Consider the following 72,089-nt stretch of genomic DNA (forward strand, 5'->3'; position numbering starts at 1 on the left):
GATCGTTCTGTCGAGGTGACGATTGTCCTCTTGGTCGTATTCTCTCCTTTGATGATGATGATGACGGATCTGCTGATGCATCACCGGCTGTGTCCGTGAGCCATCGTCTCCTTTGAGCAGTGCGTCTGGCCCCAAGCCCAATTTTTCTTCGTGGTGTGGTTTGCATTCCCTAATCCCGTGTGTTCATAATTCTTCCCGCGTGATTACAAGCTTGCATCTCTACGTGCGTCTGTGTGCACTGTTCCACCGTTGTTCCGCTCCGTGCGTGTGTATGATCCACACGTCATCGTGGGCAGCTTGCGCTGATTGAACGTGTTTTTACTCAGGCACAACGGTATGCCGATTTTCATTATTAAGTTACTTTTTATGGACGATTATTCACGCTAAAATATATTAAACCAAATAACGTTTTTTATCGCGTTACACTGTAATGTTTTTGGGAAGAGTACGGTAACATTTATAAGCTTGCATAAATAATTGGATGAGTGGTTAGCGTTACTATCGCCACGTGACTGCGAGAGAGTGAAGTGGTTCACAGTCGGAAGGTTGCGGAGCTTAAATCCTGGTCGGGTGTTGACTCGGCCAATCATCATACCGAGGTCGCTAAAATAGTGACCATTTTGTGGAAAATTCATTTAACAGTGATTTTCCTGTGGATAAGCCGCGTCTCCACCATTTGGAGTGAATGATTCCCACCGCTGACTTGGGGCCCTAAATGGGAGATGATCAGGGAATCACTTTGACTCTTTGACTTACTGTGAACTAGATGCAAATGTGCATGTAACATTGTATGCAATTTGCCTGCAAATCTCCAGACGTAGATGTAATGAATGTGTGAATAGCCGGTGGCGAGACAGACTCCCGTGTCGAGGCGCGACGGGCATGCCCCAGCCTCCGCCGCTGCCGACGCGCGCGTCTTAATTGGCGGCCAAGACATCCACGGATTCCGAGAGAGACGGTGTGTGGCGCTTCGCATTGCCACGGCTCGCGCTCCCGTAATTGTTCTCTTCCTGCAAACATTTGATTTGTGGGGATAAGTGTCACAGCCCGGCTTAGCGCCATCTGGGGCACGACTCGGCACGTCCGTGGAGCGCTCGTCGGCTCTGCCTGCCTGCCGTGCCAGGCGCCTCGCAAGCAAGCAGCTGATAGCCGAACTGAGGCTGGCGGGTTCGCGTATTTTCCGTCAAATGTCAACTTTACGCGGCTCCTTCTTCTCTCGACAGGCCACGTCACAGTTTGGCACGTCGGCGATTTACGTGAGGACAGGTGGAATAAGTGCCTTTGTTTTCCTGAGCTGCTTTATTCAACACGGCCAAATCCGGTAGGTCACCAGATCCTGCTGCTGCCAGACTGCCATCCCCTGCTCCTCCTCCTCCCGCGGTGCATGGAGTGGGGGCTTAGGCAGCTCAAAGGCAGCCAGCGCAGCCAGTCGCGTGGAATGCAGTAATTACCTCATCCAATCAAACAGGTGGCAGTCATCTCCCCCCTTCGCTCTGGCCGACGGGTAAAAGCGGCGTCGACGCAGGTCACGACAGCCGCGGCAAACGCGACAGTGGAGTTAGGACTACCGCAGGAAAAACAAAACCCAAAAAGGGTCACGCTGCCCTGTAATTATTTGAAAACGGTTGATCTGCTTTACGTTATACAGTAACTTCACGGTCTCGCCCGTGCCCCCCCCCTCCCGCTCCACCGATAGGGGCCTCCTCTCCGAGCTCCGGGTCAGCCTCTGCTGCCCCCGCTATCTGGAATTCAGCGGCGTAGCTTTCGAGTGCGCGGGCGGTACAACTGCACCAGGGCCCACGAGCCAGAGGAGGCCTGGGCACTGGGCTAGAATTAGGGGAGATATGGATTGCGGGAGGCCCCATTTGGTTCCTTTCCCCAGGGCGCATGAGCATCAGCAATGGAACGCGCGGCCACGTCCTGGCCGACCGAGGCCTCGCCAGGATTAGCGAGACACTCGGACCGCGGGCCGCCGGCCACCACGTTCACAGCCCCTCCCAGAGCAGAGGCCGCATCTATCTATCTCGGCCTTGTCAATGCGCTGCTGGATGACGGCCACTCCGCACCGTGTCTGTCACAGGGCGTTGTTTGGCCATGCCTCATCACGGTGGTCAGTGTGGGTTGGTCAAAGGGGAGGCCCAGCACCAGTTTAGATTTCACTCGCCACCGCTATTGAAGCAATGGCCCCGAAAGAAACTCTCATCGTGTTGTCTTTTCTGACGGCAAGGTGCTGTGACATCACCACGTGATCTTGTTCGGTCATCATTGGAACCTCATTTGCCAGTAAGAAATATGATAATTGTTTTTTTACCCTTCTATCTGGCAACAAAACTGACAATCAACTTGAAGGACAGTGCATACATTATCAGAGTTATGTTTTTTGTATGCATTATGACTGCAAGTATTGTGGTCTATGCAAACATGACTCAGTTTTGTTGCCAGATAGAAGGGTAAAAAACAATTATCTTGTTCGGTCATGTTAAGAGTTGGCCAATTGAAAAACATTTTTACCAGTTAAGACCCACTGAGCTGTGTAGCTCTTTTTCTAGACGCAAATTATAGCTCAACGAAGTGGCTTATCAAGTGCAAATTTATAGTCGGCAAATGAAAAGTTTGGGTGGAAAAATAATTCCACCACCTCACTCCGTCCATCCCTTCCCCGTAGTTCAATTCATTTTCGCAATCCAGGCCCACAATGGGATTCCAGAATACTTATTTTTTGTTATTGAACGCTAGCACCTCGAGTAACTGCAGGGGTGCTGCGAGTCAATTACATACAACATCGACACACACATCGCCAATGATTCACTCTTACGTGCACGACGCATTTAGAGTTTCCACCTCAGATGTACAAACAACCCGGGGCTTATCACGGGAAGAGAAATAATATCTCACAGTGCCTAAAGAGGGGAGAACTACGTGTCATTGCCTTGTATTGATAATCCACATTCGGCTTTCATCAATTTGTCATTGACCAGACGGCAATGGTGGTGCTAATAATGATGATAGCAGAGTTGCTGTGAGCTCACGAACAACGCACGCGGCCGCTCGTGACGCCGGGGCGATTGCTTCAAGCCATCAGCTGCCCGCGTCGCACAACTGCCGTTGCTCTCGTGTCTCGATCTACAGCGGACTTTCAAAAGAGCAGAGCTGGAACAGGAAGAATCCCGATTTAAAGCTTTCGTGACTGCAGGGATTCATCTTCTTGGTTCTTTCGGTAAAGTCACGTAGAATGTAAATAATAAAATAATAAAAAGAAAACATAATAAAATTATTCTCACGACGTTTCGGCCACAACGCAAGCAGCCGTCCTCAGGTGGATAACAGGTCTGTCTGATTCAGACTCTGTCTTCTCGACAGACCTGGTCTCCACCTGAGGACGGCTGCTTGCGTTGTGGCCGAAACGTCGTGAGAATTATTTTATTATGTTTTATTATTTTATTATTTCCATTCTACGTGACTTTACCTAAAGAACCAAGAAGAAGAAGAATCCCCTTTGCAGCGCTCTTTGGGTTTTGACGAGAAGCGGTTGAGGCTTTAGTTCGGGTTAGGGGATTGCGGTTTCGACAGGAAGTCACGTTTTCAACAGGCCCTCACGGCGAGGCCATGTTTGTGTACATTCGGCGATGTTTTTGGAGTGAATTCAAACGGTCGTACGGACGCGCGCGTGTATCGGGGTGGAGTGGTGGCACAATGTTTGGTCAACTCCGCTCTGAACCTGTTGACCTCGATGTGATTCCCGGCTCTGACTAAAGTGACGAGTGATGTCTGAACCGGTTTTGGGTCTTCCCCTTCACCGACTCAATGATCGACTTGGTGAAGTATGGGTAACGCCCACATTGTATGGATAAACCTTCATCCAGCAGTGGCTCGATCCAGTTAATCGAGTTGATCTTGTTTATCAAAGTACGGACTCGCGAGACGAGAATAGGTCTCAATTCCCAGAGTGGCATGGGTTACCAAAATAGCAAAAAGTAATCAAATGAAACCAAATAGAGCATCCGAAATATCACGATTCAAAATAGAACTTTGCAGTGAGATACATTTTTAGCATTCAGTGAAAAAAAAAAGCAATTTCATTCCTAATGGACCAGAAATAAATCCAATTTTGCATTATAAACTTACAGGGAAGGATGAGTTTTAAGATAGATGCAATGTCATTGCACGTGTTTGCTGGGTATTAACTGCCGTACGCTGGAACTGCTTCTAAAGGTGCGGTTGTATCTCTGGAATAGAGGAGTGGATGGGCACGCATCGCTGCTCTTAAGAGCTGCTCACAATTTTGAATGTCAATGCACATTCACCGAGACCCATGTCCCGGGATCTTTGGCTGAGTCATTTTAAATCCCAACGCCAGCGCCTTACATTCGGATGTCGCTATCTCTTTATATATCTTATCGGGAACCCATTGCACTATAATATGCTGTGACGTGTCATCTAAATATCATTCGCTTTCATCAACGGTATCCTCAAGCTTTATTTTCCCGAGAAACAAGAATTCGCAGCCGTCCTTGATCTCTACAGACGCGCGCGCACCCGTGTGTAAGACGCGCGCGCTTAGGCCAACCGTGATTATAGTTGTATTTTATTGCTCACTAAAAAGGTAATTGTGTTATCATCTGAATATTAAGAAAGCGAGCAAATTAAACCGTATCAGATGCAGCCGACGTGCGGCGATGCACGTCTCAATCTTCGCCGCGTGATGTCTATCTCTACATCTGTCAGTGGCTTTCATTGCCGCTCTGAAAAAAGCCATCACTTGAAACCTAGCAGGAGACAAAGTGCCGAAGTGTTCCCCATCGAGAGCCCCGCGCGCGCCGCGTCTCGGACCGCACGCGCCGCTCTCTCTGACTAGATCCTGTTTCCCGGACAGGGGCCGCAGGTGGACGCACACAATGTGGGGCCTTAGCCGTGGCCGTAATCCGAGCAAGCGGGCCCTGCTGAATGGCCCACCGCGAGTAATCCCCCCCCCCCGACGAAGGTTAACTTGGGTGAATCTTCGGCAAGACGCGGGCGGTCATCCCGCATAACCAAACCGAACCGTCCTGCCGCTCGGAGGCCAGCCCCCCCCCCCCCCAAGGGCCGAGCCGTCGGCGCCTCTTCTGCCGCTCGTCGCAGAGGTTCGCGGTTCGATCTCGACCCGGCGATCGCCCTGGTTAATGCTGCGGGAGTATTCGCCGCGAGAGGGCACCGTCTGCGTCACAGTGGACGTTCAAAGATCCCGTGACGGTATTCCAAAATCATTTTTCTTGCTGTGGTTTTCCCACCTGATGATTGCTTGCGTTGAAATCGAAACGTCGTGATTTGTTTTATTTCATACCTACGTGACTTTACTGAAAGAACCAAAGAGTATGGATTCCTGCAGTCACGAAAGCTTCAAATCTAGATTGAATCGGAGGCCGTGTTTGATTGAAAATGTCCCACAAGTTACTTATTTTGGTAACAGGACCCTGCGGGGTGGGCTGGTAGGAACGAATAACCAAAGAATATAAACATAATGTATTAATTACACTTGTTAAGCCAGGAAAGCCCCACTGAGTCTAAAGGTTTTTGTTGGGTCCTGCCAAGTGTTTGCAGTAGGGGGCGATGTTGATACACGGACGGACGGACGGACGATATAATCTATTGGTGGTCTGGTCCACTTCGTTCCTACCAGTAAAAAACACGTATCTATATCACCCCCTACTAGCAGACTATACCCATGCGCGAGACGTAGCACCCTCGTGATAGTATCGTGCATTAAAATCACCAAATGTACTCGACAGTTTTTCGTTTTCTCACAACCTATGGGAGTCACGTTCAAGTGGGCACACGGCAGGCCGTGGAGCGTGGATCCTGCTAGACCTTGCCCAAGGAAATTGAGATGACGGGAGGTTTGTACGGAGCGAGTTTTAATGTTGTTTATCCGGCAGACAGCTCAGTAGCTTCTGTCACCTGCAGCGATGACACGGTGAACCGAGAGCCTTTGACCTGATGAGAGAAGATCATGCAAATAACGCAATCCCAAAGCACTTTTGCTGTTTTAAAAAAAACACTAGCGACAATGGTGCAAATAGTGAAGTTGTTTTACTAAACAATAGAATGCATTGAAAGAAGAACTTTGAAGATGATTTACACATCCACGATTTACGTATGCCTTTGTTTATTTGTACAATATCATTCCAAACTGCGTGTGCGAATGGTAGCACGAGCCGAAAGTAGAATGAGTTCACCCGTGAAAGTAGAATAAGTTTACCTGTGAAAGTAGAATTAGTTTACCTGTAAACGTAGAATGAGTTTACCTGTGAAAGTAGAATGAGTTCACCTATGAAAGTAGAATGAGTTCACCCGTGAAAGTAGAATAAGTTTACCTTTGAAATTAGAAGGAGTTTACCTATGAAAGTAGAATGAGTTCAACTATGAAATTAGAATGAGTTCACCTGTGAAAGTAGAATGAGTTCACCCGTGAAAGTAGAATGAGTTCACCTGTTAAAGTACAATGACTTTACCTGTGTAAGTAGAATGAGTTTACTTGTGTAAGTAAAATAACTTTACCTGTGTAAGTAGAATGAGTTCACCTGTGAAAGTAGAATGAGTTCACCTGTGAAAGTAGAATAAGTTTACCTGTGAAAGCTTTTTCGAGCGTGAGATATGAGCCGGTTCTAAGCCCAACCCCTTCACCGACCTGCACTGAACATCACGGTGAAGTATGGTCAAAGCTTCCCCGATGAAGGACACGATCTCAGGAGGCCTTCATCGAATAGGTTAACAAAGGGCAGCAATTTATTTGTAAGCGTGGTGATCTTTTCTGACTTTGGCCAATTTAATCATTACTATTTCCAATTTAAATAACGTACATTTCTTTCGACCTTTCCAAAATAGCATAAAACTTGACTCACTTCCGTACATGGCTGCACAGCATACAACTCCTGTCATCATCATCATCATCAGCCATGATCAATCCACTGCTGGATAAAGGTCTCCCAAAGCCATCGCCACCTTTCACCATCATGCGATGCAACAATCCATCGGGCACCTGCTGCACGCGAGCTGATTTTTTTCTTTCTCATGCGATGAACTGGATTGCAGTGATGAGTAATAGCACTTCGTGAGTGCATAAAGAAAACGTCTGTACCCTGACGTCGGTAAAACTGACAGGCGCTGCAGCCCTCTGGTGGCCGGCCGAGATCCATCAACGTCCGGAATTCCCAGAGGGACGTACAGCAAGCAGCGGACCACGCTGTCAGAAGCCACGGCGGGGTCAGAGTGGTGACCCGAGGTCACTTTGGGATTTGTCATCGCCGGTGCGCTCCATATCGCTGTGCACGTGATGGCCCACTGACAGACGGCCCACTGCTGAGGCACCCGTGCCATAAAGTGGCCTTGTGCTTTTTTACAAACCATCATGTATCTGGCCTTCGGTTTTCCTGTCCTCGCTGCTGACCTGTGGATCGATAGCATCTGTAATTTTACGCCCTGGTGGCTGTGGGTAATTGGTTAAAGCTTGCCACCCCGGCACACACTTGTGGGTTGGTGTGATGTGTCCACGGTTTTCTGAACTTCATTGTTGAGGCCACCGTAATCAAATGGATTGCATGGCCTGGGACGGGGGAAAATCCCCACCGGATAGCAACTGTGAAAACGGAGAATGTTATTTTTGTACACGCGAGCAGACACACACACATTACAAACCTTGAACCTGTTCACGATTGCGGCACAGGTGCTGTGTAAGAGAATAAATATCTGTTGTGCGACTCGCGGGTGTTGAGAAACTGTGCGATCGTTGGCGTGCCGTGTTCACATTTACATCTTTGCACGTAATGGGTTCACCTTCGCCAAACACGAGAAGTGTCGGTGGCTTCTCACCGCAACAAATTGATCTCATTCTACCGCTCAGAACTCCGTATTGCCATTGATGCCCGGTACAGAATGCATCGCTGTAAGCTTTATTTAAACTACTATTTAAACTTTTATTTTTTATTTTACCAGGTAAAGTCCACTGAGCCAGCGACCTATCCACAAATGAGAGCTCAGCGAAGTGGCTCATCGTGTGGAAATGTATCGCAGCCAAATACTCTAAACGCTTGTTTCTAAATGTGGAGAGAACAACTGGAGGACCCCGAGAAAAATCCACGCGACCACGACAAGAGAGACACGCAGACTCCAAGTATACAGGCATCACGGTCGGGATCGAACTCACGACCTTCTGTGTATCAGGCGAGGTAGTTAACATCTCCCCCTCCCCTCCTTGATCTACGCAGGGAATGGCATTGGGCTATCTTCATCCTCAAAGTGTTACAAAATAAGTCTGCTCAATATATTTTTGGATCATATAATCCCCCAAGTAAATTCCCGTACCCTTAGAATCTCCCACCCTGTCCCTGCTCCAAGCCCCCCCCCTCAGCCCATCCTCCGACCCCCCGCCCACCCCCACCCACCCAACCTTAACCCCCCCCCCAGCCCATCCTCCGCCCCCCCGCCCACCCCCACCCACCCCCACCCACTCAACCCCTTACCCCCCCAGCCCATCCTCCGGCCACCACACCCCCTCACCCCCCCGCCCACCACCACCCACCCAACCCCCTTACCCCCCCAGCCCATCCTCCGCCCAACCCCTCACCCCCCCGCCCACCCACCCCACCCCCTTACCCCCCTCCCAGCCCATCCTCCGCCCACCCCACCCCCTCACCCCCACCCCCAGTCCCTCCATGCGAGAACCAAACTCGGTTTAAATCTCTTCCGTGTGGCGGCTCCTAATCTCTGGAATAACCGAGCGAAAATGTTTGAGATCAAAAGCTCATCATTCTTGTCCCACTCTAAATCACCTTTGGACCTCAGATTTTCTTTCAAGTGTGCACCGCTCTGCTTTTCAGACTTTAATTATCAATCTTTGTACGTGATGCGTTCTCGTCGCCTTGTATTGATTGTGCTGGTTGTGCCACGTCAATGCACGACCTTGCCATTGGGAACTTGACCGTGTACACAGTTGTTTGTGGACGGATTTGTTCATGTGTTTTGTTGTTGCTGCAGCAACCAGGTCTCTGTAGCCAAGTCCCCCCCCCTAAAATGAGCATTTATTGCCCCATGGGGTTTACCTGTGCCAAAATAACACTTAGATAAAACACATTGTCCTGCGGAGGGAGCTGGTAGGAACGTTGGGTTGCTCGGTCAATGGCCAGGGTCAACGGCGGCGTGGTGTATTCCGCAAATATGGCCGACTGTGAGGGCGGGCACAAGCTGGCGTGAGTAGGTTAAGCGTTGAGTTTTATAAGGGCACCACGGGGTGACCAGCCCCTCCCCACCCAGCCCCACCCCTCCCACCCCCCACCCAGCCCCACCCCTCCCACCCTCCACCCAGCCCCACCCCTCCCACCCCCCACCCAGCCCCACCCTCCCCACCCAGCCCCTCTCCACTCAGCCCCACCCCTCCCATTTTTGGATGCACGACGGACGGACGGACCTAAATCATGAACGTACAGCCCTTTGTCAATCCACCGCTAGATGAGAGCCTCCCCACACCTTACAGGCCATGGAGGTGGGGGAGGTTCTTTGACCATACTTCACCACCGTGGTCAGTCCGGGTTGCTGCTGAAGTCAGCTGGATCATACAAGTACATTACGATACAACAACGGATGTTGCTGCCTACTGCCCTCTGCTGCCCACAACGCGACCCGGCAGCTTCAGCAGCAGTTGCGAACCTGTAACGTCTGTTACGCACAGAGCCACCCATTCAAGCACCATCCAGGCTCGACTCTGGCTTCTGAGAGCTGGCGAGGTCATGTGCATCTATTCCTGGTGACTTGGTAATAGGCTAATAAAGGTAACTAACACTATATCATTACAACATGCTCTTTTATTTGACAATTATTTGCTGGTTTTTCGTCACAGTTAACGTCGTATATTATGGCTACCTCGCACCACGAGAGAGAGAGAGTTGTTTCCATTTAAAACAACGCGTAGCCACTCGTTTGCACAAAACGAACCTTTTTAAAAACATAAGTAACGATGTACAAAATAATAGTTACAACTTAAAGCACCACCAGTTTAAATATCATCACTTAAATATCGAAGGTTTTTTGTTGACGGGCACCCCTAGAGTAATGGATAGGGCATTGTCAATCGTTCAGCTTCAGAGCTGCGTTCACAGCAGAGGCTCTTTGATGGATAGCTACTGCCCCCTACCTGCAGAGCAATTTACAGATTTAGGTTTAAGATTTACAATATGCAGTTAATATTTCGGAAAATATATTACAACACGGAGGTTCATTCACATATAGTATTATACTTGTATCAGGGATTAATTGCTTCCTGTACGTACATTTATTTTAGCTTATCTTTTTGTAATTCAATCTCTCTCCGTGACATTAAACGAATCTGATTTCCCGAAAGGACAGTCGCAGATCACTTCGTTAAATCTCTGTGCGGCGAGGCAAGCAGGTTATGATCGCCTGGCATATCCACGAAAGAAAACAAACAGTAGGGCCCGTTGCAGCATGCTAAAGTGTTGGTCACAAAATTCCGGTCACACCCACATTGCTGCCGTGCCCTGCAAGCAGAGGTCGCAACCGGGTACCCGATACCCGTACCCTACCCGATACCCATCTACCCGTACCCGGCTGGGTACGGGTATCCGTTTGCGACCCTGGTGCGGCCGGTTACGAGTAGTCCATGAGTCACTGGTGAGTAACTGTTTGTCACTCATTTCCCAACGTCTTGTCTCTTCTCACAATTCAAGTTCCTAGAATCAACCCACCCGCGCCTGCAACATGGCTTCATCCCAGAGGTCGCAATCAGGTACCCGTACCCTACCCGTACCCGGCCGGGTAGGGTACGGGTACGGCCGGGTACGGGTACCCGTTTGCGACCCTGGTGCGGCCGGGTGCGGGTAAGGAATCAAAACCCGTTTGCGACCTCTGCCTGCAAGCCACCACTCAGGGACAACCTCGCGAGCGGGCACTTGACAACAGTGAGATGCCACCTCGGCAAATACAAACTCGATCACAAGACGATATCCCTCCTTCCCATATCTGTGCCTCTAACAAGAAATACACCCGCAGTTGTTTTCACACATGACATTGGCCAAGTGGCCTTCTGGGAATTATTTCATCAACATTGATTTAACACAAATTTTGACATTTAGCACCGCATCAGCTTGCTGAAACCAATGCTGGTGAACATTCGAGTGAACATCACTTCAGTGTTGTACTACAATATGGACAGCATAATGGTGGGCCATTCTAGACGATGGGCGAAAACGCCGGGGCCTGCCCAAGACACATTGGCAGGACGATGTCGCTCGGCTGGCCTGGGAACGCCTGGGAATTCTCCAGGAAGAGCTACAATCTGTCGCCCTACTCAACATGCTGCCGCCGCAACCCTCACCAGGACAAGCAGATTAAGAAACGAACGAGGAGTTTAATTGGATGTCTTCTTGTCGTGGCAAGCCTATAGAAGGCGGTGCCACTTTGATTTTCAAAACTGCAATACTCTTGACTTATGTCCTAAGCTCGTTGTTCAACACCGTGGGTCCCCGTCCTTTGATCGTACGCAGCTATTGAACTAATCATCCACTCTTGCAATGTCCCAGGACCAAACCATCCACCCACAATGCACCGACTACAGCGCTGAGATATGCTGAGACTGGGCCTATTGGCCAATTTCCTATGATGGATGGCATTAGCGAGTGAGTTTAGGGGGTAGAACTGAGATATTCGAATTTAGTTTTTCATATTATTATTACGCGTGCCGACCCAAGAAAGCCCCAATTGAGTCTCAACTCTATTTCAGGAGGGTCCTGCCAAGTCTTCGCAGTAGGGGGCGATGATTTATATTTGTAATCCAATAGTAAATGGCAGATCATTGTTAGCATTGGGATGTATGGCCAATTCCAATAACATTGCATGCTTTTTGTTTTTAGTTATGGGAGGATACCGTTGCAGAACCAGGGGAAGAGAGAACATACAAACTGCAGAGGCACCGACTTGCATTTCTCTGTTCACACGAGTCTCGCTGGGTGGTAGGTGACGGGCGGGGTGACGCCACCATCGCCACAATCAACCGCGCGTCATTCTGGGTGTGGCTTGTGGGGGTTTCTTTCATTCAGTGGGCAGGCTGTGGGAGGTGGCCACAATTTGCCAAGGGGCCAAAGCAGTTGACCACAAAAACAGAGTACACCCTCGATTTAAAGCTTTCGTGACTGCAGGGATTCATCTTCTTGGTTCTTTCGGTAAAGTCACGTCGCCTCGACGGACCTGGTTTTCACCTGAAGACGGCTGCTTGCGTTGTGGCCGAAACGTCGTGAGAATTATTTTATTGTGTTTTATTTTTATTCTTTTATTACTTCCCTTCTACGTGACTTTACCGAAAGAACCAAGAAGAAGAGTACACCCTTTAGAACATTTTTGTTAATTGACGTTTTATGGGACGAGACAAATCAAGATTGAGACTGAATAGCTGTCGTACATTATTTTGATCCCAATATGCCAGCCTCACATTTCTTTCCAAACACGCCTGATTTTTAAAAATACAGTTAGGTGCATACCCAATGAAACAACGTTATTTTGTTGAAAGGAAACATGAGTAAAATAAATAAAAGGTAATACGGTACCGGATGTCATAACATTTTAATAGCTCGCGATGATAATTAGTACATTTTTATTTAGCGAGGTGTTATGGTGCAGATACAATATTGTACTTTTTTCAAACAAGTCCTAAGGTATATATATCTCGTAGCATATGTCAACTGGCGATGTACCACAGGTGCGTTCACACACGTGATGCTTTGCCTCTTTTGCAAGGTGACTCGGGTGGGCTACGTAATGTCAATTAAAATACAGCAACACATTTCAAGCATTTTAAACTTAGCAAAGAAATAGTATTGAATAATACAGTACACAGCTACCGGAAATGCAATGTTGTTCATCGGATCAATAAAACAAATTCTAATTAAATATTATATAGAATATTATATACATTTATTTAAATATACACCAAATTAATCACAGTATTTGATGCACAAGCACTCCCAACAAACAACTCAACCAACACGTTCGGCAAGAACGCTGTCTTAAAAATAAACAAACAACTGACGTTTCGTGCAATATCCCTCTGCATAGCACATAGGAGGGCCATTGCTCGAAACGTCGCATATTACATTCCTGTTAAGGCCACCCTGTTATTGACGAACGCGTTAACTTGTACGTATTGTGATTAGTCATATATGTGTAAGAAAGAAGGGTGATGCAGTGGTTAACGTACGGCACGATGAACCCCAGCTACCCGAGTTTGATTCCTCGCCATGGCTACGAACATCACAGGTTTTATATCGGAAGCGGTGCTGGATATCCCTACTTCAACCCACATGAACTGCGCGTGGTGTAGTACAGTTAAGAACGAACCCCTATGACTAACAAGGTCATGGAGAGGCCTCCATCCAGCAGTGGATTTAAAAAGCATGTTACTGCCCTCTACTGTCCACCGAGCGGTAGCAGCAGCAGGTGTTGGTATTGACACCTGCAGGTGAGGACTGGCTCACCTGCACAGGTAGGTGGAGGTGAGGGTGTGCAGGTGGGGTGTGTAGGTGGGTGGGTGTGTCTGGCAGGTGGGGGTGAGGGTGTGTAGGTGGATGGGTGTGTAGGTGAGGGTGTGTAGGTGGATGGGTGTGTAGGTGAGGGTGTGTAGGTGGATGCGTGTGTAGGTGAGGGTGTGTAGGTGGATGGTTGTGTAGGTGAGGGTGTGTAGGTGGATGGGTGTGTAGGTGGATGGGTGTGTAGGTGGGTGGGCGTGTCTGACAGGTGAGGGTGTGTAGGTGGGTGGGTGGATAGGTGTATAGGTGGGTTGTGTAGGTGAGGTTGTGTAGGTGGGTGGGCGTGTCTGGCAGGTGGGTGGGTGTGTAGGTGAGGGTATGGAGGTGGGTGGGCGTGTCTGGCAGGTGGGTGGGTGTGTAGGTGAGGGTGTGTAGGTGAGGTTGTGTAGGTGGGTGGGCGTGTCTGGCAGGTGAGGTTGTGTAGGTGAGGTTGTGTAGGTGAGGTGGTCGTGTAGGTGGGTGGGTGTGTAGGTGATGGTGCGTAGGTGAGGTTATGGAGGTGGGTGGGCGTGTCTGACAGGTGGGTGGGTGTATAGGTGAGGTTGTGGAGGTGGGTGTGTCTGGCAGGTGAGGGTGGGGCCATTGCAGGTGACGACGAGGAAGAGGTAGGTGGCTGAACTGGATCTCACCTGCACGCACCTGTGTGTGTGTGTGTGACGCTTGCTCGGCTGAGCGGTGGCGGTGTGAGAGCGGCTGGGGGCGACTGAGCCAGTGACGGAGCGAGCGCCGCTCACTCGCAGCAGCAGCAGCCGCAGCCGCCGGGGCGTCCATTAAAACGCGAAGCAGAAGGCCTCCGCCGCTCGCTTCGCGTTCGAGGAAGACTCGTCAACCGCGACGCGCAGCCGAAGACGAGGAGGAGGAGGAGGTACAGCAGCACCAGCTGCTCCTGCTGCTGCAGCTGCCTCTCGTGGTGTCTGACGGGGGGAGGGAGCGCGGAAGGAGCCAGGGGAGGCGCTCCCTGCTCGGCTGCGGCGAGGATCGCGAGTCTTGACGTCTCGACACGGCAGCGACAACCTCCACAGAATCGCCTCATCGCCAACTCGGCGTAGACTCATCGGCATCTCGTTATCCTCCCCTTAATATCCACGTGTGCAGCCTTTGATTACAGTGCGGTCATCGATATTTCCGTACCGACTCAACATAGCCTCTCAATTTTCCCCGGTTTCATATCTCGGCAATTTATTTCATCAACATCATCCCCACAACATCCCAACCTCGACTCGACATCTACCTCGAATACATCTTCAACATTATCTTCACATACTACACCCTCAGCGTCCCCAATATATACCCGTCAAGGTTTCACTCATCTCATCTGCATAACAATCTTTACATCCCCTACTTAATAAACTCACATCTCAGTCCCAGCATCTCAACATACGGAAACTTCATCAGCACACTCTTCATATCTCCTGAACGTCCTCCACTATTTGCCATTGCTGCTGCTGCTGACCCTCCTCCATCCACCTCCACCAAAGCCAGCGAGCAAGGGGGGGGGGGGAACCTCATCGATGGAGGGACATGAGACCGTGAAGACCGACGCCTCTGCACCTCGTGATGCCGTCGATTCGAGTTCAGGGAAGGTTCAAATCCCCAGTCTCCTGGTGGGCACAACTCCACTGGCAGGCGGCCGTGGGACCGCGGCACCCAGCGCGGTTGGGCCCTCTGGGCTGCCAGCGTTGCCCAAGAGTCTGAGCGGGCTTTTGAGCTCGGCTGGCGGTGGCTTCGGGAGCCACGGGAGTGGCCCGACGTCGTGGCGAGAGCTGGAGAGGACGTACGCCAAAAGGTCCATGATCCAGGACGACCTACAGCGGGGCCGGAGTGGGGCTGCGGAGGGACGCATGTTGTTGGCCAGCTGCAAGCCCGGCAATCTGGACCTGGCGATGGCTTTGCTGCGCAAGGAGATGGTGAGATTTTTTTTACAACGTCTACCACATGGGGCGACTTGTCGATGGGGGCTTTTAATGGTCACATTTGTGGAAGTCTGTCACCCAGAATGTCACCTCTCTGGAATTTTTTTTCCAGGTTTCATGTCGACTGTTGTGGTTAACTTTGGTGGTCTGCTCCAAAATTTAAAGCACGTTCCTCCTAATTGGTTCGATCGCCGTTATTTTTAATGGGCAAGAAATAGTATTTTGATTTTGTGTAAATAAAAAATAAGAGATTTTTTTAATCTGATGATCATGATGATGAAAGTTGTGAATGGTGGCCAAGAGCATGCATGAGCACACTTGCTGTAGTTATTGGTGCTGTTGTATTTTATCCAATTATTTGAAATGCACTTAAACTCAATTGAGTGCTGCATATATGTTATGTTAAATGCTTATCTGGAATTTAATAGCGTTACAATACAGAGACGCTCAATTAATCTGCGTCAATAATGACACATCCTTTTGGAAGCTTTTAAAAATAGAAACTACCTAATGGTTTCATATTTTAGCGTTGTTGGACTCTAATCATACGCCAGCTTTACTTTAAGTTCCTATAATGTAATCCAGTATTTGATTATCTCATAAATAACCTGCGCACAGCTCTGTCAGGAGTTGTTGGGCCATGGACGCGTCAGACCGGTTCAAATGTCCATCGCCTGTTTGGTGTAGGAAATGAACAGTCCTTGTGAAGTGTAACCGGTTGACTACCGGAAGAACTGCCCTTTAACTGTAACTCCTGGCCCTGCCAATACTGTATCGTGTGTGTGTGTGTGTTTGAACATTGCCCTTAGGCAACAAGGCCACTTTCAAAATGGTTTGGCTGTAAAGTGCCAGCAGGTGTGCTACGGTAGCAAACGTCGGTGCTATTGGCCATGTAGAGTATTTACTGTACAATAAATGAATACTGTACCAACAGCGTCATGGGGATCCTGGTGTCATGTACATTTTAGCGTTCTGGACTTGCAATGCAGAGGTCGCCAGTTTAACGGCCCCACACTTGCTAATATGATGCAAGTCTCTTAAATGTTTGCTTCCCATCCCCCCGTCTCTGTTCACCTTAGTAGTATAAATGGGTACATTACTACCGTTCGGCAGGTTGCGTGTGGTCGAGTAAGTGTGGGTACAGCCAGCTCTTTCGAGACGTCGGGCCAATTTGAAAGAGGAGACCGACTGTGCTTTAGAGGGGCTATTTAAAGCTGCCTCGAGTGGAGGGCCAGCAGTGTTGTGAGTAGGCAGTGTCAGAGCTGCACCTCCACCACCAGCATCGCGGTCAATGTTGGTGGTGAACAAGATGACTTGCGGCAAAGTTATATGGGCGTTGTTAATTGCACACTCTGTGTGCATGGTTGTGTTGAGGTCTCCAAGACTGCAGTTTTATAGCGAATAAATCTAAACACATAAAATGTGTGCGGTCTGTGTCCCGTAGGTCATCGCTGCTAAAATCCAAGCATTTATGATTTTCCTTTTCAATCGGGGTGCTAATTTACCCTGAGTAATCATTTCATTTACGCATGTTTTTTGCAAGCACAAGTGGTTCTTGGTTGCAATATCTTTGTCCTGTTTATCTTGGCATTCAACAACAGTATTCGGTCAAAGAAGTTTACATTATTTTCTGAAGTGGACTGAAGTTTTAATTAATTGAAATGGTGTCTCTTGCACACGGTGCAGATGGGACTCCGGCAGCTGGACATGTCCCTGCTGTGCCAGTTGTCGGCCCTCAATGAGGGCATGCAAGAGTACAAGACGCTCGTGCAAGACCTCTCCATGGCCTCTTCCGTCACTCCCTCCGAGACGTCCTTTGAGGACGACTACGACGGCGAGTTTTCTCCAAGGAGCGGCTCGTACGCCGTGGGCTCCTCGCGTTTAAACGAACCCTTCCAGATGACTATTTGACACAAGGTTGTTGTTGTTGACAATCCCAGAATTCCCTCTCGTCGACCAATTGCGACTGCCACCATGAAACTGCCACCATAAAATTAGAAGGCCAAAACATCTCCCAGGTTTATTTCGTGGCCCATCCATTTTGTAATATACTAGTTACCTATTGGATACAATTAAATATAAATACTGGGGAGTATGTGAAACATCATGTTTCCTTCGTTAGATCGGTTTTGGTGGGCTTCATAGAATGTCATGGTTGTGGCGCTATGAATATTTTTTGTTTAAATATAAATAGTGCAATTGATTTTTGGTGACGCCATTCAACAGCAGTAAAATAAAGCCATTGGTCTAAAGATGAATAGCCTTGTGAAGTACAGTAGTAGTTATATTCTCAGGTTTTTTCGGTAAAGTCACGTAGGTAAAACATTAAAAGTAATGAAAGTAAAATAAAACAAAACAAAAATAAAAATAAAATTCACGACGTTTCGGAGGCAACACAAGAGACTTGTGTTGCCTCCGAAACGTCGTGAATTTTGTGAATTTTATTTTTATTTTTGTTTTGTTTTATTTTACTTTCATTACTTTTAATGTTTTACCTACGTGACTTTACCGAAAAAACCTGAGAATATGAATCATTGCAGTCACGAAAGCTTCAAATCTAGAAGTAGTAGTTATGTCTAGCACAGCAGTTTACTATATGCATCGATGCCTTTGCATTAGTCCTTAGATAATTGTTCAGCGAATTTATCAAAAACTTAAAAAAACTATGGGTATCACTGTGATAGTGTAAATCTGCTATAATCAAGTGCACAACATCTCATTGTTTCTGGCCTGTAACATGGTCATCTTCAGCTCTGGTTTCAGCGTATCTCAGGGGTACGCTTCACATTGTGGGCTCGTAAAGGGACTACATTTTGTCTTAATATTCCCAGAGTAAATCTGACTGACATGGGTGTGCCTGTCCAGTCTTGCTACTTGAGTTTTTGAAGCTCACATGCTTCTCTGCCATTTCAAGGCAGTGCTCCACTGAAGGCCAGTAACGTGACACAGGGTCTGTCGAATGTATGGAAGACCGCGATTGTTGTTTAGTGGAGTTGCGGGTATCACATAAAGCCAGAGCTGCCACGGGTGAACATCAGAAATGACAATGTTGCAGCACCGGCACAATGCAGATAGTAGGGGTAGAAAAGGGTTCATTGATTGTTATTTTAAAACTCATGATGCTTATTGATGTGGGATTCTATCTTGGGAATGACCTCCCGGGTAACACGTGAATATGAGCTATGCTTTGGCTTGTAAAGTTGATTTTAAAAAGCAAGTGGCCTTCACGTTAAACAGAATAGACTAGCAGACAATATCTGCCTCTGCGCGCATAACATATAAAGGTAATCTTACACAACCCATCAGCTTCCCGGCCCTCCAAGAATACATGAGGTGGCAGCATTAATTCAGATAAAAGCACATTTTGGAGCGGGTTTGACATTGATTGTCACCTCAGCCGTCAGGCTCACTTGAATCAATATGGTGAATTACGAGATGTATGGGTTTCACTTTAAACATATCATGTAACTATGACTGCACATTAAAATGACATAAGCCTCCCTCCAATTTGCCTAACATTCACCTGCTTGTCCCTTGTCCTGAAAAATGCCTTTTGAAAACCAAATCTGGTTCAGCATTCTGAATGTAGGCAGCTTTATCGGGGTGCTTTTGATCTATACCTTATTGCATAAATGTTTCCATTCGTTTTATTCCTTTACATTTTTTCATGTTTTTCTTGGATTGGTGTACGGGTATAATTTACAAAAATGCCATTTGTTTAATCCTGGTGCATGTCAGGACACTGTAGGGTCACACTGATTCTGTTTGGTTTGTGGCTTTAAAAAAATCAGGTCAAACTTTACTTGCACTGGTTTGCTGTTCGTGTGGTCCCATGTCCACTGACAATAGTTTGTCTGAGAGCCATCACAGCATTTAAACATTTCTTGGTATTTTAAAGCATTCGTACATAAGAGGCACATACCAACGTAACAATCTGTAATGTTGCCTATCCAGTTGAGATTGTGAAATGAAGTGAATGGTTCTGGATTTGTATTGGCTGTTAGTTTGTTCTGCTGCATTCCTAATCTTTTTCAAATATAATTTTTGCATCTTGACCAAATGTTTATTTAGTTTTCAAATGCAATGTTTATACGTGATGGAATTTGTTATGTTGGTTCATTGGAACTCATGAACTGAATACATTTACATATATACACTGTATGTGTTTTGCAAAGCTTTGTTGAAGTATCGCAGTCGTCAGCGCGTTTGCATACTGCCATGAACAATAACAGGTCAGTGATCGCTCAGGGGTGTGTTAGTTCTTCATGCCAGGGTGCAAATGCAGCATAAATTGAAGTTGAAAAAGAAAGAGGTTTAGCTCAAGACTGCTTGCATTCTTGGGGAGCTCCTGTTGTGTTTAGCACACTGGACTTGCAATTTAGAGGTCTCAGGTTCGATCGTATTTTCCGGTGCTGCACTTGAAACAACGTTGCAAGTTTCTCACATCCCTTCACCTCTATCCGCCCAGCAGCGTTAGATGGTGGGTAACATCACGGTTACCGAGTAGGTAAGTAGCTGCCCTTGAACTGGAATTCCTGGCCCTGCCAATACTGTACTGTGCTGTGTTTTTAAACATTGCCCTTGAGCAACATGGCTCACTTTAAAAATGGTCTGGCTGCTATAAGGTGCCAGCCGGTGGGTTATGGTGATGCAAGTCGTGGGCGCTATTGGGCCCGTAGAATGTTTGCTGTCAATACATACTGTAGTACGGTGGGGAGGTAGCCGTGGTGTAACGGTCAGCACACTGGACATGCAATCCCAGAGGTCGCCAGATCGATCTCCCTACACTGCACTTGAAACAATGGGCCACGATTATTTAATCCGCCTTTCCTCCCCGCCTCTGTCCACCCCACTGGTATTAATGTGTTCATCACAACTGATTGGCAGGTCGCATGCGGTGGGGTAAAGTGTGGGTACCCCCACCTTCCTCTAACGCGTCTGGTCAACCTGATCGAGAACTCAAGCACGAGGGGAGCCCCCTCCGCTAGCAGTGGCGTGAGCAAGCAGTTGCAGGCTAACACCCTCCACTTGTCCCAACACATCCTTACGCAAATCTTCTTGGTTCTTTCGGTAAAGTCACGTAGAAGGGAAGTAATAAAATAATAAAAATAAAACATAATAAAAATAATTCTCACGACGTTTCGGCCACAACGCAAGCAGCCGTCCTCAGGTGAAGACCAGGTCTGTCGGGGAGACGGCGAAACGTCGTGAGAATTTTTTTATTATGTTTTATTTTTTATTATTTTATTACTTCCCTTCTACGTGACTTTACCGAAAGAACCAAGAAGACGAATCCCTGCAGTCACGAAATCTTTAAATCGAAAAATCCTTACGCACAGTTGCTATCGTAGGCTGCTCGGACACTGATTACATTGTGCAAGGTATCGTGCCTGAATGGGTTATGCCATTTAATTTTAACCTCCTTGTCACCGAGAGCGCATTTAGAGATTGCATTTTGGAAGCGGATGATTCAGTTGCCAGGATTTGGATCCTCCCTCGTATAAAATAGCGGTTTATGGAGCAGTCTAAACCAATGCCTTCTTCAATGCTGCTGCCACCTCCACCGCCTGCCAGCGGCACACACACACACTCACACTCGCTTCCGCTCACACGTTGTGTGATTGTTGTTGTTACATACTCGGTCAACCCACGAGAAGTCACTGTGGTATAGTCTTTATTAATAAATTATAATTTAAGAAATGTACACACTTAATACTATATACACATTCTTTAATAATAAGAAATTAACTTGAAAACACTTAATTTGACATCTAACATTGTATGAGCACAAGTTAACGTTCAGCAGACTGGAACGTGCACTTCAGTGTTGCAATGCCCTGTGGTGAAACGTTGGTGTCGTGACATGAAGGGTTTGTAGTCTTTGGTTCTTTCGGATACCCCACCCGAGGACGATCGCTTATGTGGCGATCGAAACGTCGTGATCTATTTTTTTTTTCTTCTACGAAACTTTACCGAAAGAACCAAAGAGTATGGATTCCTGCAGTCACGAAAGCGTCAAATCAAGAATGAAGGGTTTGCTTTGGCCAGTCATCAGTCAGTAGCCACCGAGGGCCACAATTTATCTCGCACAAAATATACAAAAAAAAAACACACGGTCATAATTACAATCATTTCGCCACATTTAACACAAGTATCACAGCTTGACAACATCTTGCACACGTACACATTGACAAATTTGCACTACCCTGTTAAAACAATGTTTTCATACTTGAACACACACACACACGGCCACAAATACGCAGTGCTTTTCTCGGCAGGTTTTCGTGAACACCCGTTGACCACAACACATCAAAGCAAGAAAGCCCCTCTCCCCAGTTGGTGCGCACCGTGTTTGTCACGCACGCTGTCATTGTTGGTGTTGCCCAATCGGCAACTTTGATACACCGTGGTCTCGAGCCGTCAGTGGAATGTGTCACGACTTGTCAGTTGGAATCCACTTTGTTCCATTGACCACCTGGTAATGCGCGCGCGCACACACGTAAAACAAATACCTGACCAGCTCGTGGTCTTAGGCGAGGGTTCAGCGGCAGTCACGTGTCTCAGCGGGAGCGCATTCGCCGCTTGTTCTCGAGATTCACGGTTCATATCCGACGGAGTGCCCAGGTTATGACTACGGGCATATTGCGTGTAAAACACACGCCGTCTGCTGCACAGCGCGTGTTTAAGATCCCATGGCGTGATTTGAGAAATGTAGGCCAATGTGCAGGTGTCATGGTCCAAATTAGAGAATGTACTTGTAACCTTACACATTAGCGACATCGCCCCCTACTCCGAACCGACTGCAGACTGTGATACGGCGCCTTCGTAAAGCCTTGCGTTTTCAGACTGGTGCGAATACCAAATGTTCTAAATTATTCCTATCCGTGTGAATGTCTGATCTGGATATGTCAGTCTGTCTGCCACCTCGGTGTGGCTTTACTTTACGTGCACGGGCTTGCTGTCTCTTGTGTTATATTCGGAGTTAAAGTGCCGGAACTCTTTGAACCCCTGCCTTAAAGTTTCGGGGGATTTTCTTTTTCATGATGTCCGGACCCCTCCATCGCATCCGTTTACACTTCCATTGCGACAATACATTACAATCACCCGACTGTGTGTGTGTGTGTATTTGTACAAAGGCACACACACGCGCACGTATACGCACATATCAAAGTAACTGTGTTGCATTGTCTGCTTTCCGAAGATGAGGGTATAGGAAACTACAATTACTTGTGCACGGCTTGGCACCAGGCTTTCCAGGAACACTGTGAGATTCTATTGATTGAACTCTAAATCCTACATATAAATCACGCTCTCTAGGAACACATGCCTGCGAATTGTGAACTCATATGCAGACTCCTGGAGTTATACGTAGTTAAAAAGTAACATACTTAAATTAATCAATATTACGTATAAAAATGCACTTTAATCTTTAAACGTTGTTTTTGGTTAAAAACGTGGGGCTTTTGCCCTCGTTTTGCTGCATTTGTTTGTGGTCAGCGGTTTGCCCGATGGAGGATTCTAAATCCTTAAAATCCAATCAAGGGCCACGACGATTAACGGCTGGCTCTGCACCAGTGCGGCACAGCGAGATTTCCCCACGCCACATACGCTGGCACGGTACTTTGCGGATGAGTCCGCAAAGTCGACTACAGTAAAGGTGCAACCCTGCAATTTCTGCCTTATGCCAACGCAGGTGGATCGACCTTCGTTGGAGGGGGAGGGGGCTCAGAGATCCCTGCTCGAGGGTATTTGGCCTGCTCTTCCACGCTGATTGAATGTCTTGGAAGAGGTGGGCGTACCCACACTTTATCCCACCACACTCGCGACCTGTTGATCACCTCTCGTTAGAGGCCGACCTAAACTGAATTTCTGGTTTCAGCCGAAAACGAAACCAGACCGAAAGTAAAAAAAAAATACTTTAAAGAAAAAAATTAAGTAAAAAAAAGTAAAACATTTACTTTCGGCCGAAGCCTATCGCATAGGATTGCCTAGCGCCGACTGACCGGCCGATAGGCAGAGTGATAGACGTAGCACTAGCGTTATATTCTAAAAATAGATCTTCGGCTGACGAATGACGACCGAAAGTCAATATCAGTTTCGGCCGAAACCGAAACCAGACCGAAAGTTAAAAATGTACTTTTGGCCGAAACCGAAAGTAAACCGAAAGTTAAAATTTTACTTTCGGCCAAAGCCGAAAGTTAAAAAATGACTTTAGGCCGAAACCGAAAGTATGCCGAAAGAGGGCATTTGCCAACTTTCGGCGCCGAAACCGAATTTCGGTCGGGCTCTACCTGCCGTGTACTGATTCATACTGCTGGATGGGCAGAGGTGGGTGGATTCGAGAAACTTGCCCATTGTGTGAACTGCCACGGCGGGGAATTGACTTGCAATCTAGAGTTCGAACCGGCGCCCTCTGGATTGCAAGTGCAGTGTGCCGACTATTACACCATGACAGCATCACAGCGCGATCCGTTAGAGGGTTGTAAAACATTTCTGCGTGCTTCGTGTGCCGTAGCGTGGCGGTGACACGGTGGTTTCAGTGTAAAGTATTTTCAGGCTCTTTCGACAGCTCTCAGAATGTGGAAATTTAAAACAAGTAAACCCGTAAAAACAAAGTTTTTCACTATAAATCCTTTATATGCGTGGCGGCTAGAGTCTTCTCGTCCTCTGGCTTGAGATGGCTGCCACCTATGGATCAGATGATTGTCTGCCAGTATTAAGCAATTGGTGATTAAATATTTAATTTGTTTTCCCTAAACAGTGTAAAATTTTGGGAATTTTTTTCACGAACATTAATTGTCTCGCACAACGAGTCTGTGTGGAAAATGTCAGCTCGATTGGATCACGGGAAGTGGGTTAAAAACCGACCGAAAGATTTGCACGGTCGTTAGCAAGCACGCAAGCAAGCAAGCAAGCGAACTTAATATAAATGATTTAAAAACTCCACCTTCGGTCACTTATGTGCACAAATCCACTGGAGTGTCACATGGCCTGCATTCATCAGACCAGGGTTGGCAAATAAACTCTAAAAACATCAATACAAGAGGTGGCTGGGTGGCTCTGGGTTTAGAGCACTGAGCCAGCAACACTGATTTCCTGGGCTTGAGTGTGGCTTTCAGCCGCCTGTGACTAAACTCGTTTCTCTATAGCAATTTGATGGTCTTGCTAATGACTGCACAGACACCCATCGTATTAAATTTGGTTCTTCTCTTCATGTGTCAAAATCTCATCTGTATAAACCATAAAACGTCCGCATTGCCTGTCGTCTATCGAATGGCGCATCAGAAAGCAGTGCCCGTAGTTTGCAAAAGAGGCCACTTGAAGGGAACTCGAAAGTACTGTAGTTCTGTGACATCCACTTCTGTGGCCCGTTTTCCAATATGGGGTGTGGGGGGAGGGTATGCTGCTCAGTGAGAGCTCCGAATGGACACTTTGTTTCATGGTATGAAAATGACAGCACAATTGAAATAAAAATATTGGCGAAAAAAATGACATGTACATCACTACACTGTGAACGTAGTTTGTCCGCTGGGTGGCAAAACGGTCACCACGGAGGTCGAAGGTCTGGAGAGGCTGGGCACGACACTGGCTTCGAAATGGCGCTAACCAGGGGATTGTTCGTCTGCCACAGGACCCACCCAGCCACGGGAAATGGCCCCTGCTTGTGATGCCCGTGCAGTAAATATATATTGATCGTGTGGCTCATCTGTTTTCATCCTAGCCCTAAAAGCAGTGATATATATATAATTTATAAAGTGCTGTGTTGCGTATTTTACATGGTGTGTGTGTGTGTGTATACATATGTATTGCTTATCCCTGCAGATCAAAACCGAGATGAGAATTCAACTGTAATCTCATACATTGCCCAGGTAATTAAAATAGCCCCTCCCCAATATATCTTGCATTAATGCAATACGGTTACGGGTTTTCTCATCATTATTTATTTAAATACAGTTTTATACAAATTCGGTTCGTGTCCTCTATAAGAGAAGTATTCTGTTGCTGCTGTGTTAGAGAACTGTTGTCATTTACAAAACAAAATCGAACTGGGCTCAGGAAATAGCGCTCTCTCTTTCTTCTGCAGGAGGCAAAACAATCTCATCTCCAAATGTGCTTTCCCGACATCGCCCCCCTCTGCATCTGTCAAAATAAAACCTGGTACGCTTCTCGTAAAAAAACACACACACATTGAGCAGCTGTTAGGTGCCTGTAATCATGCGTTGCATACAGACTGCGCTTCTGCGTTGAACACTGTACACTTTTGAAATGCGGATACCCACGGATCAATCGGTGGCCTCGGAAACGAATCGTGAACTAAATTCTCTCTAGTAGTAGGTTTTTACCCTTTTAAACTGGTAAAAGATATCTCATAGTGTAAATTCTCTCTTTGCAGCCTCTCGATGAGGTGCCCTGCTCAGACATTCTAAAGACAAACTTCAAAATGCCAGAACTTCTCTCTGCCGGTGGCGGGGTTGATGGGTTACGGTCGACGCTTCTGATCCTCTCCACCCAGCCCGCAGTGGATGAGCCTACCGCGCAGGACCTCCCAGAGGCTCCTGGAAGCCCCGGGCAGAATGGCACACGGACCTCCCTTTTTTCATCATCCACACACGCGATTGTGGGGCCCTCTTTTTGCGTGAAGCCCAGGGCAAGTCTTGCCTCCTTTTGCCCTTCGCTCTGGGTGGCCCTACGTCCGCGCTCGATTCGATCGCAGTCGGCTCTGAGGAACCAAACGGTGAAAGCCAAAGAGCGTGAATTCTCTCCCTCGGTGGCAAAGCTTTTTGGGGTTCCAGAGATGGGATGCTCATTGGAACGCTTGCCAAGTGCGTTCTCTGTGTGGAGGGTGTATGTTCTTCCCCTGCTTTGAATGGGTTTCATCAGGGTTCTCCGGGTCCCTTCCAAAGCTAAAAACATGCATCACTGGTGTAGACCAAACAATGCAGGACCCTGCTTAGTCTTCAGACTCGATGTGGCTTTGCTGGGTAAGTAAGTCATTATTGTCGTATCATAATGACGTATTCACCCAGCCTCACCTCTGCGCGTATTGCTTATCAGTTGGCAGTGATGAAGACCCCATGATTTTAGGACGGAGATGCAAACGCGAAAACAAAGGTGGCACGCGGAGGATGTTGTGCTTCGGTGAAACCACCTACCCAGCGCCGTGCTCTTGTCCCACTGAGATACATTCCCCATTGCCACTGAGGCAGCTCATCCGTATCGCACGGAGTTCGTCCCGTTGCGATGTTAAGCGACGGCATCGCGACAAAGCGTCGCAGCTGAGCCGTGCGGCCCGGCGAACCTTGCTTCACCACCTGCTGACTAACGCACATTACGGTGGCGCAGCTTTCGAATGTGTGGGCGTTGCACGCCAGGCCCTACACAACAGACGCAAGGGACCCAGGTGCCGGGCTACGAAAAGGGAGGGAAATTAAACGGGTGGGTGAGTATGGGGGGGGGGTTCCCATCCATTCTTGCGCCAGGATCCGGTGCCAACCGCGCTAGGGCACTGCCGCGCATCGTGCGTCTACGAAACTCGACACCTCCGCTTATCGTTACGACGCCCCTGGCAGCAGCAGCAGCAGCGGCAACGGCGGCATAGCCGAGCTACGGCGCGCGCGGGAGAGAGCTGAGACGTCGGAGGGAGCGGGTCGTTTGCGGGCTCCGCCACCGCCGACAGCGCCGCGTGAATTCAGCAGGCGGCGATGGCCCGGCTCTTGCCGCGCGACAGCATGCCCAGCTCGGGGTGCTCGTCCCCCGCGCCGCCTTCCTCGCGCTTCTTCTCGCGCAGGCGCTGCAGCAGCCGCAGCGCCACCTCGTCCCAGTCCTCGGGCAGGTGCAGCAGGAGGAAGGCGACGCAGATCACCAGCAGCGCGGGGAGGCGCAGCGAGCCGAAGTCCACGTCCGTGCAAAGCGCGTCCGTCACTGCGGGCGCCCCCAACCACCCCCCACAAGAGAAGGGCGAGCGGTTAGTGAGGATGGCGTCGGGCGCAAAGCGAGAGCGCCGGGGTCCGTCGTGTGGGCGCACCCTTCGTTCGTAGGTTGGAACTTCTTTCGCAGGCCACGTAGCCGAGCGTCGTAATGGGAGGTGCGGACTGCGGGGTGACCATGCGCCGAGCGGCATTACCTGCATTGCCCGGGACGCTGAGCAGGATCCCAAAGGAAATGAAGGTTGGGTAGGTGACCGCCACCCCAAAGTTCACCAGGATGTTGAAGGCTGAAAGAATATCGCACGTTCGTGGTTATGATTTGGTAAATCGCACCAACTGATTTTTGGGTGCAGGCTCAGTTAACCCAAAACCAATTGAGCCAGTCCACACGGGTCTCGGAAGGATGAGTTCCGCTTCACCATTTTCTAAAAACCAGCGCTTAAACCAGTTAGACTTTTTAGATTCGCACAACAATACAAAACACACGGTAGTTTTTTTTTAAGCGGTGGTCATCTGTTTACAACTCTGAGACATTTATTTTGTGGAGGGAGTGGGGGGGGAGAATCATGAAACGAGTTCAATGTTGACTTATCCACAAAGCGGTGCTCGTTTAATCCGCCCTGAAGGGATGATCAAACAGCTAAAAAAACCACGCAAATCTCACTTGCCTTGGCCAAACCTCCCCATTCTGAAAAAGAGCCTTGAAGACTCAGCGAGGCTCTTCCGGGTGACCGGGATGAGGACTCTAAACCTTCCGATCGCGAGCGGCTCGCTCCCACACCGAGCCACCTGACGGACCACGCTCAATGTGCCCTCTAGCGGAGCGACGGTGAAGTTGACCAAGTGGATGGCCGCTAATTTAACTTGAAGAGGCCAGCGACAAAGTGTCGAACCGGTTAGAACCGGTAACCGAATACGCACCCCACCTCTCCCGTTCTGGAGCAGCAAATTGAATATGACTTCGATCTTGATTTGAAGCTTTCGTGACTCCAGGAATCCATACTCTCTGTTTCTTTCGGTAAAGTCACGTGGGTAGAAAAAAACAAGAAAAGTACACGACGTTTCGGTCGCAACACAAGCGTCCGTCACCTGATGACAGATTTCTGGGTGCAGTTTCAGTTAAACCAAAACCTGATGACGGACGCTTGTGTTGCGGCCGAAACGTCGTGTTCTTTTAGTATTAATATTTTTTTCTATCTACGTGACTTTACCGAAAGAACCAGAGAGAATGGGCTCGGTTTCCGATTGCAGAGACCTTCATCGTTGACAGGGCTGGGAGCAGCTCTTCAAGTGACATCATAACCTCTTGTCCACACTCCAGGCACTCGGCCTCTGCCACGCGCATTCGAGCACAGTCGGAATTTAAGCGACGGACCAGATTTAACGCGACTGTACATTGATGCAGCCGGAGTCCGTCGACGAACTCGACTCGAGAACTCTGTTCAAACACCGGTGACTCAAACCCGGATTCAAACCCAGGCTCTTGGGTTTCGGCCCCCTAAGGGGAACGTCCATAAATGACGTCACGCACCTAGGAGGAGGGGGGGGTCAGACATTTGTGACGATGTGTGACGAGGGGGGGGCTTTGAGAAATGTGACGTCGCATCAAAATGCGCAACTTTAAATAAATATAGAATTGTTATAACAACACTATTTGTTATAACAATGACAATAGTTTAAAGCGAGTAGAAGCATATTTAATTTTCAAAATGGAAATATAGTTTTGTGGGGGGGGGGGGGGCAGAGCTTTGTGACGTCATTTGAGGCGGGGGGGGGGGGTCTGACTTTTTGTGACGCCGTGTGACAAGGAGGGGAGCGGTCAAAAATCATCCAAAATCGCGTGACGTAATTTATGGACGGCCCCTAAGCCCCCCCCCCTCCCCCCGGGGCCACCCTTCACTAGGATCGTCATCGGCAGCAGCGAACGCACCGAGCAGGAGGCACGCGATGCCGCAGATGCAGCCCCAGGGCAGCGTGGAGGCGGAGGGCCAGTACTCGACGCGCGTGAAGTACAGCACCACCGGCACGGCCGACACGAAGAGGATGTTGAAGAGGCCGAGCGACGAGAGGAAATGCGCGGTCTCGCCGAAGTTTGCGCTTCCCAGAAGCATCTTGAACAAGACCTGCGGGGCCAGTGGGGAAGTCACGGGGTCACGGGGTGAGCCGTGAGCGAGACGGAAAGGGGGGGGGATGCTGCCGAGGGAAGGTTTCGGATGCACGCGAGCTCTCGGCCCGATTCTGCCCGCGTAGACGAGGTGAGATTTGGCGAGGTTTGTGGGAGAACAAAATGAAAGCAACCGCTGCTTGCGCGGCTTCTGGAGGTCGCACTCTGAATCTCCGAGACGTGCTTTCGGGTGGCGCCGCGCGTCGTTCGGCTAGAAGCTCCCGGGCGCGTGGAGCGAAACGTCGGACATCGTGGCGAACAACAGCCATGGCGGCACGACCCGAAAACGCGTCGGAGAGCCGAACGAAAGCTTCGGGTGAAACCCGTGGCACCTGGTAGAGCGCAGAGGTGGAGGCAGAGCCCACAGCGAGAGCCACCCCCACGATGGAGTCGTGGTGGAAGCCGTCCACGTAGACCATCATCACGATGCCGGCTATGGCCAGGATGGCTGCCACTATCTGCTCCACACAGACGTGCAGACGCACAGACACACACAGACACGCAGAAGCACAGGCAGGCTTGGACGCGAGTCCGTGCATGTGTGTGCATATTGAATGTTTTTTTTTTGCCGAATGCACCAGATCTCAGGACACTCAAGCGGGTTTTGAGCCTGGTTTGCATTGGCATTGAAAATTGCCTGGGATTACCGGATGTCCTAATGCTAGGCTGTCATGCAGCCTGGGAGATGCAATACCGCAAGGGATTGTTGAATCCGTGGTTGAATCCATTGCTGTCGCAATGGGACCACGATGCACTTCTTCAGGAGCTGCCGATGTTTTTTTTTGCGTAATGCACAAAGGCCGCGTGGCCTTTACACGTGTCTGTGTTGTTTGGAACCTCTGAGTGTAGCGTTTAAACCACAGCATCGTCCCGCCAGATATAGATAGATAGCCCTAATAATGCACGTGTAAAAAACGCATTTTTTACACGTGCATTATTGATTTATTTGTTGCAATTACTCGAGTGAGCACATTTGCATTCGCTAATTTCTTACCCCAGGGACCCGATTATGCCCAGCGCTTCCTGTCGCGGAGACAACTGCTTGCATAATATTCATTTTCTTGGTTCTTTCGGTAAAGTCACGTAGAAGGGAAATAATAAAATAATAATAAAAAATACAAATTCTCACAACGTTTCGACTGAAACACAAGCAATCATCATCAGGTGTGAAAACAACAGCAAGAAAATTTGAAAAAAAGTGGTGGTTTTTTCTTAAACATAATTGCGTTAAGAAAAGTCGCCATTTTTTTTTCAAATGTTCTTGCTGTGGTTTTCACACCTGATGATGATTGCTTGTGTTGCAATCGAAACGTCGTGAGAATTTAATTGTTAAATTTTTATTATTTTATTATTTCCCTTCTACGTGACTTTACCGAAAGAACCACAAATATGAATCCCTGCAGTCACGAAAGCTTTAAATCGAAATTTTCTCGCGTAATGTTAGTGTACCCAGGTGTTGCTAATCATGACTCGCCCCCTCCTAACGCACAACGCTGTGAAACTCCCATCACGGACTTCGACGAGATGCTGTAGCCTGGCTCGCCAGGAGAACACGGCACAGCAAAGCGCGGACTAATATCATCTTTGCCGCTTTCCTCCCACACGTGCAGTAGACGCTCATGAATTAATTAGCTGAAACATCTTAACATGTAGAGGACAGCAGAGCTTCGGCAATTATGGGCACCGGCTCGCCTCCTGGCTGCTGCTCTCCAGCTCGTCTGCTGTTCCTTGGCAATTGTGCGATGCAGTTCGCACGAACGAACACACCATTTAAAACTAAGACAACAAACTAAGCACACAAAAAACTGTTCTAAAGAAATTCGTTTCCAATCTAGATTTCAGTGCATAGCTCCAGTGGCTTCCTAATATCGGAGGGAAGAGCGTTCCAGACGGCCGCTAAGGACTTACTTCATCTAGCAGTGGATTGATCCTGGCTGCTGATGGTGAAGATTAACATACAGGACCAGTAGTTGCTCTCGGGATGTGCTGTCCCCCACCATAGGAACATGGAATTTCCGCCAGTTAGGGCTACACAACGCTCCGAGCTCACTTGAGTTTGGAGGCACTTTGTATTCTGCACTTTTATTTGCTAATATGACCGTGTAATTAGTGCAACTCTTGAAGGTTTAATTACCATCGTTAAAATGGTTCTTCTCCTGCGGCAATAGCAGCAGCCGCATTATCTGAGTTTGTCGCCAAGCGGAAGCGTTCTAATGGGTCCAGGGGGGGACAGTCGGAATGTTTCCGATGGCGAGCGAGCGAGCCGCGTCGTCGGGGCGACCGCGTGTGCCGAGTGGCCGCCCTCTCGTCCATCGCGAGCGGGCCAAGCGGACTCCATGGGAACCCGGGATCGTCTCCGGAGGTTGGTGTTACAGCGGGAAGGTCCCGCCGGGTGCAGCGAAACGTCGGACATCGCGTGGGGGGGAAGCGAGCAGTTATCCCGTGAGGTCACGTGTCTTTCGTGGAGTTCTGGGGCCCAGCCAACGGGCAGCAGCGTGGCACGGTTGTAGCATCCGTGACTCGTGGCAACAAGTCCTTTGGGTTCATCTTCTTGGTTCTTTCGGTAAAGTCACTTTACCGAAAGAGCCAAGAAGATGAATCCCTGCAGTCACGAAAGCTTTAAATCGAAATTTAAAGTCCTTGGGGTTCAATTCCCGACTCGTCGCCTTCCCGCGTGGGGTGTGTAACGTGCTCGGCCTGGCCGACAATGGGTTTCCTCTGGCTTCTCCAGGTTTCTGCCATTGCTGAGCACACACGCAATGTGCCTTGTGTTGGCCAAACATCCCAAAATGGGATTACACACAGCAGCCGCGTGAACCCCGACTGCACAAACTTGCCAGGACGTTCCTGAAAACGAGTCTTGAGACTCGGCGAGGCTTTTCTTTAAATACAGAGTATATAAAACTAGCCTTTTGCCCGTCCAAGGATGGGTCTATTGCAGTAAATCTGAAACTCTCAAGCGAAAAGCAGACCGCGACGTGATATTATTGCATTCATGCGTGTGCAATTTGTAAGGGCACGGTGACACAGACTTATTTCATTTAAAGGTTATAATCCCTTGTTCATTACGACGTCCTTTTTACTTCGATGTCTCAACAGCGTTACGGCGATCGCGTGACGTGAGGGTTCTGCCTTCGTCGTGAGGGTTGTGAGTTGACGCCGAGGAGGGGGGAGGAGGCGCCTCGGTCCCCCATGTGGAGTGACGTCACCCGCTAATTATTATGATTGGGGAGGGGGGGTGGCCATTTGTAGGACGTCACCTTATAATGATTATTAATGAGGGGGGCTGTTCGATGTGGAGTGACGTCACCTGCTCATGATTATTAATGAGGGGCTGATCAACGTGGAGTGACGTCAGGAGCGTTGCACACAGACATTCTTGGCTCATCATAGTAGGTAATAATAATGGGGGGGGAGGTCCATTTGGAGTACGTCCCCTGCTCATGATTATTAATGAGGGGGGCTGTTCTATGTGGAGTGACGTCACTTGCGCATGATTATTAGTGAGGGGGGGGGGGAGTACTCCATTTAGAGTGACGTCACCCACTCATGATTATTAATGAGGAGGGGTGGGGGGGGTGTCCATTTGGAGGACGTCACCTGCTCATGAATATTAATGAGGGGGGGGCTGGTCGATGTGGAGTGACGTCACGAGCATTAACGACAAACATTCCTGGGTGATGATCGTCGGTGTACTGCTGAATACAGTTACAGATGTAATTTTCCAAAATATATTTTAGTAAATGTAATGAAACCTTTAACTCTCACGCTTGGGGGTTGAGCTCAGCCCATCATTCCTCTGGGGTCAATAAAACGAATACCACTCCGTGGGCTGTCCTATAGATAGACTCACCCCACGCCATAGCAATGCGAAATCTCCACCACTTGCAAGAAATCACCGCCTCTTGAACACGACGACTCACACCCGGCAGGAGTGATGAGACGCATTCACGTTTGGCCGTCCTTACCCCGCGGCCCACCGCTCGCCTCCCGCTGCCACCCTCAAACGCGACCTTCGTGCCGTGGCTATCGGCCACCGGAGGCGAGAAGGGGGGCCTCGGATCGCGCGCTTTCAGCATCGGCAGCGCGGCTCGCTCACCCGGACGCCCATGAACTTGTCCTTGAGCACGATCCACGACAGCAGGAACACGAAGGCCTTGTTGCAGCAGAAGAGGGCCGACGCGTCGCTAGGCGGCAGCTTGCGCAGCGCCAGCAGGTACAGGTAGTGCGTGAGCACCCAGAGCGTGCAGAAGGGCGCCAGCCGCTTGAGGAAGAGACGCACCGTCATGCCGTCCTCGCCGACCAGACGCGTGCACTCCCTGCCGGGGGGAGGGGGGGAGCGGGCACAAAGGCTCAAAACGTCCAGCGGTCCGGCAACAACCGGCACCCTTCGGCCGTGGCACGCCCACGGGAGCGAGGAGAAGTGAGCTGCAGATTGAGGAAGAGCAACGGGTTCACTCTGGTGCGCTCGTTGGTGACCGGGCTTGGACCGTCGGCTCGCTAAACCCGGATTCATCAACGGTGGGTGCAGTCGCGATTTCAAATCCAGGATCTGTGCGACGCTGGATCGGTGCTCCGTGCCCTTGGAGTCACCCGGCCAGCTCACCGCTTCGGTCACCGCGATGTTTTTGTCACACGTAGGCCATTATGTTCCAAATTTAAAACAGTTCCACGCATGATGTTTTTTTTTTTTGCGGACGGACTCGGCAATCTATTTATCTAATTGGCTACGCAATTAGAATCCAGTCGCGGCACGAGTGCTGTACGGCTTTGTGTTTTAAAACTTGTATTCTTGGGTTTTGTCGGTAAAGTCACGTAGGTAAAACATTAAAACTAAAATTAATGAAAGTAAAATACAAATCACGACGTTTCGGAGGCAACACAAGCTTCCGTCTTCGAAACGTCGTGATTTTTATTTTACTTTTATTAATTTTAGTTTTAATTTTTTACCTACGTGACTTTACCGAAAAAACCCAAGAATATGAATCCTTGCAGTCACGAAAGCTTCAAATCTTTAAAACTTAGTTCACTCTCGTCTCCCTCTTGCGCCGTCCCTCTTAACCCCGACTCCTCTTTGCATTTAGATCGGAAAAAGAGATCGCTATTTAGGGAAACCAGCGCGCGAGTCGAAGTACCCGTGCTTTAATGAATCATTGATGAGGACGCCAGCGATGGAAACGCTTTGAAGAAGCGCGCGCACACGCACGCTCGTAATGCAGTCGCTCTTGATTTATCTCGCAAGCCGCCGCGTGCCGGCGAATTTGACGGCGGCGCTCACCGTAGCAGCTTGAGCGGCGACTGGCGCTCGCTGGCGCTGGCCACGTGGCCCAGGTAGTAGATGGGGAAGAAGGCGACATTCCAGGCGGTGGCGAACCAGGTGAGGAAGAAGGGCGCGTAGACGCGGGACGAGGAGATGCGCGCCAGCTGGCTCACGCCGACGAGGCAGGCTGCGACGGCGAGCAGAGCGCCCACGCCGCACGCGCTGCGGTGCGCTCCCTCGGGGGTGCAGCAGCGGTCGCAGCGCGGACTCCCCGCGCCCTCCCCTCCCTCCGGCTCCGTCCGGGCCTCGGTCGGGGATTCGTCACCTGCGGGCCGCACGCGCACGCACGCACACGCATGCACACGCACGCGCGTGCACACACATACACAGAGATGCGCACACAAACGCACTTTCTTTTCGTACAATTTTTTTTTAAGTTTCAAATGCACATTGATTTACCCGGCGAGGATTCACGAGCGAGTGCCCTGGGTCACCAAAATGACAATAGCACAAAGGACAAGACTAAAGCAAATAGGCATCGGTGCAGAAACAAGCAATCAGAAATCAGAGCTAAAACCATCAAGTAGACGACATCAGAGCAGAGACGACCAAAATAGTAATCGGAGCAACGAGCGAAGGACATGGCAATGGTGACCATGGCAGTAGCGATAGAAGAGTGATGGGGAGGCGAGGAGTGAATGTGCGCTGGATCATCGCCAACCCTGACTGCTGTACTCTGAATCCTGTCAGCCTGCAGTGAGGGAGGAATAGGCGCTTCATCCCAATGCAAATGCGGATAGAAATATTTTTTAAAAAATCGACAAAACGAATTTACAAATGTGACCTCACGCCTGTAAAATGTAGCAAAGACAGTTGAAGAGAAACGATTGAATTAACAAATGCGAACGGTGGCAGAACAACAACAAGAGAGAGAAAGACACAGAGAGAGAGAAGAGTCACGGCAGTTGTGTGCCAGACGCACAAGCGAACGAGCGATAACGATCACTGCAACAGCAGCGAGGGCGAGTGCCGTGACGATGATTGAAGTCGCCTGCGGTGATGACTGCAATCACCGCTGATTGCTTAGACCGTTCGAGAAAACGCTGACTCCCAACTCCCAAACTCGCAGCACGGCATTACGCACAGGAACGCGCCGTGTTTTTTTTCGATCGGTAATAAAACATTCGTTGCGACGGTCATCTTTGGACTGCGACCCTCGAGAGGGAACGTACGGACGGACGCGTCCCCGTCACCCCGCAGCGTCGGCTCGCCTCGCTTACCGGTGCCGCGGGTGGCCGCGCCGGCAGCGACGGGCGCCACCCTGGCAGAGTGCTTCCTCATGGCTGCTTCCCGGCCGCCGCCCAAACTACCGACGCCACAGCCGCCGCCGACTCCTGCCACTTCAAGGCTCGGCCGGGCTTGGCACGCACGGCGGTCCCCGCCAGTGCCGCACCATCACCGCGCCGCAGCCCGTCCCCTCTCCCCGCGCGAGGCGCTGTCGGCAGCGGCGTCTCGCCGTGCATCGCTTCACCATGGCGACCGAGCCGCTGGTCCCATTGACGTCCCCCCAGAGCGAGGGGGCACAGCTCGGACAGCCGGCAGCCGGCAGCGCGCTCCCCGCTGGAGTGGCTGCGGTGGGGCGGTGGAGAGCGGATGGGGTCTCGTGCGGTTGGGACCGACGAGGCGTGTGTGACGAGCGAATGGACTCCGCTTGCGCTAACGCCGTGGCAGCAGCAGCAGCCTCAGCAGCAGCCACCGATGGGGAATGCGGAGCGAGCGCTGGGATTTTCCGGCGCTGCGCACTGCGTGCGTTTTTTTTTTGCCAGTCATCGTTTTTTTTTGTGGCGGAGCCTTTCAGAAGCTTGACGCGCTGATGCAGCCGTAGATTTTACATTCGTCCTAACGGAAGCTGTTCGGATATGGAAACTTGAATTGTCCCTCTCCATCACTAGAACCATCATCATCATCAATAATTACTCTTTGATGCTTTGAGCTGATTACGAGCATTGACACGATTTGACTAAATGTGCAAGTTGTGACGTGAATTGCTCCACGCATAAATGGGATGCACTTTCGCCGACACAAATGTACCACGAGACGAAAGCATTCAATTCTGTTCACACCACGAATTAAAATGCCAGCCGCTTGCCTCCGTCTAGCAATTGCAATGCGGATCACGAGCAAAAAATATCCTGCAGCCGGTGGTGACTTCATTGTACGCAGTATGCTGCGACTCACTTTGCATTGACACAGACGGGCGCGTTGGGAAAACAGCGAAAACAAAAATCAATTACCTCCTTCCCTCGTGACGCAAAGTCAAGTGCGTTACGTGTCACATGGGTTCCGTGCTGCCGTCTCGTGCAGATGCATCGATCGCACCGTGGACACGGCGAGAAGGCGGGCGGGTCCCTCTGCAGGTGCCACGGGAGCGAAAGAGCCGAGGCCCCATTCCCGGCGCGGAAATGAAATGTCTCTTCTGCTTTGCGGGGGCCTCGGCGGAGGCGTCGGCCGCATTAGCCGGGCGGGGGATGAGCGCCGGGTTCATTTTCGCGTCGCACGAGCGCAGAGAAGAGCCACTGCGCGAACGCCTCGCGAGGGCGCTCACGGAATTCAGTGTCGGTGTGGGGAGAAGGAGGAGGAGGATGGGGGGTTCACTTTGCGTTAGAGAATTCAATTGAAATGTGACCAGCTGTGCGATTGATGCAAATTAGCGAGTAAATTAATGCGCAAAAGGAGCACGGCATAAAGCAGCTCTCTCGCCCACTTCAGCAATTGTTTTTCTGGCTGTGGTTGTTCCACCCGATGACGGGCGCTTGTGTTGCGCCCGAAGCGTCGTGATTTGTTTCATTTTATTTCTACCTACGTGACTTTACCGAAAGAACCAAAGAGTATGGATTCCTGCAGTCACGAAAGCTTCAAATCAACCATAAGAGCTGCGGAGACTCTGTCTCGGCACTGGGACACGCTCAGCCAGAGGGCTCCTTGTCCCGCGTCATTAAGTCAAGTGACTGACGTTGCTGTTGTTGTATTGCCCAATTATTTCCCAGGCATAATGTATTCATATTAAGATATAAAATATGTTTCACAGTCCGCTCAATGGGAAGTCGCTCGTCGTGTGACGCTGTGAGTTGGAAGTCCAAACCTCTGGCCATCCGGACAATCTAGATGCCCTGCGATTGACGTTTACTATCTCAAGGGATTTCGATTTAAAGCTTTCGTGACTGCAGGGATTCATCTTCTTGGTTCTTTCGGTAAAGTCACGTAGAATGGAAATAAGAAAAAAATAATAGCGAGAATTATTATATTATTTTTGTATGTTTTATTTTTATTATTTTATTATTTCCATTCTACGTGACTTTACCGAAAGAACCAAGAAGATATCTCAAGGGATGTTCTACGTTAACTATGTTTTTAATCACTGAATAACAGCATGGCTCATCCCCTCTGTCTACCCAGGCTCAAGCCTCCTCTTCTTCGCCAAAAACTGAGCAGTTCCATCTACAATCCAATTGTTTTGTTCAGTGGGGAAATCCTCTTCCTCCCGTACTCCCCTCTCTCTGACTCGCCCCTTGGCCTCTGGCCCGGGGACGGAACTTGTCTACCGAGCAGACGGAGCGGTGACATCAGTGTGTGGGTGCTAGGTGGATTGCTATGTTGCATGATTGTGAGAGAATGTGGCAGTGGCTTGGGAAAGTCCTTCACGTAGCAGTGGATCAACCAAGGCTGATAATGATGATAATGATGATGAGGATTTCCTTATGCTTGTGATTCAACTGCCCTGGAGTCGATTCGCCCGTCTGCCACTTAGTCTATGTTATCCTATTTGTACCATCTCATTTATCCTGCTCCGTTCATCCAGCTTTGCCCACTGCATTCGCCGACATGTAACGTTGGCATATATGTAACACGCCTTTGCGTGAACAGTAGCTGAATCACCACATCGTAAAATCAAGAGTGCATTTGGGTATTTGCGCCGTTCGCATAGCGCAAGGCCACCCCGAGGGCACTGCTGCATCACACGACGTCCTCTTTGCTCGTTTCACAGGAGAGGGAGAGTTTGCTCTCAGTCTCCCACGCACCGCCACGTCTCTGTGTGTTTATTTGTTTACTGTGGGGAGCGGTAGTGTAGCGGTTAACGCTACGCTGCGCTACGAACCTGGCGACCCGAGTTCGATTCCCGCTCACGGCCAAAATCAGAGACGATTATCTCCCCTAGATCGACTCAGCCTCAAATGAGTACCTGGTGCGGTGTGTAAACATCGCCACTGGGGAGACAAAGGCGGCCGGGCGTGGTGCTGTGCCATTATGGCCTTCACATGTGCTCGATAACAACACTTGCCACAACATTCTGTCACAGGCTATACGGGGGACCTTTGTCTTTGCTTCTATAACACGATGTATTAAAAAGAAACGATATCGCCGACTGGATCCATCATCCGCGCTTTGACGTCCTCTCCGCAATCCTCGGGGAGCGGTGTGCGGTTTGGCTCTGGCCGATTCGGGTCACAGCAGAACGCCGAGTCGGGCCCGTTTCTCTACCCCCGAGCTCGTGGCTGCGGTGGCACTCGGCGCCGCGAGGAAACCCACGGCTCGCGATCATCGATCCCGAGAAACCTCAAAGGTAGCGCCTGCCCTTTGCTGCCCTTTGCTGCCCACATCTGAGCGCGAGTACCCGGAGCGCGAGCCCCGCTCTCCCCGCTCTCCCCGCTCTCCCCGACTTCGCTCGGACGCTCGGTCAACGTTTCACGATGGCGCGGCAGTTGACGAAGGCCCCTCCGCCTCTGGCCACCGGGCAGTGTACGCGGCTAGTGGGTGGGGTAGATCGTGGGTGCTCCAACCTCTTCTCAAGGCGTGCGGTCAGAGCGGAACAGCCGATCTCCAGGGCCTTTATCGCCGGCAGTGCAAGAGCTGGTGGAGGCTGACGCGGACCACTCGTGAACGAGACGCGTCCGCTGGGCGATACTGCAGCGCAATTGGGATCGGAGACCCACGGGTGACGAGGTTCACACTTTTTTTGTTTGATCTATTTAGTTAATTAAGTTGAGTGACATTTATCCAAGAGAGTTTTTTTTTTTCTAAAACACGCATCCCGTTCAGAAAAAGAGCAAACATAATAATAGGGGTTTTCCCCTTTTTTCTGGCAACAAAACTGAAACCTTTTTACAAGGATGCATGTCTGCATTAACCACAATACTTGCAGTCAAAATGCAAACAAAAAACATACTATGATAATATATGCATTGTCCTTGAAACTGATTGGTCCCTCACCAGGGACGGCTTTCTTTTGAGCCTCGACCCAATTGGTGCTCGACCAGAGGACGCCAAAAGGCGTATAGCTCAAAGACAATTTTGACTGCAAGTATTGTGGTTAATGCAGACATAAATCCTCGTAAAAAGGTTTCAGTTTTGTTGCCAGAAAAAAGGGGAAAACCCCTATTATTATATTTTGGTACTGGCAAAGGAGGTCTAATGATGAAGAGCAAACGTGTTTGCTTCTTGAAGGTATCTTTCGAATGTATCCTGGATGCCGCGAACGCATTGGGATTTGGAACTGGTTCCGTGTGACCTAAACCGTCGATACAACTCCAGACACAATAGGAAACATCATCTCGAGCGGCACATACATCACAGCGAAACCATTCCGCAATGGACAATGGTAAATGGCTTCGGGAATAGCTTCGTGGTGAATATCTGAACCGCTGCGAGGGAATGATGAATGCGAGCAGTGGCGCTACTGTGCCCTCCATGGTTTTTATATATATATAGACTCAGACTTGCATAGAGACTCATAGACTCACACAGAGACCCATTGACTTACATAGAGACTCATAGACTCACACACAGACCCATTGACTTACATAGAGAGTCATAGACTCACACACAGACCCATTGACTTGCATAGAGACTCATAGACTCACACAGAGACCCATTGACTTACATAGAGACTCATAGACTCACACACAGACCCATTGACTTACATAGAGAGTCATAGACTCACACACAGACCCATTGACTTACATAGAGAATCAGAGACTCACACACAGACCCATTGACTAACATATAGAATCATAGACTCACACATAGACCCATTGACTTACATAGAGACTCATAGACTCACACACAGACCCATTGACTAACATATAGAATCATAGACTCACAGAAACCCATTGACTTACATAGAGACTCATAGACTCACATGGAGCCAAATTGACTTACATAGAGACTCATAGACTCACACAGAGACCCATTGACCTACATAGAGACTCATAGACTCACACACAAACCTATTGACTTACATAGAGACTCGCATAAAAACTTACAAATAGACACATAGACTCGCATAGATACCCGTAGCAAATGATAGATGTGGGCAGTGGTGTTACCCTGTGCGCCGTGGTTTGAGACTGGTGTGATATTGGTGATCGCAGTCGCACTGGGCCCGTTCGTGTGCGATGAGAGCGAGAGGTGATCGCGCTCTTCCTGTCCCCCACGCCGTCGCCGCCGCCGCCCTGCAGTTACCGCTCTCCACAGCAGATGGGGCACCTGGCCCGGCTGCAGCCCGGTGCAGATTGCGTGGACGGCAGGGCATGACCTCTGCCGTGTGGATTGCAGGGTCGCGGCCATGTGATCTTTAACGAGATGACGATGACCTCGAAGACACTTTCCCGTAACTTTCCCTGGGAATGGCGTCTCACATTCTCATCGCGCTTTCCTGCGCTTCCAGTGCGAACACAGACCACGTGTAACGTTCTGACCACGTGACCCAACTGGACATCTATGAAAAAGAGCCGTATGGCTCATCGGATTCCTCCAGTGCAAGTACACATTCTGATTCACTTGAACATTCTTGCTCACGCAGTTCGCTCAACATAATCTTGCCACGAGTCTTCCGGTCATTGCAACTTTACAATCTACGGTGCTGATAACGCACGTTCTGTTAGTCATACACCGAGTGGTTAATTTAACTTCGGTGCCAAGAGTGGAGGCGGACTTAGGTTGTGATGCAGGTGAAACATGGACGATTAATAACTACGCATTTCTAACTTTAATGGTCCGTCGCTTAAATTCCGATTGTGCTCGAATGCGCGTGGGAGAGGCCGAGTGCCTGGAGTGTGGACAAGAGGTTATGATGTCACTTGAAGAGCTGCTCTCAGCCCTGTGAACGATGAAGGTCTCTGCAATCGGAAACCGAACCCATATTCTCTCTGGTTCTTTCGGTAAAGTCACGTAGATAGAAAAAAATAAAAAAAACACGACGTTTCGGTCGCAACACAAGCGTCGGTCTGCAGGTGAGAAAATGATCTGCTGTTGTGGCTTTACATAGGCACGGGAGGGGGGGGGGAAGCTTCAAATGAAGATTTAATGATTGTGTATGGTTTTAAACATATATATTGTTAGGGTATAATATTTACAATTACTAGCAATGGTATCATTACATTTAGCACAACGGACGATACGATTATCACGGGCTTTGTATCGCTCGATAGGTCGTCATGTCGCTGCTGTATTTGGGCGACTGGTGGACTGAGAGCCGGGCCTGAGGGCGCTGTCCATGGTACTGGCTGCCGAGCCATTGGCCCAAGCATTGTTAAGTGTTGCAGCCACCTTGGATGGCAATTTACTCGCCACGATTTGCTTGAAGCATTTTATCTCGAGATCACAACTGTGTCAGATAGCAGGATTATCCTGGTGTCTTCGTGTGGGAACAAAAAACGTTTAAACAACGGGGTCATAGCATTAGTTGATAGAGAATATCAATTGTGGAAAACAAACGAATTCGATGTGAAATATCTGCGCAATGTGAGGATAAATAGGCAGTGTGTCGATGGAACAGACGATATGCACGCGACGATTTCTGCCCGTGGTTGACATTGCTGATGGTGGACACTGATTGCATTTGGCACCCAAGCCGAGATGCATCCACGGAGCCGCTTCCGAAGCACGCGGCCCACTCTCAACAAATCGATTTCACTCACGAGAGCTGTCCCAACACCCGCGCTGCGCGTACGTTTAATATATAAAAGTATATTTATATATTTGAAGAAATCAATGGAGACAGATCGGCGCACATTTGGGAATGCATCTTGAGCAAACCTCCGCTCAGATTACATTCAATGTGTTTATAGTTAGTGGTGTGATGGAGGTCTCGGTGTACACATGGTTTTGTTTCTTGAATAAAAACACACACACACACACAATCGTGTTACCGAAGAGAATACGACACGAAACATTCCTCCAGATGTATCTAAGCATGCTGTTTCTCGTTTACAAAATCATAAAAACCCTTGACTCTCGCGCAGTGCAATAACCCCAAGTGTGATAGTCCTGCTGTGTATATTTCCGTGGTGCGGTGGTGTCAGTGATGAAGGTGGCGAGATTTTTTTTTTTTTTAATGCATCGCTACATTCCGGTCCCCAAAAATGTGGGTAATGGTGCTCATTAGTGCGAGCTGCTGAATGTCGCCACGAATGCGACGCGAGGTACGAGCCGGGACCTTCTACCCAACCCCCCTTTGGGCTCGGAGTAAACACGTTCCCACAAACACGCCGGTGTGTAAACATGCCGAGACCCGGGAGTGAACCCCAGTTAGACACACACGCGTGAAATTAAATGTTATTTTGTGATGAGGAAGGGGAACTGTGGCGCAGCATCTTCTTGGTTATTTCGGTACATTCACGTAGAGGGGAAATGATAAAATAATAAAGATTAAACATAATAAAATACAATTCTCACGACGTTTCAGCCACAACGCAATCAGCCGTCCTCAGGTGAAGAACAGGTCTGTGGGAAAGACAGCGTCTGACAGACCTGTTCTTCACCTGAGGACGGCTGCTTGCGTTGTGGCCGAAATGTCGTGAGAATTGTATTTTATTATGTTTTATTTTTATTATTTCCCTTCTACGTGACTTTACCGAAAGAACCAAGAAGATGAATCCCTGCAATCACGAAAGCTTTAAATCGAAATTTGTGGCGCAGCAGTTAGCGCACTGCGCCATGAACACATGACCTGAGTGTGATTCCCAGTCACGGCTTCCGCCAGTGGCGAGTGACATCCAAACCGCTCCTAAACTTCACACTTCAACAACCCGCATTACCCAGCGTGATGATTAAACGATCCCCTTGACCAACACGGTATGGGGAGGCCTTTGCCCAGCAGCGGGTGAGAGATATGGGGTTTCCCCTCTCGCCAAGCCCCATGTGTTGCACAAGAAATGTCTCGCTCGAGATAATTTCAATGTGAACGTCTGCAGTAGCCACGGGGGCCTGGGGTGCATCACGCGCGGAGGTTCATTAGCTCGTGTCTGGAAACAGCCGCGCACGAGATGAAATGTAGAAATAAAAATGAGTAGAACCCAAAAATACAATTTATGAAGCAGTAAGAGGAGTGATTTGATCGGCAGTGAGTCTGGTAGAACGTGTCCTCAACATCGCTGGAGGAACCACAATGTGGCTCATCATTACGACCGTTAAATGGCCGGCCCATCATCATCGAGCGACATTGCCACACATCCCTCTGACTTCTGATATTTCCAACAACTTCTCACTCTTTAGTCCGATTGAGGTTATGATGATGATGATAGTTATTATTCTCCAGCCGTCAGAACGGCTCCCCGGCCTCACAAACCGAATGTACATTCTGCTGCCGCCAAGTGCCTTGAGGTGTATTTTTATTCGCGTAGGAAGAGAGAGAGGGAGCGGGACAGCAGCTGCCTCCCAACGTCTGGATGGGGGTGTGAGAGGCAGGCGAGACGATTTCTCCGCCTCTGAATTGGCATTCTTCACGGCTCCCCTTGCCTCTTCCACTTTGCTCCATTCGCTGCCCGCCCATCCCGCCCGCCCCTTAATTTCAAACGAATTTCCATGCTCGTGGATGATTTATAAAGCCAAATTGCTTCATCATCTGTGCAACACAGGTAAAGGATTTGTGATGAGAGCAGTGAGTGACGAGGGTTTGGGCTTCCAGGGGAGTCGACGCAGCGCGCACTGCTCCGACGCTTTGGGGCCTCTGCTCGTCTTCCTGTCTCGAAGGGAAAACATCAACTCTGATTGTTTTTGTTCGCGGAAGAACCTCGGTTATATCATCGTTTTGTTTTGCATCGTAGCGCCGTACTGCGCTTTGGCGATTTCAATAGTGTGCTCCAATATTAGGTTTAAATAAGAAGCGCGGTATATCAGAGAATTATCGTTCATTCTTGTCGTGTACTTTGTAACTTATGTTGCATTGTTTAGGGTATGAAATCCGACTGCGTGTGTCGTTTTTACGGACTCGGGACTGGGAATGTAGCGGCCCTCTCTCTCTGCTGCTGCTGTTGCTGCTGAAGCGATCGCCAGCAGAGGTCAGCAGATGGCTACAGCAGAGGGCACCCCACGTTCAGGTTCACAGCTGGCAAGGAACAGATTATCTGACATCTTCTACGTTCATAATCAATGTTTTTGGGTTTAGATCGCGTTATTTATAAATGTGTCGTAACCCTCCACCACCCGACACGGCCAATCAGTAGAAAAGTGTCACGTTGACAAAAGACAAATAGTTCACTGCTTTAGCCCACCGGTGTGTTGAAGCGTGAAACCACAATATTTACACTTTTTGAGTACGACGTTTCGCTGGTAATTGCATCCAGCATCATGGCAATTCGCCAGAATGGCGAGGCTCTGCTCGTTGATTATGAATAATATTGGTCGCGAAAGCCTACGTGGTAAACTGATCTTCTACGTTGTCATCTTTTGTCGATTACTTGCAAGTTGCACTGCAAATTACCCATGTTTGAGAAAGGCCTCTCTCTGGAAGGGGACATGACTGAACTACTTCTAAGGTCCCTTGAATTGCCTCTTGCCCAGGCGGCCCTACACCATCTCACATTCCTCGCTATGAAGATGCCCGTGACATGTAATTCAGAGTAGACCATTGTGTGTCGGCGTCCTGAACCAAACTTGACAAACCAACCGCCAATTATTCAGTTGCGATGTAGACAAAGCAAGCAAGCATCGCCCTCGACTGTGAAAACTTGACAGGACCCTCCTGACGAAGATTCACGGTGACGCTTTCCTGGCTTCTAAAACCTCTCGTTATCGGGCACATTCGGGGTGACTTCGTCTGTTGCCAGCCGAGTTGGGGCAGGTGAAACTATACGGCTAAATGTGGTACCATCGTCCTCGTGTGTGTGAGAGATTGCATGACACGTGGAATTGTGACATCATGCTATCAATTATACCCTTTGTTTGTCTATGGAATTGTTTTTATTCATGATGATCTGAGTGTCGTGAATGTTAATGTAGCACAGAGGTTGTCAAGGCGCTCGTCCCCCCTCCATCCCAGCTTAAATAGTCGCTTCAAGCCTGGGGTGTGTCATTCAGACTCTGTCTTCTCGACAGACCTGTTCTCCACCTGAGGACGGCTGCTTGCGTTGTGACCGAAACGTCGTGAGAATTATTTTATTATGTTTTATTTTTATTATTTTATTATTTCCATTCTACGTGACTTTACCGAAAGAACCAAGAAGGTGGCACAGAGGCTTAGAGTCAACACAGCATGAGCAACGGGGATTTCGTGAGCGCTGGCGACACGCGGAGTGTGCGGTCGGCCCCGAGGCCTCTGGCACCGCATGGCCCATCCTGGCCACTCCGGCCTCCGGTCACGGCTCACAGGCCACGGGGAGCGGCGGTTCCAATTGACCTCTGGGGCGGCCGCGAGAGGCCCTCTGCCGCTGCTACTCCGCTTCAAGAGGGAAACCGCCTCGGAATGTGCCGAGCTGAGCAAAGCGACGGTGACTCGCTGAGATGCAAGTCACTTTGCCCGTCAATACAGCGGGGTGCAGTGGTCGTGTGTGGGTGGCGGAGGGGTGAGTGGTGGTGGCAGGGCTAGAGGTGGTGGTGGTAAAGCCAGCTGCCGCGAGCACTCAGCCAAACCCGCTTTGAGGGCCACGGATGACACCTCCCTTCGTTTTTTTATATTCACCTCGTGATATATGTCGAAAGCTTCGACCGCATTACAATTATAATCATCAAGTAGCTGACAACACTGCTTGCAGGGTGATTTTCGCTTTGAGTTTAATCACACACAAGGGGATTTTTTTTCAACTCGAAGCGAGCCACCATTATAGGCAACATGTCACAATAATGGATTAAAGAGTCTTCTGAACGCGCCAGATTAGGGCGCGAGAGAATCCCTCTTTGATCTTTGTAGTCACTGCGCCGTTCTGCGCACGTGGTTTTTTTGTTTCTCCGAACCGCATTTGCATGCCGTAGTCACGCCACGGAAGCCGCTTTCCTCGCCAGCATTGTCATGCAAAGCCTCCTCCTCCTCGTGTTCTAAAAGTACGATTCGAGAGCGAATGTCTCCGTCGCGTTGGGCAGCCCGTCCTGCGGCCGAGGTGACGTGACACTCACGTGACGCTCACCTGCCCTTCGTCAGACATTCACCACAAACTCGCCCGGCCCTCGACACTCGCCAGTCTGTGCCCTGTAGTGCGACGCCGGTTGGGATTCAGCCGCTGCCCGTGCGGGGCCCCGCGTCACGCGCCGGGCGATCGTGAACTGTGGAGCAGTCAGATTGGCCATTGGGTTCTCTGGACGTGCGTACGGACGTACGGATGGGCAACTTAGTGCTGAGATGCATTTCATTTACATAAACGGGAGCGTCTTGATGTCGGTGTTGCAGCTAAGCGCCAACCTTTAACTGCGGCGTCTCGGCGTGGATCAGCGCAGTGGCAGCAGTCTCTGCAGAGCTGCGAGCGCGACACCCGACGACACAAACGCCAGAATCCGATGCCACAAACGCCAGAATCCGCACCCCGGGGGGCCTTCGCGACTTGCAGCCCCCTTGGTTTCAAACCCCAACTGAAGAGGCGCGCGGCTACAATTCCTCTGAAAGCTGCACTTTGGCGGAGATAGCCATGACAAAAACAGTGGAAATTGTTTCTATTTTTTTAAGTGTTCATCCGTTGTCAATTTCTTGCGACACGGCCGCCCGATTTGTAGCCGTGCGCCTGTCCCCGCCGCCCTCTGCTCCGCGTGCGCTCCACGCTGCCGCCTCATGCTTCCCTCCCACACGCGCGTCCTCTTTCTGAGTGGACGGCGCACTTCGTCTCACTCCGTCTCTTGGCTCCTGGCCCGGCTCCTCCGGCTCCTATCGGACGGGGGCCCAGTCGAGGTGCCGTGCGGGGGTCACCGTGCCGCAGTGATTTACCGCCGCCGCGGAGGAAGGTGAACTTGGGTGGGTTGCCCAGGGGACGTTTGGTGGCGCTGGGCCCAGGCCGGCACCCCCCCCCCCCCACTTCCACCCCCCCCTCCCCCTGATTGGCCCTCGTGTGGATAAGAGGGAGATGCACGTCACCATCACCAATCAAAATTATTATCACGATATTCATATTCATGGTTCTTTCGGTGGATTTCACACCTGATGATGATTTCTTGCGTTGCAGTCAAAACGTGATAATTTATTTATTGTTTGATATTTTTATTATTTTATTATTTCCCTTCTACGTGACTTTACCGAAAGAACCAAGAATATGAATCCCTGCAGTCACGAAAGCTTTAAATCAAAATTTAATATCACGATGTCATCACAGCCAAAGGCGCTGATGCCACCACCATCGCCATGAAGAGCAATCATCGTTGTTATTATTATGAACAATAGAAGCCACCATCATCCCAAACAGCTCATGTGCTGCATAGCGTAGCCTGGTATTGGCCTAACATTCCAACGCTGAACAATTACCAAACATCCCAATTGGGATCACACACAGCAGCAAGCAACACCGTCCACTACTGCTAACACTGGGCAGGGCTCTCCTGATATCGAGTCTTGAGACTCAGTGAGACTTTCCTGGGTAAACAATCGTAAACACAATAATACATCATGATACTTGTTGTTTTTTTTATTTAAAGCTTTCGTGACTGCAGGGATTCATATTCTTGGTTCTTTCGGTAAAGTCACGTAGAAGGGAAATAATAAAAATAATATAAATATAAAACAATAAAAATTCTCACGACGTTTCGACTGCAACACAAGCAATCATCATCAGGTGTGAAATCCACAGCAATAACATCTTCTTGCTGTGGATTTTGAGAATTTTTATTGTTTTATATTTTTATTATTTTATTATTTGCCTTCTACGTGATTTTACCGAAAGAACCAAGACTATATATACGTGTTATTATTACAATATTTAACTAAGCTTGAGACTGCTGCAGGGCAGTGGCGTGATGCAGCCAGTGCTGTATCTACAAGAGCTGGGGTTTTGACGGTGGCTCCTTCTGTTAAATGGAGAGTTTCATGAAACGATTTCCCGACAATAGAGAATAATACCCCAAACCCAGTGTCAGCCCTCTCACTCTCTCTCTGCGCGGGGCAGGGGGGGCACTGCAGGGCTGAGGCTGAGAGACAAGTGAAGTGTGAAGAATGCGGCACGCGGAATTCATTCTGCATTTAGAGGGCCTGATCGTTATCCCGACCCGCGTTTCCCCCTCCATCGCCCTCTCTCCTCGCCCACCCGTGTGTTGATTCTGAATAGCAATGCATACCTATTGATTGTGAATGAGCATACATATTCGGTGTGTGTGTGTAAGAGAGAGAGAAAGAGGCGGAGAAATTCTACACTGTGGCAATTAGAGTGATTGACAACGTTAATTGCCTATTTGGGATTTTTTGCCAAATCGATATTTTTGTGATGAGGAAACACGAGGACACCCAGAGGAACGCCGTCACGCTCAGTACTCCGTGTGCGTGCTGCGGATACACACCAGTAGCCGACTTGCTGTACTGCCATATTGTGGCCACATCGTAGTCTTGTAAAGTGTTGAAATACACTTGATGTATGTCCACAATTTGATGTATGTGCGATGAAAAAGGGCCAATGCCGAAACGTCGCCTATTGGGCCCCCTTCGAGGGGGCAGACCCCTGGGTCGCCCCCCACCCCCTCTTGTGGTGGGGGGGGGGGCCTTGCCCTGCTTGAAACAGCCTCGTGTACACCGAGCACTGTGTACACGAGGCTGCCGCAAGTACACCCGGCACCGTGCAACACGTGCCCGTCTATGCACAGTGTACACGTACACTCAAATACATGCGCGGTAAGCACCACGTACATGCTCAAGTACACTCGGCACCATGCACGCGTACACCACTCGTATACACGTGTGTACACGCAGCGCGGTGTGCGTATGCATGCACAAGGGGATGTTTACATGTCCACTCGGCACTTCGCATTCGCACGTGTGCACGGTGCAAGGCGCGCCAGAGAGGAGGACGCTAAGCGCGCAGATGGAGCCCGCGAGATGAGCTCATTCGCAGGAGCAGTCCGATTGTGACATCGCGGGGGCCGTGAGGCATTGCGTGGGGAGGTGTGGGATCCAGCAGTTGATCAATCATGACTGGCAGTGCTAGTGGTCATGATGGTGACTTTTGATGTAGACTGCTGTTGGTTACGTCCGATGGTCCTCGATGTTGGTGATATGATGATGATGTTGAGATGGTGGTGATATGATGATGTTGATGGTGGTGATTGGTGATGCTGTTGCTGATAACGTCTGATGATGATTGCTGTTGGTGATGTGTCGGTGACATGGCATTATGTTAACGGTGCACACTCATGCCAATACCGACTACCCATTCTGCTGCTGTTGCTGATGACGATGGCGACATCGGTGATGACAACTTCTGATAATCTCATCGTAACCACCACCAATCGCTACCATCTCAACAACATCAACAACAACAACAACATCATCATCATCGTCATCCCGACAGGAGCATCGCTCCGAGTGAGCGCCCAGTCCCCTCCCTCGCCACCAAGTACTCACGCTTATGGCTGGAGCACGCCGGGTAGTAGCCGTAGTATCCCGTGATGCGCAGGATGCGGTCCTCGATGCTCGCGAATCCGTTGGAGACGCTCGGGACGTCCATGAAGGAACGCGACACCGGGAGGCGCGGAGCGGCGCCCAGCGAGGCGAGCGTATTGCCGGCGTCTGAGAGGCGCCGTACGGGCGGCATGGCGATAGCCGTGGGGAGGCGGGGGTGGGTGGTGGGCTGGGTGGCGGGAGGGGCGGGAGCAGGAGGGAGTAAGGGGAGGGGGCGCAGAGGGATCGGGGGATAAGTGGGGAGGGGGAATTGCTTTGCTTCGTGGGGGAGAGTGGGGGGGGGGGGGGGGTTTGAGGTCGGGGGGCACTGGGGCAGGAGGAGAGATGGGAACGCGGCTGAGTGCGTGAGAGAGAGATAGAGACGCCGGGGTTAGCTGCGGCATGCGGGGACTCAAGATTCACGGGCAGTCCGCGTAGGGGGTGGGGCGATGACTGAGGGGGGGGAGCTCAGGAGGAGGGGGGGGGGGCTCGGGGTGACGCGAGTGCTTGACTTTCCTCTACGCTCGTAGGGCGAGGTGAAGTTAGCGGCGTTACCTCCTGCCGTGAAGCCGTCGTGAAGCCTCCCTGGGGGGTTCGGTGGATGTCGAGGACGTCGCCCTCGAGCCGGGGGCGCAAGGGCCAGTGCCGGATCGTGCGATCCGTGCCCTGGCGACCGCAGGAGTCTCGGCGCGGCCGGTTCCGCGTTCTCTATCGATCAAGGAGGCGACCAATCTGCCGTGCAATCTGATCTGCAGTGCGTTAGGGCTGAGAACTGTTCTCTGCATAGGGGTCAAACCCCGGGAGGGTCCCGTGTGGGGTCGGTAACGAGCTGCCGGCCCGTGACACGGGGGTGTTGCGATTCCGTGGGGAGCCGAGGCAATTGGTAATTGGGTGAATAGGGAAGTGACTGGATGGATAGGGGAGTATGTGGGTAGGAGACTGTGTGGCTAGCTTGATAAGTGGGTGGGTAGGTGGCTGGCTTGGTGAGAGTGTGGCTGACCGGTAGGCTGGCTGGGTGGGTAAGCGTGAGTTGTGTGTGGGTGTGTGAGTGGATATGTGTGTGGGTGTATGAGTTGACTTGTGTGTGGGTGGGTGGGTGTGTGTGAGGGTTGCGGAAGTGTAGCGGTTAGCGTGTTTGCGCTACGAACCTGGCGACCCGGGTTCGATTCCCGCTCAGGGTCAACACCAGTGACGATTATCTGAACCGGTCCTGGACCTCCCCTATGTCTAAGCAGCCTCAAATTATTTCCTTGTGCGGTGTGTAAACATCGCCACTGGAGAGACAAAGGCGGTCGGGCGTAGTGCTGGCCACCCACCCCTTCGTGTACCGTGCGGGCCTTCATAGGTGCTGCTCGCTAACAGCACTTGGCCCAACAGTCTGTTAAGGCTACACGGGGGAGCTTTGTGTTTTTCTTGCGCGCGCGCGTGTGCGTGAGGAAGAGTGGCGGCCACCACCGCATTGTGAATCCCCGATCTCCGCTCGGGGCGCGTTGCGCTCCCAGGCTACGTGCGCGGCAGCACAATCGCGGCACTTCGCCTCGCCTCGGTACACTCCGCGCACGGACAGCGCAGGCGGGGGACAGTAGGCGCCCGGGCAGGAAACAATAAACCCGCATGGCCCGCAATCGCATTGGGAATGCGCTCTCGCGTCTCCTCTCGGGGTGGCATTTCTGACCATTATTTGGCTGTCGATGATTGTCGCTTACGCACCACGCAGCAACGAAGCCACCGGCCCATCAGCGCACAGCTCAGCGCTTTGCAACGTCCACATCGACAGCAAGCGGCGTTTCAGCCCCCCCCCCTTGGCTGCGAGGTCATTCATTGTTGACGCACGAATGGGCACTGAGAGCGAATGTGGACAACGCCTCTGAGTTGTTGGCATTGCTTTAACAACGCCCGCGCTCGAGCGAGCGAGCGAGGGTGCAGGGAGAGGCGAGGCGGATGGGGAAGCTCTTCTTACCCACGATCTTTGAGCACACAATATACAACGCAGCGCGCACTTTAGGGACGTCTTTGTGCCCGGCTCCCCCCACTCTGCTTTTGCAAGTAAATTACTCTCTTGGCTTCATTCTCTGCCTCGTCAGATGAATTGATGCAATTTGGAGCGCAAGTTTACAAGGGGAGACATCGGGTGAAGTCATCATCATCGTCAGCCATGTGTCAATCCGCTGCTTGACAATACTTCACCCTGCTGGTCTGTGCAGGTTGGTGAAGTGGGGACACAGGACCGGTTCAGGTCATCTGGTCCATAGCGAGGTGCGCTAACCACTGCGCCACCGCTCACTCTCGTTCAGTCATCTGGTACATCTGGTATAAATCAATGTAATGTATTTAAGTGCGCAATATATGTTTTGCGTAATATATGCTCTGCGTGGCCGCGGTCCGTTGCGCTTATAAGTTGATGAATAGCTTCTTTTTTTTCTCCGAACCCCCCATTCGCCCCGCGTATAAATACACACGCGTGCTCGCCGTGTGCGCGCCTGCCGATTGGTATGCAGCCAGAGCAGCGCTGTGCAGCTGCTCGCTGCCAGAGAGGGAGGAGGAGGAGGAGTGCCGACCGCGAGCGCGCGTTTCCTTGCGACGGCTCCGAGTCTCCGTTGCCCTTCAGGGCCACGGCGCTTCGCTTCCACGCGCATCCATTTGCCCGGAGCCGCCCCCTCCCCCCCTCCCCCCTCTCCTGTCACGCCGAGCTTCGCATTCCTCCGCTCCGCAAATCTCTCCAAACGTCGCCACTCCAAGACACCTCGCCATTAAGGGGCCAGATTCACATGTCCGCGAAACAGCCAAGGACGCGTTGCCTTGGCAATTCGCTCCACCGAGATAGGTAATGTAGACGTCAGAAAAACATGGAAATGTACACACGTGAATTGGATATCAGACTCAGATTTTGATATTGCTTTGGGGTAGGAGCGGTGGCACGGTGGAGAGCGCACTCTGCTCTGAACCCAGGTACATGAGTTCGATTCCTGGCCACGGCTAACAGGAGTAACGAGTGATATATGAACCGGTCTCGGACCCTCCACCCCCATAATGTCCCGTGCATGCCATCTTCCTTCCCATCCGACTTCGCAGTAATTCCATTCCCTCCCGGAGCATCTTCAATCGGATTTCATCGCAGGCGCCACGCGCGCGCGCCGTGGCCTCCACGATGAGCCCCGCAAATCCGAGGACTGGAGGGAGGCGAGGGACGCCGCGTGTCCGCGTTTCGCTGCGCCTCGCCTGTCGGAGGCAACGCGTGGCGATGCGGAGCGACATAATGAACGGCGTGTCGCCAAATGTAAATGAACGCCACTCTGACACGACCATGGCGCAATCATCGTCCATCGTGGCGCGTCAATTGCCCGTACGCAGCGGCAGAGGAAGGGCGGCTTTTTTTTATTCGTCACCGACAGGTGACTGGCAGTTTATCCCTTAACCATGAATCTAACCCGTATATCGCAGTTCCTGTGGGCTGAACTGAACTGCCCCCGTCGTATGACCGCGGAATTTCCACCACTGACTCAGGATACGCAAACAGGAGATGAGCAACCATGCCTCAAAGCTCGTTTGAGCAGAAACTCACTTTGACGCGTTCTTCAGTGCAAGGCCGTGGCCCGCTGGCGGCCCCTGGTGACCTTCAGTGCGGCCCCCGACAATACCCAGCACGTGACAACACCCACTTCAGGCGGTGTAGCGGCCCTCACACGCTGATGTCTTATTGGCGAATGTACCCCCCCCCCCCCCCCCCTCTGAAAATGAGTGAAGATCACTGCGTTAGATGTCCTGAGCTGGATATGTCCACGGGGGGCCGTGCTACCCCCGTGCCGCGTGTTCAGTCACGGCCCTCGACGCGCTCCGTGCCGCGCACGCATTGACGAGCGGCGCTCTGCACGGGACGTGGATCCCCGCGCTGCGCATCGATTTGTTTGCACGCCGCGCCACGAGGCGAGCGTCGTTTGTCTAACCGCGCGATCTGCCGACCGCGGCTGCTGCTGCTGCCTATCGGCTCCGCGCTAAAGTGCTGCTGCTGCTGCTGCCAAACCGATTCCATCTTGTGCAGCGGCGCCAAAAACTCCCCACTCCCTCAACCCAGCTGAAACCTCCATCAATCCCTTCCCCACATCCCTCACCTCCGCGCGTGCCTCGCCTCCCCAGGTCCCTCACCTCTCCACGTAATCTCCACTGCAACTACCAAGGGTGTCTGGGGAAAGACCCCCAAAACAACGTTCACTCGGTGGGAGGTCATTCATTCTCATCGGCTGCCCTCGTAGTCGCGAATTCCCTTTTCCCAGCTGCCCATGCTGTTCATTCGCTGCCCTCATTGGAGTCCAACCTCCTCCCTCTTCCCCCCTCTTAAGTGACTGTCTTGAGTCGCGATTGCATTTACATTTTAGATCCATTTCGATTGTGTTCTTTGTGTGAGTGTATGAATCTCCAGGAGTCTATAGTATGATCCTCTGTGTGGGTCTATGAGTCTCTAGGAGTCCACGGGTCTCTGTTTCTGTAGATCATTTTGAGATGGGGCTGCATGTAGACGCTACATGAATGCACCACGGTGTTGCGCTGTGTCGATATTCAGAGCAGGTTCCCTCCTTGTGTCACCGGCACAGAGGCCCCGTGTCCCCTTGTCTGCCGGGGCAAAGGGAATTGATTGATCGGGTTGGTGAATTCCACCTCATTCAGCTCTTCGTCCTTGGACAAGTTAATCAATAAATGCACCGATAAATGTGCTGTGTTTCCAGGTGAGAACCACTTAGGTAGAAGCTGGGGTCTTCTTCTTCTCTTTGCCAGACAGCGTTTGATGGGGCGCGATGGGGCCAATGCATTTGATGAAAATATATAAATCCAATGCACACATTTGCATTGGACATATCTCTTCAATTCTGAACATTCAAACAGAAAGTGTAAGATATATTTTCAAAGGTAGAGCCATCAAAATGATGTATTTAGCGCAGCGTTAAAGTAAGAGAGCTGATTGACTTTGATCAAATTGCTTGCGACGTCGCAGTTCAAACAGAGACTGCCCCTGGCCTCATCGCACGCGCACCGGCGGAGCTCCTCCGACAGATTTCACTGCGAACACGGGGATCTGGAGAGAAAGCGCTGAACCCACGCACGGGACACAGCCGACTGCACGGCGCGTCGCTCCACCGTCCCTTCCTGCACGAGGCATCGCCGATGTCACACGGCCACCGCCACCCCGCGTGGACTTTGTTCTCCAAAAAATCCACTGAGCCCACGACGCTGTAGAGCAGGGGTGGGGAACGTCCGGCCCGCGAAATCATTTGGTGTGGCCCTGCCAAGGCAACCGCAGGCGGAACTCTAAATTCCATAAATCTAGGAGAAACCTGGAAAAGCAGTTGCGAGTAGCAACAACATCATCAACACCAGCTAACATCACACGCCTCGCCAAAGAGAAGCAGTTCCAGCCATCACATTAGGGGTGAGTTAATTAAATGTTTGACCAAATATAACAGTCTAATTTTTAAGTTGATAATTTTGTATGGCCCGCGATTGATGTTATAAATATCCAAATGGCCCTTGGCAGACAATAGGTTCCCCACCCCTGCTGTCGAGGCACGTGGAGGCTACAGAGTGTGATCACGGCTCAGGCCCAGGATGGATGGCCTAAAACCGTATTCGGCCACGATATTCGGTCATGATTAATCTACTGCTGAATGAAGACCGTCTTCCAGTGACCCCTGCAATGTAATGATCCACCAAGCGCCTGCACAGCGTAGCGTCAGAGTAATGACGATCGAGACGGGTTGTTGACAGCGTGCCCTCGATTACACCTGGGGTCTAAGAGCGCTTTACACAACTGCCATCTCGTCGCAAGGGCACCCCAGTGGCAGCTGTCCCTGTGGGGACAATGTGACTCAGCACCTGACCTGCAAACAGGCATGAAGCTGCCAGTAGGTGGCGATTATCGTGCTGTATATTTCCAATTAATTGTTTTTCGGTAATAGTGCAATTTGGCACAATTGGACCGCGACGCCAGCTCACAACGGGCTTCTCGTTTCAAACGACGGCAGGGGATTTTTAACGCGCACGGTGAAGCAAACGGCAGGAGGCATGTGATGGGTAACACAACCGCAGTAATAACCAGAGGGGCCCGCTGGAACCGCACCGCGAAGCTGTTCTCTGCGACTGGGGTGGCGATCACGCTGCCTCTGGGGCCGCGTCGTGGCCCGTGGCGCACTCTGACCCCCCGCTGCCCCGCGTTCGACTTCACCGTAGCGGGCACGCGGCGAGAGGCAGCACCCAAACAAAACGCTCGGCACCCTGCAGCCGTCAAGCGCTCGCTCGCTCTGCGCTGCTCTGCTACGTCCCAATCGTCATGATTCACGCGCGTTCGCTCGTGGCTTTCTTTCCGTAACGTCGACGGTGAAGCCGTTCTCGCGCGGCGAGGTAACAGCCATGCGTGGATTGAACGTCATTCGGATGTCCTTGGCCGCCGTCTGCGCGCGATGTTGTTTATGGTGCCGTGTTGGGAGGGAGGGAGGGCGGACTGCGCACGCGGCCTGAGCCGCTCACTTGCAGGCAGCGCACGTCTGCGCGATTGTTCCGACTTCTTAGCACGTAGCGGGCACGCCGCTGGGACAGGAGGGAGGCTGCCTTGGAGGATGATGATGATGATGACGATGATTTGAATTAGCAAGAGTAGGCTGCTCCGTTTTGGCAGCCTTAATTCCACAAATGTACGGACGAATTACATCACTGTGCAGTATGACGCTCACGATAATTAAAACAATCTTGCAATTAAATTAACAACACTCAGGGAATTTGGTATTGTATGAAATCGCCAGACGTAGGGGTGTGTACCGTACGCCCTTCTACTCAGTTTCGCAAACACTCCCCTCTCAGTGCCAGGAATGCTTTCGTGAAATCCGCCACACGTATCACGCCACTGGATGTCTCTCTCTTTGGCTCCAGATGAGAGAGACGGACACAGAGACAGACCGAGAGATGGGCACAGAGAGACAGACAGAGAGACAGAGAAAGAGAGAGAGAAAGCGATGGACACAGATACAGACAGAGAGACAGAGACACGCGTCCCGTGTCCCCAGGCCGCGGCTGCGTGACCGCCCCGTGAGCTCGCAGCGCCCATGCGGCTCGTGGAGGTTGTGACATCGTTCTCTGGACGTGTTTTGGAGGTTGTGGCAACGTTCACGGGACGTGTTTGTGAACATAGCCGCATTGTCCTCGAAGCCTCGTCAACGGGGGGCACTGTTCAGTGCGTGCTCGAGAATAGTTTCAGATTTACATCTTTTCAGATTGTTGGATTTTGTTGTCAACATTTTAGCACGTTAATAATTTCGACAAAAGTACCATCACATACTGTGAACGTGACGTCACCCCGACGGCAGTGGCGGTGGGGAGCGCACGAGAGTGAATTCACCGACGGTGACGTCACACCACTGGGCGTGACGTCATGTTTTCGGATCCTCTCAAATGTAACACCTGTCTTGATTTGAAGCTTTCGTGACTGCAGGAATCCATACTCTTTGGTTTTTTCGGTAAAGTCACGTAGGTAGAAAATTAAATAAATCACGACGTTTCGATCGCCACACAAGCAATCGTCGTGTGGCGATCGAAACCTCGTGATCTATTCTTTTTTCTACTTACGTGACTTTACCGAAAGAACCAAAGAGTATAATAATAGCGGGTTTTTCCCCTTTTTTCTGGCAACAAAACTGAAACCGTTTTACAAGGTTTCATGTCTGCATTAACCACAATACTTGCAGTCAAATGCAGATAAAAAACACGCTATGATAATATATGCATTGTCCTTGAAACTGATTGGTCCACACCAAGGGACGGCTTTCTTTTGAGCCTCGACCCAATTGGTGCTCGACCAGAGGACGCCAAAAGGCGTGCAGCTCAAAGACAATGCCACTATCAAAGTAATGAGGGCTCGGGGTGAGCATCTACATCATTTAGACGTCCTTTGCCAGTACTAAAAACCAAAACCCTATTATTATTATTATTATATGTTGGTACTGGTGTAGAGAAGCTCCAACGGACGTACTCGGAGACGGAGGTAAGTTATGGGCTTTCGCCAGGGTTTAATAAAGCTGTTACAATAACACACAGCAGGGTACACAACTCCCAGGGGCTCGGGGTCCTACTCTGAGTCCGGGTCCCTGCCGGCTAGCTCCAGTCTCTCTCTCGTGTCGGATCGTGGACTCTGCCGACTCCACCGACCGGAGAGAGAAGCACCTCTACGGCTACTACCACCGGCTTCTCCCCAGACTCACCACTCGATCCCTCTCTCTACCCCTGATACCCTCTTCACCCTTCTTACTCTGCCCGTTCCCACAGTGACCCCGCCCACGTCACGGGGCATCCCCTAAGTACCCTAGGAGACGTGACGTCATCGCACTGAACGGCACACCTGACGTCACGTCCCCATTTTACTCCTCTACATTGGCAAAGGAGGTCTAATGATGAACCAAAGAGTAATTCACACCTGGGCCTCGAGTTTTGGACTTCTCGATTGAATTTGATAATTGGAACCGCGACGCTCGTGCCTGGCCTTGCCGTTGGGGTTCACAGCAACATGAACACCATCAGAATGGAACAGTCACGAACGGAACTGACCAAACATCCCAACCTCGCAGGACCCTCCTGAAAACGCGTCTTGAGAGTCAGCAAGGCTTTCCTGCGTAAATAATTACCATCATTGTTATAATAATAGTCATTATTATGATGATTGTAATACAGTATTAAGTACTGTATTACAATGATAATCATTCGTAAAATTCTGATTACCATTTTTGCCATTTTGTATAATTAAGATAATTATTACATACTTATTACATCATCACCATCATCATCATCATTATTATAATGACCATCACTCTTCACAATACAAGCGGGAAGTTTAAGGAACGAGCGCAATTGAGCAGTGGAACAGACTCGTTGTGCTTGACAGGGCCCAGCCGGATCGACTAAAATTCACCGTCGCCGTTCAGAGCCGCCCCGTCTCAAGACGGCGGCGGTCACCGCGACGGTGGTACAGGGATTTTTATTCCATTCCATACGTGCGTCTTCGCCAGCGGCCAATTCCGACCCCGTGTTCTGATTCCGTTGCCACGGAGCCGCCAGCCATCAATCTGCGCGGTGTTTTATTTGCAACACTCGCGATGGAGCCAAGGGCCACGACGTCTCGCTGGCACGGCACAGCTCTCTGGACATATTTACTCTCGATTTTAAGTGTTCCATAAACACGCGAGCACGGTTCAATAAAATATGAGAGAAGCGTGTTCCTGCATTACAAATTTTTAATTTACAAAATGCGGTGACATGGTTTCTGTGAACGCGAAGAACTGCAGCACGGTGGTGGGTGATGCGAATTCACGATTTTATGAGAATTTTACAATAGTGATTAATACAAATTATATTATCATGAATAATAATAATAATGTTAGCCGTGACCAGGAATGACACTCTGAAGGTTTGGTGCATCGCGCAGCGTGTCAATTAGCGCGACACAACAATGGCCACATTCAACGTCGTTAATGTTTTCATGTTCACATTATTTTTGCTGACACGAAAATCTGCAGTGCTGTGGATGTGACGGCCGAAGGCCTCTGGCTCACAGAGGTCGCGTCCCTACGTGACGCGAGCAGATGGGAGCGCGGTGCTCATTATCCGCGGCGCTGTTATGCAAAGAGAGCGCGCGTGCCGTGTTGTTTATCCTCCAGACGTGAGTAGACGTAAGGACAATTAGTGTAAAGTTGCCCGTTGAATTAATATGCTTTGATGAAGCCATGCTGTGTTTTCTCCCAGCTGTAACCCTCGCGACGCCGTTCGCTGCCGATGGGAAGTGGCATTGTTGTGGTGCCCGCCGGCTGTGCCCAGCCCGGCTCTCGATCCCCTCCCTGCGTTGGCAACAGCCGACTTGCTCTGTATGTATGTTGAATTTCTTTGGCACCGTACGTAGCCAACCGTGCTCATCGGAGGGGATCACCTCCTCTTCCTCCTGCTCTTGTTCCGAGCCCTTTCCCCAGTGCCGCCCTCCCGGTCGCTCTGCGAGCCCACGTCACATCTGACTGTTTCGTCTCCTCCACACCGTATTGAAGCACCACACCGCAGATCGCAACAACACAATCGCTCACTCACTCACCTACTCATTCACTCACTCACTCACTCATCCACTGACTCACCCACTGACTCACCCACTCATTGTCCCACTCACTCACGCGCTCATTCACTTACTCACTCACCCACTTACTCACTCACCCACGGACTCACCCACTCATTCACTCACCCACTCATTCACCCACTCACTCACTCACCCACCCACTTACTCACCCACCCACTCCCTCACCCACTCACACACTCACTCATCCATTCACTTACTCACCCACCCACTCACTCACCATCTCACACACCTACCCACCCACACAGCCACTCACTCACGCACCCATCCACTTACTCACCCACCCACTCACTCAACATCTCACCCACCAACCTACCCACCACACTGCAGATCACAACAACACAACAACCACCACTATTCGGCATCAAGTATCGATGTCGTGACCACGGTGCTTCTGGGCCTGTGCTCAGCAACCGGCATATAAAATCCCGTAAATGGTGACCCGGAGATGCGGGGCACAGGGACTGGTGTCATCTTCGCGTCTCCCCATCTGAGTCCACTTGGCCATCTCTGCACCACACGTTCTGAAGCACAATACAATATATATTTTCATCCCTATGAAGACGGTGGTTGGGGAGTGGATTCTGGTGAATCTTTGGTGTATGCATTCTCTTTCAAGGTAACATCAATGCCGCGCTAGCTAAGTGGGCCGCTGACCCGCGCGGCGAACCGAAGTGATTTGATATTTGATCTCCAAGGTCGGCCTCTACCGACAGAGCCAAGCGCCATCTAATTTGGTTTCCGTGCCCTTGGATTCATCGAGTAGCGTAATGGTCTCGCGTTACTCCCGATCCGGCTTCATCAAATATTTATTTGGATTGGAAATGGCAACATCGGAGGGAATGAGTTTCCTCTTTTTTTCTTTTAAAGTTTACGGAGCGCCACAGGGAAGTCGCGCGGTTCGGCAGTTATTCAGCGTGAACAGCAGCGTGGGTGACAACTAACGGTAGACATTCGTGTTTGCTCCCAACGTCTAAGCGAACTTAGTTTTGCAACTTGTGTTTTCGTGGCTGCTGCGGTAGCTTTGCCGGCTTACGTTTGCTCTTTGACAAGCGCGAGTGTGGATTTTCGTAGGCAAGTGACTATTATTACATCGATAAGTATACACGAACATAATGAGCCATGGTCAGTCCACTGTTGGATGAAGCCCTTCCCAAGCCGCTGCCACCTCCCACGGTTCGGCAACTGCAGATTTCATCATCGCTCTGGTTGCTTTAGTGGATGCTCCGGTTCGCGAGCAGAATCGCAATGAGACCGTAGCTTACGGGGGGCTTCGGTGAGGTTAATTTGGCCTAAAGAGTTCAAATTAGCAGCACAACACAAACGCGAATGAAAAGTTCAACGGAATTTGTCCTGCGCTGTTTTCTGAGCACCAACGTGCTCAGAAAAGACGTTGGGGTTGGGTGAGCAAAGGGGCGATTCGCCCTGGGACCCACACAAAAGAGGGCGCCCCATAACGGGCCTGTTATTTTTCGCGAACGATTAAGGGGGCCTCACGTGGCATTCTGCCCGTGGCCTCCTGAGGCATCTGAGCTTCCCTGCACGGGAGTATTTTTCAACAGGCACTGCTCCTGGGCCGAGATGATCAAAACCATCGGCGTTACCCATCAGACCCTGCGCCGTCAGAGAGAGAGAAAGGTCAGCACCGCTGACGGATGTGGAATAATTGTGTTTTGGTGGCTTTTGTCGAGGTTGGGACCAGACCCGCGGTGCGGTCCCCTTGACTACAAGGCTAAGAGTTGGCAGTAAAATCCAGGATTAAGTGAATATCTAAGGTCGTGCCATGAACCCTCTATAATACAACCCGTTTTGCGTGTGTGATGCACGTAGAACTGTGCCGATGACCACGTAAACCGGAATGCGCTCTTATCTCGTCTGCTCAGGGGCTGAGCTAAGCAGGTTGGGGCCTGTATAGGTCACAGATAATTGACCATTAACACAAAAAACCGGTTCGCGTGTGACGGTTCGCCTGAGCGGAGGACAGCAGAGAAACATCGCCAGGTGAGTCACTGGGGCCAACGAGGCTGTCCCTCCAAGATGTGAGAGAGAGAGAGAGACCTAGAAATATGATTCAGGTGACCTTCCAGCCCTTGCCACGACGACCCCTCCCTCCCTCCCGCCCGCCCACGCCGCCCTCCCATCGCAAAGTCCCGACACTGAGCAGCCGAGCTCGCGCGTGACAGGCGCGAACGTGCGATCCGTTCACACCGCGACACTTACCTGATGATCATTTAAATCGCGTCTTCTATTTCACGGGAGCGCGTGTGTGTGTGTGTGTACGCGCGACGAAGCCGTGTGAGCCTGGTGGCCTGCATTAAACTTTCAGCGAGCCTGGCTGCTGTTGCTGCTGCTGCTGCGTGTGTGTATGTGCGTGTGTGTCTGTACGCGCTCACAGATAAGGGCACGGGAGAGAGTCCCGTGTGCCATGAACGGGGGTTATGGAGGCAGCCGTCCTTGGAATGGCACCCAAGTAAAACTCAAATCGACCGTGGCCTGGCCTCTCAGAGGCCCGAGGAGACGAAGAGGGCCACGGAGCTGCAGAGCGGTGAGATTGTCACGCGGGGGTTTCAGAGCAATGGATGGGCCATGGCGAAATAAATTAAACCCCCCTCCCCTCCCACTCCAATGTCGCCAGCTCCACGAATACCAGCGCCCTGGTGCAGCTGTTTTAGAGGAGGAGGAGGGGGGGGGGGTTACAAATCGGAACCAGCATAAATGGAGCAACCATGCAAAAAGTAATTGCATACGTGTAGTGGACAAATGATTTCCTGCATGCGTCAGCGGACCCTCTCAGATGGTTACGCAGAATCAGCTTGAGCCCTCTCGGCTTACAAATTGCACTGAAGCGCGTGGCGATTGAGCTGTTACCGCACGTGCAGATTCTTCACGATAATTTCGGCATGCACCTCGGGATAATCGCAGCCACTTAAGCCGCGTGACGCTCTCGGTTGTATCTCGTGTAAATTGCGGCAGTTATTTTTTTGTTTTTAGCAAATGCGTCGATTTGCGTCAACCATCAGGAGGTTAACGCATACAAATACAGCAATAAACAAACAAATCCGAGGCCAAGCGGATGGGGTTCGTAGTCCAGCGGTCCGAGGTCCGATCATCAGCGACCAAACATCTGTGGGCGAGGAGGAACTCGCTCGGTACCATGGCCGTGAGAACCGAAGCTCAGGGCACATAGAGGATGAACAAAGAAGAGGTCTGAAACGAATACTCCTGGACCCCCTAAGCCCCCCAAAGGGTTAGAAGGAGGAGGGAGGGGTGGGGGTGGAATCCCACACGGATTTGACAATGGGAGCTGCCACTGTGTCAGGGTCAAGCGCACTGGCCTTAGAATCTAAAGGGCACCGGTTCGATTCCATATTCCGGCGCGGCAGTTGAAACAACGCGGCAGGTTTCTGAAATCTGCCGCGCCACGGCCTCTGCCGAACCCGGCAGTGTGAATAGCGCAGTTTACTCCATCGGCAGATCGCGTGTCGTCAGGTACCGCGTGAGTTCTCCAACCTCCCACCAAGATGGTTTTGCAGTCTTTAACACAACATCGGCTCGCCGGAGCTCCCTATACCAGGGGGTTTGGCCAACTACGGCTCCAGAGCTGCGTGCGGCTCTTTGAGGACAGCTTCGTGACGTCGTTTATTCAGCACCGTGTTCACCACGTGCATTGCGGCTCTTGAAATATTCAAGGTGCTTTACTGAATCGTAAAAAAATGCCTCTTCTTGTTATTTTGGTTGCTGAGCCCTGCCCCCAAACCATCGGAAGGTTAATGCGGCAGTGGCGATGCGCAAACAGCTGCAGGGCCGCACCTTTGCTTGTAACTTTATACAGCCGAAAGTGGTAACGGATTTTTTGTGAAAAATAATTGGCAGACTGAGGAGCTGTGGGCGGTTCTGATCTTCACGGAAGAGTCTCCGCCATCCAGAGGCAATGGGCAAAGAAAATCGCTCCTGTCAGGCTGCCACGCATATAATCGCTGTGGACAACTCATTTAAACGAATTCTCCTCTTCAACCATTATATATACGGAGTGGTAGCTCTTGTAATCTCTCATTTACTTGATACAGCTGTCGTGGCTGTGACGGTTCCACCTGAAGACGGAAGCTCGTGTTGCCTCCGAAACGTCGTGATTTGTACTTTATTTTATTTTACTTTTATTAATTTTAATTTTAATGTTTTACCTACGTGACATTACCGAAAAAACCTAAGAATATGAATCCTTGCAGTCACGAAAGCTTCAAATCTAGAATAAACGAATTCGAAGAGAACACGTTAAAAGGGAGTGGGGGGTTCATTCCCCAAACAAGGTGGGCGGGGGGGAGTGTCGTGGGCCTGCAGGGAAGAGGGGTGTGGGCTGGCTAGGGTATCATCAACACTCGCTCCGTCTCGCATCCGTGGGGCCCGACTCCGTCTTCAGAGACTTGCGGCTTCCAGGATTACAGCCCACGCTCTGGAGTTTCGCATAATTTTACTTGCAAAGGCCCTAAAAGCAAAAAACCGAAAGAGTGCAACAACACACGATGCTGTTTTAATAGTGTGCCCAGCCAGACCCAAACATCCCTAAATCGAATACCTCTGTGGGTCTCAGCCAAACAAACTACATTTAAAAAAATTGTTTGCTTGAGTAAAAAAAAAACGGAAATATTTTACTTTTGTGTTTTACAGAAACTCGTACGCATGGAGTGGAACGTTGGAAATGCGTTGCGATGAAATTGTTATTCGAATTGTTTCGTGCCAAGGACTTTTTATTTAATCCGTCTCGTGCGTGGTGGAGCAGAATCTGGCCTCCCGTCACTAATCTACGCTGATCAACATGGTGAAGTATGGTCAAACAACCCCCTATGAGTGACGCGATATATAGCCGATCGTACGGCAGCGGACACGCAAAGGCTGTCAATTATTCAATTGAGACGACTTCAATATCAAATGTTGTTTTCATGCAACAACAAACGAAAATTCCCCAAATAGCCTTAATCAGTTTTTTTGGGGCAAGTGCTGTTATCGAGTAGCGCCAATGAAGGCCGTAACAGCACACGAGGGGGTGGATGGCCAACACCACGGCCGTCCGCCTTTGTCTTCCCCAGTAGTACTGTTTACACACCACACCAGGTACTCATTTGAGGCGAAGCCGACATAGGGGAGGCCCAGGATCGGTTCAGATAATCGTCACCGGTGTTGGATGTGAGCGGCAATCGAATTCGGCTCTCCGGCCTTCGTAGCGCTAACCGCTCCCCACAATACAGCGTGTGATGTTCAAATCCTAAAGTGAATTTGAATTTCAAATTCGGTGTGCAAATTTATGAGAGTCGCATCGACGTAGCAATCCATGCGGCCACTCCGTCAGTAGCGCAGCAACCGCCGCACGTGTGCGTGACGTAGGGGGTGTCTGGTGGGGAGCGGTGGTGTAGCGGTCAGCGCGCTGCACTACGAACCTGGCGACCCGGGTTCGATTCCCGCTCACGGCAAACACCAGTGACGATTATCTGAACAGGTCCTGGGCCTCCCCTAGGTCGACTCAGCCTCAAATGAGTACCTGGTGCGGTGTATAAATATCGCCGCTAGGGAGACAAAGGCGGTCGGGCGTGGTGCTGGCCACCCACCCCCTCGTGTACCGTTCCGGCCTTGCATAGGTGCTCGCTAACAGCACTTGCCCCTACAGTCTGTTAAGGCTATATGGGGGATCTTTGTTTTGTCTGGTGGGGGAGGGGGGGGGCGCTGAGATTCTCGAGGGGTAACCTTTATGACCGCGCCCCCCCTCCCTGCCTCGCCGTCGTTGCGCTTCGACCATCGACAACATTCCGATGCGTGGGAGATCGCCCGCTCGCCGCTGCATCTCGCGGGCCTGGCCCGGAACCCTCCGGGCTCCGTCGCAGTCTGCGCCTGCCAATAGTCACGCGCGCGTTGCTGATGCAGAGATCGTTCTCCATGGCTGCAACAGAGACCCCCCCCCTACCCATGTCATCTACCCACCCCCGTCTCACTGCGTGCCGGTTTCTGTTTGTGTAGTCGCAGCTGTTGTTGAGTATCATGGCATGCTAAGTGTACATTGTGTCTATACTTGTTTGGGTTTTTTTGAGTCAATAGACATTTTTTTCTTCTTATTCACAAAAGCCTCGGGGGGGGGGGGGTGTTGCCACTCAAGAAGGGAATCGAGTCCATGTACTCAAGTTGCGGAAATGGCCGAAAATCTGATGACCAGTCCCTCGTACAGCGTGTGGAGAGGAGCCGGGCATCATTGCACCAGTTTACCTGGTCTGGTAATCCACCCAATGGCATCGGGAGGGAGTTTGCGGATGCGTACGGAGTCCGTGCCTCCCGTGTCAGCGTGCCATGGGCAGTGGTCGGTCGTGAGACGAACGGACTCAGCGCATTCACAGCAGCGCGACTGCTCTATTCCATCTACAATAGGGCGACTACTCTATTGGACTACTCTATTCCTTTCATGGAAAATGCTCAACGCGCCACGAGGGAGTTTCGATAGTCCAACCGATCTGGCTACAAATTGCGTAGTCAATAGTGCATGATTGATGCTCATGAAATATTTGTTTCCATATTGATTCGCCAGGTATAAAGATGCATCGTGTGATCAACGAAGATGAGCGGCTGTGTTTTGTTTTCATCATATTCTGGCGTAAAAAAAACAACAAATACTCATCAGAGGAACGAACCTGCAATATTTCGGCACTGTACGAAGTATGGCAACGCTAATTGCACAAAATGATATCGTAACGATAACAACAACGTGGACAGTATCGGGCAAGCGCATCGACCAATGTGGTGAAGAACGGTACAAATAACGACCCACGCGGCGCGGTCTCGGCTCTCGACCGGTAGTGGATCGGCGATGAGGCGCGATGCGGAGGGGATTCTCTGCCACAATCCGAGGCGACGCGTTCCACTTCGCTCATCTCCCGTGGCCGCGGGGCCCGGCAGTGGCCGCTGGAGCTGTGGCAGAGCGAGACGAGCACGGCCACGAAGGCCCCGCGGACCTCGTGGCGCCTCGCTGCCAGACCGGTAACCGTTTTTTTTAAACCGGTTTTCATGCAGATACCGGTTATGAAAAGCCATTATTTCAGGATGCGTTCAATGGGGTAACGGCGCATGGCCGGTGTGCTGCACCCTCCACTGAGGAGCGTCTCGCGCGGGCAGCGTGAGCGAGCGGGCGTGGGGACTGGTGGCCCACCACTGCGCTATGAACCCCCGGCCACTTGAGATTCATTCCGGGCCCTAGGTCGACTCAGACTTAAATGAGTAGGGGGGTCATCGAGCCAGAGGCTGTGTAATGTAAATCCGCGACTCTTTGGGAAGTGTCGGGGCAATTGTGGAGGGCCTGCTGTATAAACGGACTTTGCGGTGACTTGAAAGTTTCTGTCAAAGAGTCGAAAACTTGTTCCAGATTTAAGAGATTTCTTTCTTTAAAATTGTCCTTTTTTCAAGAACTTACACTGTAAAGTTCGATCTCCAGCTACTCTTGTATGTTTAACGTCTTTCACACCGTACGTAGCCCACCGTGCTAATCGGAGGTGCAGGGGAAGGATAAACAAAAGTTTTGTTTGCGAGGTGGCGACGGGCTTGTAGAGGCTTTCATCCAGCAGTCGCTTGTCCATGGCTGATGATGATCATGAAATAACTCCGATCGCGGTGGCTTCTCCAACACGAGACCTCACGACTTCCCACGGTGCATCTCTCCGTGGTCCCTTCGTGTGCAAATCAAGCCACTACCCCGCCGCACGCATCCGATGATTGATCGTGACAGAAACGTGCAATCGGCGGGTCCGTCGAGAAGTGGTGGCTGGCAAACGGCGACTCAGAGATAATCGTCGCGCAATCCCCCGCCGCGTTTCGTCAGCAGCAGCTCATTTCCCCGCCGTCCATTAATGGCTTTTCCTAAAACAGCAAATCAGGAAACAAATGTTGTTTTCTTGCCCAAATAATTGCCCCTTAATGGCGTTTACCGCCCACTGCCAGGCAGCGGAGAGTATAGCGCGCTCGGGGAGAGGAGAGCGATGCTGTAGCTGCGCCTAGCTGAGGTCATTTAATCTCCCGTCGCCTGACCGCCCCATCAATCAGCGCCAGCGGCCATGTAAATGTCTCCCGAACTGTGGATTAACGACCTCCCGTCGCAGGGCGGCAGCAGGGTCAATAGAACCGCGATGACTCTGACTCACGCACCCCTGCTCTCGTCTCGACAACAACAACAAAAACAATCGGCAGCCTCGCGGCGTTTGCCTGCACGAGAGAGGCATCGTGCGAGCGAATGTTTGGGACACCTAGCTTGGCACGTCGAGAGGTGCGCCGATGTTGCTTGGACAGGAGCCATTGTAATATAGGGTTTTGTTTTGGGTTAGGTCGCGCAAATGTTAACGTGTCGTTAAACCCGCCACCAATCCGACACAGCCGATTAATAAGTATGTTACGATAAACAGAACATGGCAATTCGTCACTAGTACAGCACACCGGTGTGTTGAAGAGCAAATCCACAACATTTACAATCTGAGTACGATGTTTCGCCAGTAATTACAACTAGCTTCATCAGGCGGACAGCCAAATTTTTGGAGAAATCCTCCTGTTTTATTGTTAAATAGAGGGATGGATGTGATGCCGTTCACCTGTGAGCCCTTCACGTACAAAGGGGGAGGGGGAGTGGATTCATGAATGCATATAAATTACAATGGGTATCCATTGCCGGTTGGGGTATTCATGTGGTAACCAACGTACATTATTCATGCACATTGTTTTTGTCCCTCCTGTCGTTTGCGTGCACTGAAAGAGCAGTACCTGTTACTGTCTGCGTACAGGTAGTCCCCATTGACGTATGGTGACCTGTATAAACATACATTTAAACAATGCATTATTTGATTATTCGCTTCCAAGCAGCACTAAGCCTGGAGCTATCCGAACGGTTCAACATTTTTTCTCTCAATTTCGATAGCTTAGAAAATTAGTCTTGGCCAGTCGTAAAAACTACATTATGGATGATATTGGTCGCGAAAGCCTACGTGTTAAGCAGCCAATGTCATAGCCTTGGCCCGATTGCATCGTTCATTCGGGACGTCCAGACCCCACGGCGAAGGTCGCTGATGGGCCTCCGTGCTTCTCAGAGTAAACGCTGTAAAAGCGCCTCATTTCTCCACATTTGCCGGCGAAATGTTCAGCGCCCGTTTAAAATGAAATAAAACCTGCACGCTCGCGCGTGAAGACGAAAGGCACTCGCCCGCTTGCCTCGCACGGTCCCAAATGGCGCCGTACCACCGAGTGGCAAGCACCAGGGCCGACTGCCTTTGTCTCCCCAGTGCCGATGTTCACACTTACCCCGCCAGGTACTCATTCAAGGCAGAGGCCACCTGAGGGAGGTCCAAGACTGCTTCAGATGCTGGTAGCTTCCGACGTTAGCAGTGGCCTGGAATAACTGGGCTCGCAGAGCAATGATGAGTGAATCACTCATCATGGATGATATTGGTCATCACTGCGCTACAATTAATAATAATAAGAGTGCCGAACATTATTATTCTGATTCAACAGTATTGTAAAACCAATATTTTATTTTCCTCTAATTTATCCAAAAAATGTACACATCTGCTGAATGATGCATCCCGACGAAATGGGAGGCATGTGACCAGACGCTGCTCAGTGGCGGGTTGGTGAATCTCAACGGGCACAGATCTAAATGCGGTGTTCCCTGCTTGGCTTCCCCACGGTTGCACAGTGTGTGCGTTGTGCACATCTGTCTTGCCCGCTCAGAGCCGGTTTGGAGAGATTTTGAGACCTGCCCCAGCGTGTAGTGCGTTTGCGACTTTTTGCAGAGGTTCACGAATCGATCCGGGCGGCCACCCTGGTTAATACTGCGGGCGTGTTGACTATCGTATACACGCCATACTTAACTATTGCCCCTATTGACGATAGGCTTAGAGCAACATCACCCCTTACTGGCAAACTATAGGCGCCCGTAATAAGGGGGCACCACATGGCATCCTACCCTGGGTCCCACATGGCATTCTACCCTGGGCCCCACATGGCGTCCTACCCTGCGCCCCACATGGCAATCTACCCTGGGCCCCACATGTCATCCTACCCCGGGCCCCACATGGCATCCTACCCTGGGCCCCACATGGCAATCTACCCTGGGCCCCACATGGCATCCTACCCTGGGCCCCACATGGCAATCTACCCTGGGCCCTACATGGCATCCTACCCTGGGCCCCACATGGCAATCTACCCTGGGCCCCACATGGCATCCTACCAGGGACCCACATGGCAATCTATCCTGGGCCCCACATGGCAATTTACCCTGGGCCTCCTCTGGGCGGTTCTGCTTGTGCTGTGAAAAGGGCACGGATAGCGAACGCACTCGATTATCGTCCTCGTTATTTAAGGCGTCGTAATATTTTAATGCATTATCATCCGACAGCTGCTTCTGATGATGCTGTCTGGCTTCACCCGGTGTCTTCCCGTGTGCCACCAACCCCGCGTCACCTCACGTCGCGGTGCGGCTGTGATGCCTCACGTCGTGTGCAATGTTTCCATCAGAGCGTGAAGATAATTATTTGGGGCCGCTTTTGTTGCCTCCAACTCCTGGGAGGTGTTGGGTTCGGCTTTGAATCGGGAATTGAATCTCCAAGGGCTTTGAATGTTTATTGCACTTCCAGCCATGGATTGGATCCCAGTTCTCGTCGCCTTTGTTCGGGACTTTTTTCTCACCTTTGTGATGAACGAAATCGGATTCTGTTAACTCAGAACATCGCTGAAGTGTCATTATTATAAATTGTGTAGCCCGGGTATCAACAACAAAGAATGTGTCCCGGAGCTCAACGAGTCCTCTCTGCTGGGGCTCCCAAACCAACGCTGCGAATTCCCCGTGCCTGCGGTGTGTGTGTGTAAATTACACACAAATTTAAAACATACACTCATTCCACATGTATCACGTGTGTAACAATAATAATGCCCTTTCAAGTCCAGTTAGACCAGGGGGTCGGCAACATGCGGCTTTTTAATGACCGTTTCGTGACGTTATTTATCACACAGTGCATTGCGGCTCTTGAAATATTGAGTTTGTTTACCGAATTGAAAACAAATGGCTCTTCTTGTTATTCTGTTTGCCGAGCCCTGGGTTAGACCGAAGCCCTCCAAACTGGTCTCGTCCCGCCACGTGAATGTCCTTCACTGTAATCCCAGTTCTACTCACAGAAAAAAACCCAACACGGTCGTCAATAACAACGCGACCTTAAAAGGAAAAGTATAACATCGGCGACGTTTGGACAACCTTTCGTGATAAATGGCT

At 50.6% G+C, this 72,089-nt stretch overlaps 2 protein-coding genes across 2 annotated transcripts; one reads left to right on the top strand and one right to left on the bottom strand.

Annotated features, from left to right (window-relative positions):
• The first annotated feature begins 14,129 nt into the window (after positions 1-14,129).
• On the top strand, positions 14,130-19,637 carry LOC144723605 (protein FAM89A-like). Its single transcript, XM_078602474.1, has 2 exons — positions 14,130-15,472; positions 17,165-19,637. The coding sequence occupies exons 1-2, from the start codon at positions 15,077-15,079 to the stop codon at positions 17,387-17,389; spliced, it is 621 nt and encodes a 206-aa protein (XP_078458600.1). The 5' UTR covers positions 14,130-15,076; the 3' UTR covers positions 17,390-19,637.
• A 7,530-nt stretch (positions 19,638-27,167) lies between these two features.
• SLC35F4 (solute carrier family 35 member F4) lies at positions 27,168-50,818 on the bottom strand. Its single transcript, XM_078602473.1, has 7 exons — positions 50,629-50,818; positions 34,848-35,154; positions 33,669-33,888; positions 29,902-30,027; positions 29,336-29,528; positions 27,603-27,692; positions 27,168-27,400 (listed from the first exon to the last, which is right to left on the bottom strand). Exons 1-7 carry the CDS (start codon positions 50,816-50,818, stop codon positions 27,168-27,170), a joined length of 1,359 nt encoding a protein of 452 aa, XP_078458599.1.
• Positions 50,819-72,089: the final 21,271 nt, after the last annotated feature.

The sequence above is a fragment of the Lampetra planeri genome, chromosome 18, assembly GCF_965212315.1.
Source record: "Lampetra planeri chromosome 18, kcLamPlan1.2.h2, whole genome shotgun sequence".
Lineage (NCBI taxonomy): Eukaryota > Metazoa > Chordata > Hyperoartia > Petromyzontiformes > Petromyzontidae > Lampetra > Lampetra planeri.

What these genes read in the sequence shown, in the direction of transcription:
- LOC144723605 (XM_078602474.1), top strand. Translation starts at nt 15,077, where the DNA reads ATGGAGGGACATGAGACCGTGAAGACCGACGCCTCTGCACCTCGTGAT. An exon ending in CTTTGCTGCGCAAGGAGATG is followed by an intron (nt 15,473 to 17,164) that starts GTGAGATTTTTT and finishes CACACGGTGCAG; the next exon opens with ATGGGACTCCGGCAGCTGGA.
- SLC35F4 (XM_078602473.1), bottom strand. Translation starts at nt 50,818, where the DNA reads ATGCCGCCCGTACGGCGCCTCTCAGACGCCGGCAATACGCTCGCCTCG. An exon ending in TCGCCGCTCAAGCTGCTACG is followed by an intron (nt 33,889 to 34,847) that starts GTGAGCGCCGCC and finishes TCCCCCCGGCAG; the next exon opens with GGAGTGCACGCGTCTGGTCG. An exon ending in CCACCTCTGCGCTCTACCAG is followed by an intron (nt 29,529 to 29,901) that starts GTGCCACGGGTT and finishes CTGGCCCCGCAG; the next exon opens with GTCTTGTTCAAGATGCTTCT.